This window comes from Phycodurus eques, chromosome 16 (genome assembly GCF_024500275.1).
Source record: "Phycodurus eques isolate BA_2022a chromosome 16, UOR_Pequ_1.1, whole genome shotgun sequence".
Taxonomy (NCBI): Eukaryota; Metazoa; Chordata; class Actinopteri; order Syngnathiformes; family Syngnathidae; genus Phycodurus; species Phycodurus eques.
Genome location: NC_084540.1, coordinates 7,798,370 through 7,870,458, shown reverse-complemented (window position 1 = coordinate 7,870,458; position 72,089 = coordinate 7,798,370). Strand labels below are relative to the sequence as shown.

The following is a 72,089-nucleotide window of genomic DNA, read 5'->3' as shown; positions in this document are numbered from 1 at the left end:
CAAAAAGATGTAGGGTGTAGTCCACATTCTAAACAGTGCTTCTGTCTCTTCATTTAATGTCACTCCTGCAAATGCTGTGCTTTCTGTATCAGTGTATAAATAAGTCACAGTGACTCTAGCTGGTGTTATTTTTGCCAATTTTCTCTTATATTCCACATCTGGACCAGGTGTACCTTTGTACCAGAGTGTAATATGCGAATCATTCGTTGACATTTTGTCTTGTAATTTGGGGATAAACTTTCTCCCTTCAGTATTTAATGCTGTTGCTGTTTCTTTTTATCTTGTATTATTTTATTTATTTATTTATTTTTTAGCATGGAGGGCGTGATATACATACTCCTCCAAGGTTTGTTAACCCAGCTGCGAATTGCGTCTTTTAAACCTGCATGGAGAGCATTCTTCAACTGCTGTTGAAATGGCTCATTTTCATCTCCATCCTCCTGCAGGCTGCTGTGAGTCTTGAATACGGTTGTCATTCTTACTCTATATTCCTCAAAAGGCTCATCATCCTTTTGTTTTACTCTTCCTATTTCAGTGTAATTTGCTCTCTGTCTGAAACGCTGGGTTGCTCTGATAATTAATCCTTGCACCCGGTGCCCCAATTTGCGACGTTCATGGGCCAAAATCCCATTTGCATTTCTTGGATTCCGTGATCCTCTAATATTATGCCAATCTGGACCCATGGCTGCCATCCACACTTATTGGACTTCTGCACCATTTAAGTTATATGATCACCTTAAAATTTCCAGTTCCTCAACAAACTGGTTTATGTCTGCTTTATGTGGTGTCAGTCCTTCTAATGTGGAGGCGGTGGTAATGTAGGATAAAAGGGGGGCAGTTGCACCTCCCCCGTTTTCACTTACTTCAACAACTCTCGCTTCTCCTCGACACTGACCCTGTTTGATCATCCTCCTTTCTATGGAACATTAATTGTTCTTTTTCCTTCTCTACACATTCTTTCTTTTCACATTCTTTTCCCTTTCTTATTTTGTCTCCATTCTCTTTCTGTTCTCTGTCTCCCTCTCAAATTCTCATCCAGTGTTCTGTTTCCTCAAAACCATTTTCCTTCATGTTTTTTTAAAGGTTTCTCTTTTTTCATTTTTTTTTCATGATTGATTCCTGCAACGCGGCTAGTTTTTGTGTATTTAACTAACCATTAAAGCTGTGTTCAGTTATCCATGTGTCTAAATATTTTATTTTTATCAGGATCCTGTTTTTTTTTTTTTTTAATGAACTTCCAATCGTTACACTGCAGTGTATCCCTGGGTTTTATTTTACTACTTCCTTTCCCCATTTTAGAGAATTTGGTCCAGTTTGTCAACACCTAGGATGTTCTAAAAACTGGTTTCTTATCAGTAGGACAGCAACTCAAATTTTCTGTTGTGGTAATTCTCACTTCAACCTTTTCATGTGGAGAATTCTTGCCTTTGCATCCACAACAGTCTGCTGTTTACAATCCCACTGTTTTATATGAGATAAATACCTAGTGGTATTTTATCTCATTCATTCACTTCTCAGTCACACAAGCGCTTTATTACTGCGATTTTCACGGAATTTAAGTGTACACAGGACTCCGCCGTCCTTTTTCTACGGAATTTATCGGACTCCGCCGTCCCTCATTTACCTGCCATTTAAAAGTATTCACAGGGTTTTCTAACGCGCAATGATCTCCAGTCATTAACGCACAATGACATCCAGTCATTCACTTCCCCCTTTAAGGAAGTTTAACTCACCACTTGTCTTCCCTCCGTCGAAATGCCGTCAACCGTCAGATGCCAGCTGGTGGATTGAGGTCCAGTCCTGGAAAAGGATCTCAGGCTCACTCTAGGGAGCCTACCGTGGCCACGATCTTCCTGGAGTCCACCACAACCGCTGGAATCCTTAGGTATTTTGGCATCCGGCTCGAAGGACCAAGTTAATGTCAGGTTCAAACCACCTAGAACATTTAATAAACAATAAGCAAGGAAGGAAGACAAAAGATGGTTTATATACTCGCGAGGAGAACGGAAAGAGTTGTTCGCAGTTACAATCTCCTACCGCTCTGAACACACTCTGCCGATCCCTCTCTCTCTATTTTCTTAGGGGGGTTCCCAGTTACACGGCTGTTGCTGCTATAAAGTTGGGGGAGCACATAGCAGCAACGTGTAAACAGACTCACAGACAACTTCAATTTACATGATACAATCAACATTATACTGCTAAATGCATGCTTTGAAATAGGATTAGAGTAAACATGAGATAACATATACTTTTATTCTGACATTGTCCTTTTTTCCTGATCATGCAGAGATCGGGATCTCAGGTGTAGGGTTCATATAAATATGATTTGCATATTTAAATGTGGGCATGGACAGGGAGGAGTCTGCTACTCCAACATGTGCGCTCATTTCTACGTTGATTGGAATGAACAAAGGAAATGTGCTTGGATTCATGTGTACGCACAGATTCATACATCTGTATATTTTTGTACATACGACATTTTCTGGATTTGAGCGTACGCCATGTTTTAGTAGGAAATCCACGCAAGTCTTTATACATGTGGCCCCTGCTGTGTCTTGCCCGCCAGGAAGCTGTAAATCCACTGGCAGATGGCAGGAGAGACGCTGAGCCGAAGAAGCTTGGAGGAGAGGAGGAAAAGTGTCCTTTTCAAATCTGGAATAGAAGGTGTTTAAGTCGTCGGCTCATTCTTTAATGTTTTCAGCTTGGGGGGATGGTTGCTTGTGCATGCCAGACAGATTTTGAGTCATTAGCGGTAAACTGTTTTTCTAACTTTACTGCATAATTTCTAGTCAGCTGGTTCCTAGCGCAATTATACAGGGCCCTATCACCACTTGGTTATGCGTCCTCTTTAGCCTGGCGAAGTTGCTTAAGTTTGGCAGTGAACCACGGCTTGTTGTTTTGAGAGCATTTCCACTTTTCAATGATATTTCTTGCACTTTACACTGTTTTAATTGTACTTAAATTTTTTCACTCTTTTTTTAAATGTTTATAAGCAATTGTTTTCTTTGTTTTTAAATGATTTTAATCATGTAAAGCACATTGAACAATACACATGTTTAGCCAACAGATAGAGCTCTTTTTAAGGGTGTCAAATGCTTTGACGCATTGAATTATTTGAGGTCATTTGTCTCAAAGTGATTCATTGCTTCCGAAAGCCTCGGTTTCTGCGTCCCTACTTTCAATTACCATGTATTGGCTTTGATGGGAACGTCGACCTCCCCAACATGGCTGCCACGTAGGCACGTCGCCTAGCCGAGCTGCTACAGCACGTTGTCTTATCTACTTTTCTTATCTATGATATAACGTCAGTTGTTAAAACATCTAAGTGATGTGATTGGGCCAGCCGATACAGTTTTGACAAATGCACTGCTGTAATTGGCGGGTGGTTTCCTCGTGGTCCAAGACCATGTTTATCTCAGTTTAATTTCGTGTTACCTTGTTTTGGGACAGTAAAAAAAACTGCAGGGGACATGCCCCCCCCCCCCACCCCAAACGCACATAAATTATGCCGATGGACACATCATCAATTTACGGAGCCCCCTGGGTGCCAAGGTATGAGAAAGATTTAATCCATTGATAATCTGTTCCCTCAGTTTAGTAATCCGTTCCCTCAGTTTAGTAAACTGTACCCTCAGTTTAGTAATCCGCACCCTCAGTTTAGTAATCCGTACCCTCAATTTAGTAATCCGTACCCTCAGTTTAGTAAACTGTACCCTCAGTTTAGTAATCCGTACCCTCAGTTTAACAAATATCTGGGGCTCCGTATATCTGTCAAGTGAAGTAAGTTCTATTTGTATGTTATATTCTTACTGGTGTGAATTCTGTCTATAAATTGTCATGTCGTGATATATCCTACATCCCATTTTTACAACTGAAAGGCAATATTGCTGTAGTTCGAGGGGGTTGATCATTATATAGCAGTACTAGCAGGACCGGCTACAATTAGCCTGCGTGTTTCCTTTCACTTTCCGTACTTTTAAGCATTCGCTCGCTGCAATCACGCTATCATGACAACCTTCTTATCCCCGATGTGTTGACGTTAGTGTGTTTTTTTTTCTGTCACATAGCGGCCACCAAAGGGGTCCTAGTTGAGTTGAGTTCTCGCCGCAGAAGTGAAATGCGTCTGTGATGGATCAAGCAATGTAAGTATCTTGTCTGCAGTTATTCACCTTTTTGTTTCATGATAACAATTTGTTGGGGCTATTTACTGCCGTACTGAGCTTCTGGGTTCTCCTGAGGTGCTCCAGTATATGCTAAAACATATGGCTAATACACACCCAGAGAATCACATTCAGATTCAAACATTCATTTGATTGATTGAGGAATGTTGTCTGCGTTACATGCCCCTTTTACAAATTAGCAGAATCATATTTCCAAGTTCAAGTACTTTTCATCTTGTTGTGTCTTCAAAGTTTGCCATGGTTATTCAATGAAGCTTAGTGTCCTCTGGTTGTCAAGTGTAAGCCATTTCATTCTAATCAATTGCAGGTAGGCTGTGGTCTGATGATAATGACCCCAATGATTATGCCAATACCCATAAAATATGTGTGGTCATTTACTGAATTTATGGAAAAGACACAAAGTTACATGAATTGTGAAACCAATGCTATGTGTGATAGACTAAACTGCAAACTATACTACAAATATGGAATGCAGAGATTGAACTCCAGACGTGCTAATATACACACAGGGCAGATTCAGTCATTTTGCACATTGTTGAGCTTGACAGGAACCTTATTTTTGTTTCACAGGATGGATTCAAATTTTCGAAAATTCCTTCAAGAGCAAAGAAGGTTAGATGATAATGTCATTGCCACCTTTATTGAAGAGAAGGTATGTATCCCCTTGTAAACATTTGTCATTTCATCGAGATGTATATTCAAGGCAATGTTTTTGCTTCATATATGTGTAGTGTGATATGGTTGATATTTGAGTTTGTAAATGTGCAATATCAGTCTCAGTAATCAGGGTTTATGTGGCGAAGTGAGTTTGCACACAAATTATTTTTGGCAGGGGGTGAGTCTAGTACACAGTGTAAATCAAGAAGTACATAACTTATTTTACATTAAATAAATAGCCTAACTGTAGTAATTGAGTGCATGCACCAATGACCTCGTTTGTGAATATCTCTGTAATCAATGTAAGTCTGTAGCAAGGCAGTCATGTGAACTACAATGTACATTAGGTATGGGTTATATACAGTGTGCTATATGGCAATGCAATCTTGCAATGTGAACAGTGGGAAATTTTGATCAGCTGTTTCATACAGTAGCTGCTGGCAGCTAGATCAGAAAAAAGAGCTCTGTTATTGTCAATCATTTATCTACCTGGCTGTAACAAACATGTTTTACTCTGTAGGCTTTTAACTCATTAGGTTTCAGAATTATTGATGATCATGCTATTTAGGTATTGCTACAGCTTCTTGTTGAATTACAAATGTTCTTCTTTTTTCCTCAGATTGATTGCTACGCTGTCCATGCAATGACTCTATTCATACCAGCCAGAGTGACTACTTGTTTACACTGAGTTGACATTGTTTACATTATATTTGCACATTGTTTTTGACAAAAGAAGCACTTTTGGTGTGGTTACACACAACTTTAACTGGTATTGTCATGCAAGTTTTAAGTAGTTTTTTTTCCTCCCTTTATAAAACCGCTCTTACTGCAAGTTTTTATGCAATGTACAATGCATATTTTCATAAAGCAGGTTTCAGGGTAATACTGTATGTTGCACTACCATGGTGCCTTGTTGTACACTGATTGTATAAAAATAAAGTCTGCAAATGTTCCAATCTGAAAAAATTTTCTGTGTGGAGAAAGCCAAATTCACTCAGTTCACACAGACTATGTAGATATTGTCTACAGCTTTAAGGTCGTCACCTTGTTACCGCCTGATTTGCCACCGTGCATTAACGTAAATTTGACCACCTCGTTTCACTTGGTCATTGCGCCATCCTCCCAGAAATGTGCAGTATACTGAGGATAACCTAAGGGTCAAAATACAGTTCGTACTCCAGCTGGTTTAGCTACCTGAACCAGTGGAAGACAGTTGGTTTTATTCTTTAAACTTATTTTAATTACCACACACATTTATAGCAACAAACTTAAATGTTGCTTTCATTAACAATTAGTGATTGTGACATCCATCCATCCATTTTCTGAGCCGCTTCTCCTCACTAGCCTGAGCCTATCCCAGCTGTCATCGGGCAGGAGGCAGGGTACACCCTGAACTGGTTGCCAGCCAATCGCAGGGCACATACAAACAAACAACCATTCACTCTCACAGTCACACCTATGGGCAATTTTATAGTCTCCAAATAATGCATTGTTTTTGGGATGTGGGAGGAAACCGGAGTGCCCGGAGAAAACCCACGCAGGCACGGGGAGAACATGCAAACTCCACACAGGCGGGGCCGGGGATTGAACCCGGGTCCTCAGAACTGTGAGGCTGACGCTCTAACCAGTCGTCCACTGTGCCGCTGTCTGAATTACTCACTACATGCCTGATGGAGGTTTATAGCTACATATTTATCACAAAAATGTGTATACATCAGCAATTTGAGTGGCAATATCAAGGCAAATACACATAATAATGATGTAATAGAATATATACAATGAAAAGTATGCTATGAAATTAACTGCAACAACAAAACATGTCATAAACCAAAAGAGCTGAAAGAAATTTTCATGGCTTAAGACAGCTGTCTGTCCAGGTACCTTTTTTCTGAACAATTCAAAAAAGGGTCTGAATTCCATCAGTGGATGCCGGTCAAATGAGGCGTGAAAAGAACACTTGTTTGGCGGAAGATTGAGGAGCTTGTCCATCGAAGGTCAAATGAAGAGGAGGCTCATAAATGGTGAAATGAGGTGGAGGCTCAATAGTGGAGTAATGAGGAAGAGGCTTGGTGGGGCAGAGAACTATGCAATCCAGGTCCGGGAAATAAAAACCCTCCCATAATTTGGATCCATCTGAGCATCTCAAGAATTTCACAGAAAGCCAGTTGAGAACTCATCTACCCTGTTGAGATATTGTGGTGATTAAATTCAGTTGGTATAATAAATGGTTAGACCGGTTATATTTTTACTTTCTGGATCTGGGATGTCCACCTGCTTTTTTAAATGATCAAGTGGATTCAAAATATGCCAGGGATTTTACATTCTGGTTGCTGGATTACAGAGGCAAATCAGGTGTTGTACCATCTAGAAGAGAGGATGCATGCATGTCATTAGGAGTTAAGAGGTACATACATTGGTTGGGTGAAATGACATGTTAGAAATTGTATAGGAATTTAAAACCCTTTACACCTTTATCTACTAAGGCCTAAAAGTGAAATGAGCTCCTCTCTCAAGTAGAGGTAGTTGTCCATGGCCATATATCCATCGACTGGGACTTGAAGGTTGTTCTGTGCCATTAAATGTGTACAGAGAGTGAACACATCAGCATCATCATTGCGGTGGATGCAGTCATCTTCACACCTCATAAAGTCCTCCTCACCAACTTGGCACAAAAAGTCCTGGGTGCCATACAGCTCAGGTACCATGAACATTGCATGAGGCCGACCATGAGGCACCCGCTCGTTCTTGGATGGACGAATCAGATGGCTGTTCCACACTTACTTGGTGGAATCCAACTGATCCTACAGGGGTTACAAAAAGAATTCTCATAACAAATTGGTTAACGGAACAATAGATCATAAAAACGTAAAATTGACACCTTTTTATTAAAGTAGCATCTCATTTAAGTGCACAATCGCACCTCTACTAATGTGGATGGATGCCTTCTGTAATCTTGTGGCAAAGTGAGAGTGAAGGAAAAAAACTGACAGCAGTTTCATCATCTTTCATAAAAACTTCACTGAGGTCAAACCAGCTTCCGTGTCCATATTGAGGTAAACTTGTACATTTTTATAAGTATACCGTAATCATCGTTGAAACAATGACTGTTCGAACAATTGACTGTTAGAGCACGACCATATTTTTGGCGAGACATAATCCTCTTTGTAATAGCAACCTATTTTGAAAAGTAGCATGTATTTACTTTCCAATCAGCAGAAACATGCATAGCCATCAGATCCAGACCAGTAGAGTAATGTCTGACATCTTAACAGTTCACTTTTCAACTTTTCACCAAGGAACAGGCGCGTGCACACATACCCACTAGGTGGTGCTCAAGCACCTGCCCTTTTGCCCTTTTTTTGCTGGAGCCCCCGCCCAATCAAATAAATAAATAACCCTCTCTGTCCACAATTTTATCAAGTGTTTTGAAATCCGATGGGCATTTATTTGAGTCCTTGGGAGAATTGCACATATGCTCCCACTTTGCCCCAGCCCCTCTCTTCAAAAATCTGCCATTTGAACAGGGGTGTGTTGACTTTTTATATCCTTTGTAACCTCTCCTTACCTCTTTTTTAATAGTTGTACTATTGACTGTCTTTACTGTATAAACAGAAATAAAAATGTCCTGTAAATTAAATACATACATACCCATCCATCCATTTTCTGTACCGGTTATACTCACAGGGGTCGTAGGCGTGCTGGAGCCTATCCCAGCTATCTTCGGCCGAGAGGCGAGGTACACCCTGAACTGGTCACCAGCCAATCACAGGGCACATAGAAACAAACAACCATTCACACCTATGGGCAATTTAGAGTCTTCAATCACCCTAGCATGCATGTTTTTGGGATGTGGGAGGAAACCGGAGTACCCGGAGGAAACCCACACAGGCACAGGGAGAACATGCAAACTCCACACAGGCGGGGCCGGGACATGAACCCCCGTCCTCAGAACTGGCAGATGTGCTAACCAGTCGTCCACCGTGCTGCCTACATACAATGAGTACGGAAAGTTTTCAGACCCCCTTAAATTTTTCACTCTTTGTTAATTTACAAACCAAGATGGCGCCTACCAGTGTGGTCACCTTGGTAACGCGCTCTCTTGTATTGTTTTTGTTTTTGTGTTTTTCGTCCGTCTTTGGAGACCTTACGCGACTCACTTACACAAGGGGAGACCTGCTAACCATCAAGGAGGCTACTCCGGACTTTCTGTCACCAACTTTCGCAAATCCGCTCAGTTTTTTCCCCGAGTTACTCACCGGAGCGGCGTCCGCGGTTTTCGGCGCATGGAGACGGAAGCGGCGCTACAGAGGGAAATGGGCCGGCATTCAGGTGAAACTCCGCAAGAGAGGACACAGATTGGCGTTCCCGTCGATCCACCTCGCGAATGTACGCTCCCTACCCAACAAAATGGACGAGCTTCATCTTCTGTTAAAGACCAGTAAAGACTTCGGACGTTCCGCGGCCATGTGCTTCACGGAGACCTGGCTTTGTGAGGCTGTACCCAATGGCGGCGTCATGCTTCCCGGCTTCCTCATTCATCGAGCGGACCGCGACATGGAATCATCGGGGAAAACAAAGGCCGGCGAGATATGCCTCTATATCAATCAAAAATGGTGTACGGACGTCACGGAGCTCAGCACACACCGCAGCCCGCATTTGGAGTCGCTATTTTTAAACTGTAAACCATTCTACTCGCCACGTGAGTTCGCATCGTTCATACTGGCTGGAGTCTACATACCGCCTCAAGCTAACACGAACGCCGCACTGCTAACGCTCGCCGAACAAGTCAACGAAATTGAAAAAAAAACACCCGGACTCACCCCTCATTATTCTCGGGGACTTTAACAAAGCTAAACTCAACCACGAACTCCCTAAATACAAGCAGCACATTGACTGTCCTACCAGGGAAAATAATACTTTAGACCACTGCTACACTACGGTAAAAAACGCATACCGTGCTATACCTCGTGCAGCCCTGGGCTCGTCTGATCACTGCTTAATTCACTTAATACCGACGTACAGGCAAGAACTTAAATGCGCGAAGCCTACAGTGAAAACAGTGAAAAAGTGGACCAATGAAGCAAAGATGGAACTTCAAAGCTGTTTAGACTGCACAGACTGGAGTGTCTTTGAAAATTCAACTGGCAGCCTGGATGAATATACGGACACTGTCACATCCTATATCAGTTTCTGTGAAGAGGTTTTTGTACCAACAAAATAATTTTGCACATTCAACAACAACAAGCCGTGGTTCACTGCTAAACTTAAGCAGCTTCGCCAAGCTAAGGAGGACGCATATCAGAGCGGGGACAGGGCCCTGTATAATCGAGCTAGAAACCAGCTGACTAAAGAAATTAACATTGCAAAGAGGATCTATGCAGCAAAGTTGGAAAATCAGTTTAGCGCAAACGACTCTAAATCAGTCTGGCATGCATTCCAATCGCTGACTAATTACAAGCGACGATCCCCCCAAGCTGAGAACAATAGCACACTAGCCAACGACTTGAATACCTTCTACTGCAGATTTGAAAAGGACAGTTTCACACCACACACCCACCCGGCCGCACCCGCGACCACAATCACACCTCTGACTTCTGCGTTAACCATCCATGAACAGGATGTGAGACGCATCTTCAAACAACAAAAGATTAACAAAGCGGCAGGCCCGGACCATGTGTCCCCATCCTGCCTCAAAGTCTGCGCGGACCAGCTCGCTCCAGTCTTCACTCAGATCTTCAATAGATCGAAGTTCCATCCTGTTTCAAACGCTCCACCATCATTCCAGTCCCCAAGAAACCTGCAATCTCGGGTCTGAATGACTACAAGCCTGTCGCTTTGACATCTGTGGTCATGAAGTCCTTTTAACGTCTCGTGCTGGACCACCTCAAGAGTGTCATAGGTCCCCTGGTGGACCCCCTGCAGTGTGCCTACCAAGCGAACAGGTCTGCGGATGATGCAGTCAACATGGGACTGCACTTCATCCTAGAACACCTCGACAGTGCAGCGACCTACGCGAGGATCCTGTTCGTGGACTTCAGCTCAGCGTTCAACACCATCATCCCTGAACTCCTTTCATCCAAGCTTCTCCAGCTCAGCGTCTCACCTGCCATCTGCCAGTGGATTTACAGCTTTCTGACGGGCAGGACACAGCAGGTGAGGCTGGGGGAGTCCACCTCATCCACACGCAACATCAGCACTGGGGCGCCCCAAGGTTGTGTCCTCTCTCCACTGCTCTTCTCTCTCTACACGAACGACTGCACCTCAGCGAACCCGACTGTCAAACTCCTGAAGTTTGCAGATGACACCACTGTCATCTGCCTCATCAAGGACGGTGACGAGTCTGCATATCGACAGGAAGCGGAGCGGCTGGAGCTGTGGTGCGGCCGACACAACCTGGAGCTGGACACGCTCAAGACTGGAGAGATGATCGTGGACTTCAGGAGGCATCCTTCGCCACAGGTGCCCTTCACGTTGTCCAGCTGCCTTGTGTCAACCGTCGAGATCTTCAAGTTCCTGGGAATTAAAATCTCTCAGGACCTGAAGTGGGCGACTAACATCAACTCCGTTCTCAAAAAGGCCCAGCAGAGGATGTACTTCCTGCGGCTTCTGAGAAAGCATGGCCTGCCACCGGAGATGCTGAGACAGTTCTACACAGCGGTCATCGAATCAGTCCTGTGTTCTTCCATCACAGTCTGGTTTGGTGCTGCTACAAAAAAGGACAAACTCCGACTGCAACGGACAATCAAAACTGCTGAAAGGATTGTCGGTACCCCCCTACCCACCATTGAGGACTTGCACGCTGCCAGAACTAAGACAAGGGCGTGCAAAATCCTCTCGGACAATCTGCACCCCGGTCACCAGCTCTTCCAGCTCCTTCCCTCAGGTAGGCGCTACCGATCAACGCAAACTAGAACTAGTAGACATTCCAACAGCTTCTTCCCTCTTACGATCAACTTCTTAAACACCTAACCTATAATTCCATTACAACAAGCTGTAATTTTTTTGACTTGAGTTCGTTGTCACATTTCTGTGGGGCCAATTATGTATTACTCGTGCACTCACTGTAGTTGTCTCGCCATGCTGCACTATTGGCATATACTGGCCACTCATGCCAGAGTAGCATCTGCTCCATTTGCACACTGATTGAGGAGTATCTGTAACATTTGCACAACCAACATTGTCCCAGATGATCGCACTACTCGTCACTTTAAACCGCATACACTCCTTGAAGTCTCAGTGCCCTTTGCAAAATGGTCATTGCACCGGACTATTGCAATATTAGTCATTCGAACTGCTCTTAAGTGCTAGAGGACTCTGCATCTTTTTGCACAATTGTTTTTTGTCAATGTCTTTATGTCTCCAAAGTGTTCTGTAAATTGACTGTCTGTTGTACTAGAGCGGCTCCAACTACCGGAGACAAATTCCTTGTGTGTTTTGGACATACTTGGCAAATAAAGATGATTCTGATTCTGATTCTGATTCTGATTAAACAAAAAGGTGAATAACTGCAGACATTGCTTGATCCATCACAGACACATTTGTCTGTCTGCAAACTTTCACTTCTGCGGCGAGAACTCAACTCAACTAGGACCCCTTTGGTGGCCGCTATGTGCCAGGAAAAAAAAAACACACTCACGTCAACACATCGGGGATAAGAAGGTTGTCATGATAGCGTGATTGCAGCGAGCAAATGCTTAAAAGCACGGAAAGTGAAAGGAAACACACAGGCTAATTGTAGCCGGTCCTGCTAGTACTGCTATATAAGGATCAACCCCCTTGAACTACAGCAATATTGCCTTTCAGTTGTAAAAATGGGATGTAGGATATATCACGACATGACAATTTATACACAGAATTCACACCAGTAAGAATATAACATACACATAGAATTTACTTCACTTGACAGATATACATAGGTATACGGAGCCCCAGACATTTGTTAAACTGAGGGTACGGATTACTAAACTGAGGGAACGGATTACTAAACTGACAGTACAGTTTACTAAACTGAGGGTGCGGATTACTAAATTGAGGGTACAGATTACTAAATTGAGGGTACAGTTTACTAAACTGAGGGTACAGTTTACTAAACTGAGGGAACAGATTATCAATGAATTTTATTTTTCTCATACCTTGGCACCAGGGGGGCTCCGTACTTCATCCCTCTAAAAATTTACGCTTGTGATTGTCTTTTTCTGGTCATGTGCTATTCTGCTGTAATCGCAAATGACATATTTTTCCAAATGTGACATCGAAGTGCCACCTTGTGGTGTAATCGATTAGTTTGTCTGAGATTTTGACAAATTTAGACTCATTTTAAAACTTTTGAACACATAGAACATTGATTTATAATTTTGGACTTTTCTATGGAACATTTACTGATCTGATCATATGAAATGATATTGTCTAAATTGTGCACATTTGTCACTTGGTCAACACTGTATCGCGTTTTCCACATGCTGTACAGTATGTGTATCATGCAACAAATTTGTATTATTTCGTATTTACATTTCATCATATTTTGTTTTCAATTTATTTGTGTAAAGAACAATTATGTGGTGAATGCCAAATTAATTATATATGGTTTTAATACACTCTTTTTAGAGGGAAAAAAACATCCAAGGTTGATGGATTCATTCAAAATGTAATTAATTGTTACTTTGAGAAAGTAATTGAAATAGTTACACTCCTGTTACATTTTCAACAAGGTAACTTCTACATTTCCACAGTCATCTTCCCAACACAGCAACGCTGCTTTTTGGTAATTATTTGGAGGAGTACTTTTTCCTTTTACTTGAGTCGTATTATTCTAAACTTTAGAATACTTTAGAATCTAAAGCCTTCTTTGGGAACGTCGACCTCCTTAACATGGCCGCTCTTTATACACGTCGGTTATCCGGGCAGCGTCATTACACTGGCGTATCTAGCCATCATACCTATGTGACAGCTCTTGAAAGCAGTCAAACGACCCGGATGTAGAATTCTTTATTTCCCATAATCCCCTCTGTTTTCGCCCTCTTTTCCTTTTGCAGCCATGTCGAAGAGAGGTAAGAAAGATACTTTTTTAAATCCGCAGTCATCAGCTATTTTTCGTTTCCCATCGGATGATACTTTGTAGTCGTTATGGTCTTTATCAAATTGATGAGCTATTATTAAATTTATTTCCATTGGTCTTTTAATTTTTCGTACTTTGGATAGCAGTTAGGATTGCATATTAGGCCTCGCGGTGAACGCCATGTTCACGCTTAAATCGGAAGACAAGCGTTCTCAATGCTGCGCTATGTGCTGTGTAAAGAGTATTTGAAGATGAAATAGTGACATGATTCTAAAATTGCTATTTTATTTGTGCTAACCGGTAAATGCCTCTGTCAGAAAAACGCTTCTGTCGATGTAACGTCGGCATACGTGTGTAGCCGACGTAACGTGTATGACCTGGTAAGGGTTTGACAAAGAAGACACACGAGAGGATTAATGATGGTGGCCTGGGACTAGTTAAAAAATTCTCAAACAAAAAAAAGACCGCGAAATAACTTGGCAGATACGTTTAATAAGTACTCTGGGGCTTCCCACGGCTCCATGAGCTGGTCCACCTTTGTGTTTTGGCTGTGAAACGTGTTATTCTACGATATGCTTTTGTTTTGAAGGTTGATTTTACAGTCTAAGGGATATGTTTGCGCCAATGTTTCCTCAGCGCTGCGAAGTTACCGGAGGCGCAAGCGTTGTAGAATGGTAATGTCATCAACATAAGGGAGTTTAGATGGAGCCTTTTATTCCGATTGTTGTCGGTTTAGAAGCCCAAACCGAATGAAAATGTTCCGGAGAAACATCTCAATCGGAATAAACAAATCTAAACCGGCTTCACGGGGGTGGACAATTGCTTCTGCCAAACCGAACAGAAGTAAATTTTCGTCATGTGAACTCTCAATCGGAATGGAGCTGGGACGCACGCTATCTGCGCATGATCTGTCCTGACGTCAACACTCATATCACTGCCTTGCTCTTTTTTTTTTTCAATAAACATAAAAATAATTAATAAATAAACGGAGTATTTCAAACTCCTGTGTTGCACAACAAAAGCGTTTCTGCACAAAAGGCATACCGATCCACCACTCTGCATGGCCATGCAGCTGAACAGGATATATATATATATATTTATGGAGCAGATTATTGCACCGACCCACGGAAAAAAAAAAAATATATATATATATAAATATATATATGTATGTATATATATAAATATATATATATATATATATATATTTAAATATATATATATATAAATATATATATGTATGTATATATATAAATATATATATATATATATATATTTTTTTTTTTTTTCGTGGGTCGGTGCAATTATCTGCTTTAAATTTGTCTGTTCCAGCTAAAAGTGCCATTCCTAAATCTGTCCACAAACTGTTAGTTGCTTATGAGTCAAAACCTGGTATACAATGATAGAACATGAACATATCACCCCTTCAAAAAAGCACTTTCTCTGTCTGTTCTGTGACAGGGTGAGTTGTCGATGAAGGGCATAGTGATTTCGTCACTGTGGGTGAGATGACAGTGACACTTTGTGACTGACTAATCTTAATCAGTGATGAAACAATATAGCTGATAAATATGATTATGATGTATATATATTTATATAATATATATATATATATATATATATTATATATGTTTTGGCTGAGACATTAATGTCCCTGACAAAATATCTGAGAGGTCGGCATCTCTGAACATGCGTTTCTTTTTTGAAAAGGTTGATCTGAACCGAGTGATATCCTGATTGTAGTCTGTGCTGAACACAATATTTCTTTTTACAGGACGTGGGGGTTCGTCCGGTGCGAAGTTCCGAATCTCGTTGGGTCTTCCAGTTGGAGCAGTTATTAATTGTGCCGACAACACTGGTATGCTTGAAGTAATGGTTATCATAATTTCAGGACAGTGCCACCTCCTGAGGTTGAACCCAAGTCTGTTCTGGGATGCTGAACCTCCTCAGCTATGTTGTATTTTAGTATCGATAACCTTTTCCAGGGTCCACACTGTTGCTACCCCCCAGTGTCACATTCATCCTGATTTCTGAGGATGCCTCTAGTACCGAGCGATTCATTGCATTTGCAATATCGTGATATGACAAAGCGTGATTTTTTTATGACCCCAAAGGCGATCTGACTGGTCAGTGGGAGCAGAGCAGGTGACTATCTAACATGTTTGATATGTTTTGCCTGGTGAGGTTAAAAAAAAAAACTCAGTGCGTGCGTGCTACTTGAGCGAGGGCAAATCAAAACACATCCACGTCACGTTTTGAAGATGGCAGCCACCAGCCAAGTTGTCAACGGCTACAAATTTGCAATTAGATTTTCCATAATTTTTCATCCCAAGTTGCCACTTATTTTAAAACATGTCCATGCTCCATCAGTACTACTCTCACCTGGACAGGAACACATCATGTGATCCCGGAAGATGCCACTTTTATGCAGACTGTCTGTTGAACGTCATGTAATTCAGACATCCTGTAGCAAGAGAGAGAAGTAAAGAGCATAAGTCATTGTAATGGACATGCTTATAAAAAGATCAAATGCTGTCGGCATGCTGGTAAATACCAAAAAAACAATTTGCAGTCTGATATGAGTAATTTTTGTGCAAAAGACATCAAACTCGCAAATTGTAATTGATCAACAGAAAGCAGCTAGCTGAGATACATTTTAAAGAGGAAAAAGATAGAAAATTACATTAATGCTTTATATAGAATGAAAACATTGTAATGCACATTCTCACATTTTTTTGACGAGTTTTGCACAAAGACCAGCAATTTAAAGGGTGTTTATCCTGTTTTGCAGACTTTGCACCGATCTGATCCGTATCGGCTGATGATTATTTTTTTATGCTGATCGGCTTTGTCATAATTTGACGATCATTAATCGGCTCCGCAAAAGACATTTACTCCAGGTCGCTGTCGTTTGCAATGTGTTCAAATCCAAAAGCTAGTTTATTTTTAGTCTTGTCACGTCTTTTGACGTAGTACTGTAGATATCTGACCACCAATAAAGTTATAAAAAACATGTCGGTGTGGGAGAACACGTAATGCCCAGCCGAATCAGACAAGACAAATTTGGTCTTTCACGATTGCACTATGTCGACCGGATACACTCGTTACCATGGTGATGACAACGATAATGGATTGTGCCGTGTGTTTATAAGAACAAAATGGGGGGAAACGCGTGTTGGTGGTCACCGGTGCTCAGGAGAGGATGTTCGTTTAAGGCTGGCTTGAGGTATCTTCATGTACTTTTAATGCGATACCGCTCGCAAGCAGGCAGCAAAACGTTATGTAGCCTAGCAAGCTAGTGCTAGCACTAACGGTTGTAATCGACATGCTCTCAATTTTGGTGTGTGTGAAGTAATTTAATTGCAGCAAGTTAGCACCCATTATTTCTGTCATTTTGTAATCTTGGTTTGACCTGACTGATTACAATACATTATCTGACGAGTAGTGGTTTCCAACCTTTATGGAGCCATGGCACATATTTTACAATTGAAAAATCTCATGGCACACCAACAAACAAAAATTTCACAAAAAGTGGATACTGTTTGTACTTCCTGCCATCTAATAGAAGACCATTCATTTGTTCTGTCTGTCACTATGCCTCACTGGCATAAATGGATGAACAAACTATTTTTTGTAAATATAATTTTTTGAGCAATTAAGTACACAATTATATACAGGAAATGAGCAAGTCATTTAAATAGACACGTTGCTCCAGCTTGTGATCTGATCGGTTATCGTTTTTTGTTTTTTTTTAACTCTGTGATCAGCCCCAAAAATCCTGATCGTGTAAAGCATATTTTTCGTGGGTTGGTCCAATTATCTGCTTTAAATTTGTCTGTTCCAGCTAAAAGTGCCTTTCCTAAATCTGTCCACAAACTATTAGTTGCTAATGAGTCAAAACCTGGTATACAATGATAGAACATGAACATATCACCCCTTCAAAAAAGCACTTTCTCTGTCTGTTCTGTGATAGGGTGAGTTGTCGATGAAGGGCATAGTGATTTCGTCACTGTGGGTGAGATGACAGTGACACTTTGTGACTGACTAATCTTAATCAGTGATGAAACAATATAGCTGATAAATATGATCATGATGTGATTTGAATTTGAGAGAGAAGTGATGTCATCATGAGCATAGATACTACAAAGTTTTAACCCAAGTGCAGTATTGTTTTTCCTGCCCCATAAAATTCCAGATTTAATTCTGATCTTTGTTAGGTGCCAAGAACCTTTACATCATCTCTGTGAAGGGCATCAAAGGGCGTCTTAACCGTCTGCCTGCTGCTGGAGTGGGTGACATGGTGATGGCGACAGTCAAGAAGGGCAAGCCTGAGCTCAGGAAGAAGGGTGAGTGAAAGCGGACTGATGGTAACAAAAGTTTTTTTTAATTATTATTAAAGAATATTTTTTTTTAACTTGGATTCTACAGGATTGTATACTGATTTATAATAAATGCCAATCATTGCAAAATTCATCCTAAATGACCTGTGAATTGTTCAAATTTAAAATACTTTACCTACAGGTATTTAATGGCATTGTTTTAAACATTAACTGTCACACAATTAAAGGTTGAGTATTTTTAATAAAATGTACCTGGTTTACTTACTTAGTACCCAACGGTGTATTTGTTTTGCAGAAAAATACATTGGAACCTCGGATTACGGACTTCATTCGTTCCGTGACCCCATTTTTATCCCAAAACGTTATTAAACCAAGGTGATTTTTCCCATTGAAATGAATTGAAAAGCAATTAATCTGTTCCAGCCCCAAAATTAAATTATACAGTATGTGGTGAAAAATATAGGGCAATATAGAAATATATTAAACATAAACACTATTATAAAGAAATAAAACTAATAAAATTAAACTTTCTTTTCTAATTCATTGGTTGGCACAACAAACCGATCCAGGGAAACTTTACTTTTTATGTTAAAAAAAAAAGCAGAAAGTTTGTAGCATTGTCCTTTAAAAGATTAATTTCTCTGTTGACAAATTTTCTGCATATTTCTCTTAATTCTTTTTTTTTGCCTCAATCATGCTATCACCATTGAGTGCTTTCTCATTTCTGTCAGTCTAATAAAGAGCAAAAAAAACAAAGATAGTTTCCTACCTTAAATGAATTGCACGATTCACTGTCAATGACAGTTGCACAAACGCACATATTTCTGCTCATCTGTGAAAAGTGCATCCTGACACTATCTTTAGCAGTTTCCATTTTTATCTTCGGTGCCATTTTGACTGTTTAGCCCTTTACTTTTTCAGAAAAAGTTTTGCGTGACGATAGCGCACCTCTTTCAGTCTTCATAAGTGGCGGCCGCTGGTCGCATTTGATTGGCCGAATGTGCGTATAGGCGGAACTTCCACCAAGTGAATGCGTGCGTGGAGACCTATTTTGACGTGATTACGCCAACATTAACTGTTCATCGTTTTAATTAGAGACACTACAATTCAATAAATAACATGACTACTGTATACAGTATTTTTTGACGAAAATACAATGATTACCAGACTTTTTCTTTTTACCACGTCAATCACAAATGCTCTTAGATTTTTGATTGGATGATCAAGGATGTGGAGGTGGAACTTCAGCCAAGAACAGATTTCTGCCTTACTCCGCGGAGCAGACTAGTGTTCACTTTACATTCAAGCGTTATGCACAGAGTCAATGTTCGTCACACAGTGCAAGTAACAACATAGATCCTTTCGTTCGTCCATACCAAGACCATTCGCAAACTGAAAATACGTAACCAGAGGTAATTTTTAATTTTTGTACGTATATGTAACTAGAGGTAATTTTTGTACGTAACCCGACTTGTTCGTAAGCAGGTGATTGTAAACGGAGGTTCAACTGTAAATACATTTACTTTTAGATCACCAATGAAAACAAGACTAGCAGGAGTGAGTACCAAAAGGTATATTAAAAAAAAATAATAATAATTCACCACGCTCATCCTTGATGACTGCCGATTAGTGCTGGGCAATATGGCCTAAATTTTATATCACAATATAAGTTTTTTTTTTGCCTAATGTTGATATTCAATACCAAGCATTAATAAAATATTGATCAAATTGAGCTTCACGATATATTGCCCAGCACTACTTACTACCAATGTGACATGAAAGCATACCGAGTGAGATTATTGCTATTGCCTGAAGTCTGTGGCCAGATGAGCCCCTTTCACACTGCCTTTGTGGCAAATTGGCACATCAGAAGCCTAACAGCTGCCATTTTTTGGCGTAACTGCTGCTCCGCAAGATCGTTTATACAACAGAACAATTTTTCAGACTTATCTTGCATTCACTTTAAAGTCCAAGTTTTTGAACATTTATGTGTTTACTGACTTTTACTTTTTTATTTTTACTGACTTTACTGTGCTCGTGACAAAGCTGAAAGTTTATTTTAGGCTTCTGCTACTGTGTTGTTTTCTGCAGTAGGGTTTTATGACTTCTCCTATACTTCAACAGAACAGGATAATACCAGGAATTAATTTTTTAAAGACTAGCTGGGAGTTGCCAATTTTGGCCGGAAAATCTGGAACGTAATAGATACCTTATTTTAGGTTGTCTTTGCAAATTTAAATTGGGTAAATGCAGTATTGGATGAAAACTTGACCTATTACAGATTATTTACAAACTGTCAAACTGCAGGAAGTTTGTGAATTAGTTTAATTTTTTTACTCTTAAACCTTGTACTAACAATGTCCCCTCTCCATAGTGCACCCTGCAGTCGTAATCAGGCAGCGGAAGTCCTATCGGCGAAAAGATGGAGTCTTTCTCTACTTTGAGGACAATGCAGGTGTCATCGTGAATAATAAAGGAGAAATGAAAGGTGGGTTATAGTAGTTTTGATTAGTGCCGGCCGATATGGCCTAACTTTGATATCACCATTTTGTTTCCCCCTAATGTCAATATTCGATATGAGTCGATAGTTATTACAATGTTATAAATGTATAAAACCGGACCAGACCAAATTTATTTACATTATAAATTAGGTTTATTTGATCAGGTTGGGTATGATTAGAAATGAGCTTATCAGAGAGACAGACAAGGTTAGATGTTTTGGAGACAAAGTCAATGAGAGCAGACTTCGATGGTTTGTACACGTCCAGAGGGGAGAGAGTGAGTATACAGTGTTCCCTCGTTTTTCACGGTTAATGGGGACCAGAAACCCCTGCGAAAGGTGAAAAACCGCGAAGTAGGATTTGCGCGGGTGTGTATGTGGGTATGAGATTGTTTAAAATATGTAAACAGTATTTATACTTTGAGACAAGGATTACAACAGTATATATATTTACTTAGATTTAATTATAAAACCTTATACAGTAATTAACATTAATCAGCACCTTCTTCAGCCTCTTCATTGTCGTCATCGGGCAAGATTTGGTCGCAGTGAGCTATATATATATATATATATATATATATATATATATATATATATATATATATATATATATATATACACACACACACACACACACACACATACACACACGAAAACCCCGCAAAGCGGCGAGGCAACGCTGTATTGGTAGAAGGATGATGAGGATGGAGCTGCCAGGCCAAGAGAGCTAGAGGAAGAACAAGGAGAAGGTTGTTGGGTACAGTTAGGGAAGACATGAGGGCAGTTGGTGTTAGAGAGGAGGAGCATGCAGGAAGATAGCCTTACATGAAAAAGGATGATACACTATGGTAAGCTGAAAGGAAAAGATAAATTAGGTTTATTTAACAGTTACAAGCATCACAAAGAAAAAGAAAAAAACAAACAGATCCATAGCTAGCCGCTAAATGCTAACATAAACAACCGGTGAAGCACTTCATATCGCCTCTCATGGACAAACTACTATCATGTTATCGTCCTGCCCCCTTCACAAAGTGAACACAAAAACACAAGCTCTTCAAATCCCACCGCGACATTGTTGTGTAGAGGTTACAGGAGCGGGAGAGGGAGCCGCGGCTCTCTTTAGTGTGATACCGTGCTTCCTCTTCAGGTGATTTTTCACGGATAGAGCTGTCTTCGTCGCAACATCTTTCTACACGGTTTGCAGACTACAGTTGTTTCCATATGATAGACCTTACGTGCCCTTTTTTGTGGCTATTTCTGGCTCGCTAGTCGCTAGTGTCTATTCCACATTGTCCCTGCGCAACGAGCTGCCGCAGAAGTCCCGCGGAGCAACGAAATTTCATAGTAGTGAAAAGTATAGGAAATAAACTTGATGCTCCCCTTTTTTCCATATCGAGCATTAATAAAATAACTTCAATCCTTGTTTATGTATTTAGAGCTTCACGATATCGCTAGCACTAGTTTTGATTCAGTTTAGATGTTAATGCAGTGTTTTTAGGCATCGAGTTCACATGAAAGTGCTGCCTTTTAGGTCATCTGTATTCAGATTGATGTACATACAAATATATGTATATGTACAGTGTGTAACTGTTACAGAGGAACTTAACTAATTCACTGCCAGCCGTTGCGGAGCAACCCCTAGACTGCCAGGCATTTTCGATTAATTTCACTGATTTTTCAAGCCCCACATAATATGTACTATGACGATGTAAACACCAAAACCACCCAAGGAAAGATCAGAGACTCTCCTTTCATCCCCAAAAGTGTCTCTTTAGCTTATACTGTTCTTTAGTAATGCATCCACCCATTTTCCGAGCCGCTTATCCTCACAAGGGTCGCGGGAGTTCTGGAGCCCATCCCAGCTATCTTCGGGCAGGGGGCGGGGTACACCCTGAACTGGTTACCAGCCTATTGCAGGCCATTCTTTAGTAATAAGCAGTCAAATATAGGCTACTTTCAGCCAAGTCTGTTTCTGGAAGAAAAAAAAGAAAAAACAGCCTTTTTGTGAAAGCAGACACATCAAGGAGTACAATGGCTTTGACACCAATAAAAAAAAATTCTTTCGTGAAAATCTCAAACATCTGAACATGAAACACTGAGAAAGTACTTTTGACAGGAAAAATAATTTATTTACAAGTATAACTATGTACAGAATTTACATTAGACAAAAATGCATGAACAAATGGGCCTCCCACACTTGCACTTTCCCCTCCAAATTCTCCTCCTCTGCCGTTTGCTCAATTGTCCAGGTTTTTATTACCTTGCGCATAAAATCTAGCAAGGTTTTATCCAGATCTTATTTTATTCTTCTGTTGGAAGTGAATGGGATCTTGTGTGGTTGTCATTCTCCTTGAAACCAGTCACTACTTCTGCTCGAAGCACAACCTGTGCAGTTTAGAAATATAACTATTACTGTAGAAATACATTGTTGAAATTGCTGTGGTGGGACGTGGAGGAAAAAAATGCTTTCAATTACCTTTTTGGTCTGCACTGTGTAGTAGATAGAGAGTCGAACATCTGCTGGATGCATAACCTGTAAATTTTTAAAATTACATCCGATTATTAGAGAATACTTTTTATCGATGATGTTCACTTATCTGACAATTCCGGATCCCATTTATTCAAATCCTGGTCGACAGACGATCAGCCAGCAAGCGGCCGAGAGCATTTCGCCATATGTATGCTTTAGCGTCATCCTTTATTCCCCGCATGATCCAAGGCGTCATCCCTCGCAGGAATATTTTTCTTCCCTTTGCGAAATAAATTTCTAATACTGCAAGCGCTTTTAAAAAAAAAAAAAAAATAATGTTTTTTAAAGATTTTGTTTCCATTTTGTCTTCTCTCTTTTCCACCATTGTTTGTCTCTTCTCATTGTCTGTTATACCCTGCCGGCCCGCCCCCTCCTTTTTCTTCCTCTTCTTCAATCTGAGGAAGGGACGTTCACCTCAAGGCATAGTTGCCATCTACAGGGTGCTAATCCACATTGCAGTTATCCAGAGGCTTGACGATCACACACAAACTGCACAAGACCCCACCCATCCCCATTAAGAAACGCCATTGATGTCTTTGGACGACATTGGCAGGGAATAAATGGATTCTTAATGACGTCTTTGGACTGCATTGGCAGGGAATTAATTTATCTAAACTTCCTAACACACCTCCAACAAAAACTTAGAATTGCTCAGCCATCGCCTTAGTGGCCACTGAGCTTAGTGTCACTGAGTGTCATTAGGTTTCAACAGATACAGTGACTGGAAGAATCACATAAAGGCATAGAAGTGGATGTACTTGGGACATTTTCATAGATCAAACACCTGTCAATCCTCCTCATTTTACCAGCACATCTGCTTGTAGGTGTTTTATGGCATCTTTGGCTTTAAGATGGACTAAAGCCAATACTTAAATCTAGGATCCAGCAATGTTGTGGTTACATTGCACTTGTTGATTCCAAATTGTTGACAGAATCATGTTTTTGGAGCTTTTCAGTAAGCTGTATTACAGCATGTGTGTTGTGATGTGGCATAATATGAATATATACATATATTTTGTATATATTTTGTAATTTGTACTGAAAAGGTGCAATTTTATAGCCACTGTTAGGTTTCTAGTCTCATGGAGGCTGCATAATAATTTGCAATGTTTATTAAAGGTGCATATCATTACATAAGGAACGATGCGTATAGATGTATTTGAACTTGTCCTTAAGACTGCTCAACAGATGTGATAAGTGAATTATTTTGTCCTTTATTTCCTCAGGTTCTGCCATCACTGGTCCAGTAGCCAAGGAGTGTGCTGATCTTTGGCCCAGGATTGCCTCCAATGCTGGCAGCATTGCCTGAAACTACTTCAACCCTTCAGTTTCAATAAAAAAAAAAAAAGAAAGAAAGAGAAAAAAAATGACTGTAGCAATGTGAAAGGTTCCCCCCAATCACTTACTCCTCAAGAGTGATTGGCTCTCTCAAACGCTAGCATATACACGAGTAGTGTGACGGTTACCTCCAAACCTCTCGGCTCATTCGCACCTCACTGGTGACGTACATAGAAACCTGTGACTCCAAATTTATTCAGCTAGCATTAGTACAACCATCCATTTTCTGTACCGCTTATCAGAATCCTCTTGATTTGATAATCTCGACGTTTTCAGATGCACTTGGCATTATAACGTACCCGTAACTTAGGGATGTTAGGCTCGAGCCTGTCTGCTCGAATCTGATTTGACCAAACAAAGCAGAGTGGCGGCGAAGCAGTGTTTCAACACTTTGTTCAAACATGATCACTGAGACTTAACTTGCCAAATAGTTTTTTTGAGAGCTTTAAAGCGTTGTTGATACAGTACATGTTCAAACATGATTACTGACATCTCACTCGCCAAATGGCTTTTTTGAGAGATTTATGAGTGGTTTGCATCTTGTGGTACGGTGTTTTAATTTCTTCTCTCAGTCTTCAAACAGTGGATTGTGATACCTTCAACCCTGCTCTGCGGAGGTTGGCAATGATGTCACAGGCTGTTGGTTTTGGGTGTTTCTTCACAGCTCTCACAATGTTTCTGTCAACTGATCTTAATACCCTTTGCTGATCTGTTCGATGTCTGTTGCTCAGTACACTCCAAATTGTTGTACTGGCTATGCCCGATGTTTGATTTTCCCCGCTTCACTCAGCTTCAAAATGGTTTCCTTTTCTCCCATAGATAGCTCTCTGGTCTTTGTTGCTTAACAGAACATGCAGTTTTCAAAGGTGAAATTCTGAACGTTTGTTTCATATTTATCTTTTGAACTGAAACACAAATGTTTTCAGTATATACAACAAAAACAAAGGAATAGACCTTTCTGTTCCAATACTTCTGGAAGAGACTTATATGGTGGGACTGGCACCGTTACTTGAAGTTTTGAAACATAAGGTTGCTTGTTGGCTCTATAGCTTACATTAAGCAAAAACATATATTTGATGTTGCAACAATTGCGTGCCAGATCTTATAATAAAACAGTTCATCACACATCTGTCTCAGATACAGTTGCCATCGACAATAACAATTCAAACTTCCCTGTTACCTTTCAGAAGGCTATGAATTAAACTCAGTATTAAGAGTGGATAAAGGCCATGGACGAATGTATGAAAAGTGCTATATAAATTGATCTTGGTATAACTTGTAAATAATAGTATTAATGCAAATTTACCATCCTAATCTATCAGCACCTATTATGAGACATCATATTATAGTGAAATTGTCACTTTGGAACATTTATCTACCAAAGAACGCAATCAAAATGATGACTAGGTCTTTACTGAACACTTTTAACAGTAAAAAAGACGAAGGCTTTGTCAACGCGTCCCATGAAAAGCAATTCGAAGGTTTAGCCAACAGATGGGAGCACCTTTTAAGTCATGCGTCGAACCAGATAATCATCCATCCATTTTCTGAACCTCTTCTAATCACTCGGGTCACGGGCATGCTGGAGCCTATCCCAGGGAGGGCGAAAGGCGGGGTATACCCTGAACTGGTCGCCAGCCTATCGCAGGGCACATTAAAAAAAAAAAAAAACATTCGCACTCACGTTAATGTTTCTGGGATGTGAGAGGAACCTGGAGTAACCAGGGAAAACCCACACAGGGACGGCGAGAACATGCAAACTCCACAGGGGTGAGGCCGTTTTTGAACCCAGGTCCTCAGAACTGTGAGCTAGACGTGCTCACCGCAAACACCGTGCCGCCGCATGTCTCCGGGATTCACTGCATGAGCAGGGAAGTGGCTCAACCCGTGACTTTGTGCAAAGTTGACCATAAAGCGTCACTATGTGGTGTAGTCTTTATTTTATCTTGAGATTTTGAAAGTTGTTTTAAAACTCAATGGGCCTCACTCAGTAATGCATGGATTTGCGTACGCACGTTTGACGCACAAACCTGTTTTCTCAATATGTTAGCAGCCGGGGTAGCACTGGACACATCTGAAATCTGATTGGAACCCCCCCCTCCCTCCCCCCGATGATTGACATATCACGGCACCGCACGTCATGTCGAAAGTAGCCGCTTGCATTTTGAAAGCAGTGAAGCCGCTTGACTGCTATGACCGTCCTGTACAGTAGTTGGCGCTCTGTACCCCAAAAAGTTGTAATCCACATTTATTAGAAGAATCGCCACAGAAGAAGAGGGTTTGCCACAGAGCCAATCTACGACGTCATTCTAAAGTTAAATTTTACGGTGGTGTCCTAATGAGTCACTTTAAAAACACGTGTGTTCGGATAGGAGATCGTTTCGCTGGTAGCCGTGGGTATCAAGCTAAAGTTAACATTTACATCTCATGGCGGTAAAAAGGAAAACATCACCCACTGCATGCAGTGTTTCAATAAACCGCTCTCTGGCACACACAAACACGGCCAAATGAACAAGTTACATCTCCTAGCTTCTACACATGACCAGTGTCAGCTTTCAACAGCCACTCCACATTAACGTGTACATTTAATTCGGCTTGCTGCTTATATTTACGTGTTTCTCCAGTGATTTTAGAGGAATGAAACTAGCAGACAATCGGCCAGCTAGCTGTTTCGTGCTCTGTTGGCTTAAATGAAACATAACGTGAAGGACGTTGGGGGATTATCCTTCACGTTTTGCCCTTTGTTATATCTATAAATGTTTGTTTAAAAGCTTTAAAATTGACACCGCTACAGTGTCAAAAAGTGTTGCTGTTGCATTTTTTCCCTTCTATGTAGCATCTTATTTCATGCATAATGCACTGCAGAACAGGCTAGCTAAAAACACTTCTAAGACAAACGAGTGGAGTGCTTTCAAAGAAAACTTCAGGAGTTGAGGGCATCACAAAAGAGCTGTTAATGAGCTTCACAAGTGTAACTTGTTTAAAAAGCATAAATACTGTAATTCAAGTTAATTATACCTTTATTACACTTTTAATTGTAATAAAATACATGTTACATATGAGAATGGATTAGAATTTCTTGGACTAACTGTTTCTTTGTCACAGCAAATGTCTTTTATTCTTATAGTTATTTATAGGCCTCCCTCATCAAATGCCGCTTTTTATGAAAAGCTGGAAATTTTACTGAAACAACTCAATCTTGCAAAAGAGGTGATAATAATGGGTGACCTAAATGTTAATTGGGAAGTTAACAAAGTTAGGAAACAATTGAAAAGGGTCATGGATGATATGGATATGACTCAGGTAATTAATGGCCCTACGAGAATTACAAACTCCACCCGAACTCAGATTGATCTAGCTTTTACTAATAGGCCAGAAAGGATCTTGAAGCCATACAATATGCTCACAGGATTGTCTGATCACAATTTTATAATGGTCACAAGAAAATTAAATAAAAGCGCTTCAAACCCTTGGCCACCACTGAATCCAATAGGATACCAAAACATGAACAACAAAATTTCCAAGATTCTATCCAAGAAGTAAACTGGGATGTATTACTTGCTGGTAAAAATTTAGATGAGGATTGTTCTAAATTTGCCAACAAAATACAAAAAATTATTATACAATTTACACGGATAATTAAACTAAAAGCTAGAAAGAATGGCCTTCCTTGGTTAAACACATTTATTCTGAAACTGATGAAAGAACGCGATCATTCCTTGAAATTGTCGGTCAAATCAGGATACAATAGACACCACTTTATTTCACTGAGAAATAGGGTAGTGAAAGAAATAAGAAAATCTAAAGCTGACTTTTTCATTACTGCTTTGAATAGTGCGAAGGGAAATTCAAAAATAACCTGGAATTATATTAAAAAACTATTGGGTAATACACAAAATAACAAAATAAAACTAATGCAAATTAAATTAAATGGAAACATCCTCACGGAACCTCAAGTGATGGCTGATGCTTTTAACAACTACTTCATTGAATCTGTGTCAGAAATCTCTTCTAAGTTTGCAGTAAAACAAAGGAAGGAATACCCTGCATTGTCTGCAACGCAGTTCTTTACTATTACAAATATTACTGAGACCAAAGTTATCGATTTAATTCATTCACTCAAACCATCTAAGGCAAAGGATGTTTTTGGAATGGACACGAACATGCTCAAAGATCTAGGTTCAACTCTTGCTACTCCTATTGCCTCAATCATTAATCTTTCAATTTCATCTGGTCACTTTCCAAAGGCCTGGAAATCTGCTATTGTTACCCCTGTCTTTAAATCCGGTGACTCAAATTGTCTGAATAACTACCGACCTATAAGCATTATTCCGGCCATTTCCAAAGTTGCAGAAAAATGGGTGTCAGAGCAGATTGTCCATTACTTAAACAGCAGCTCCCCCTCTCTCCACGCCATGCAGTTTGGTTTCAGATCCAAGCATTCCACTGAAATGGCTACATGCCTCTTCATTGAGAAAATAAAATCTTCTCTCGACAAGGGTGGAGTTGTAGGGGCGGTGTTCTTGGACCTCAGGAAAGCTTTCGATACAGTAAATCACTCTGTTCTTCTTACCAAGCTCTCAAAATTTAACTTCTCTCACAAAGCTGTGAGCTGGATTGAATCATATCTGCATGACCGAACACAATCTGTACCAGTTAACAACTACAGATCAGAGTCTCTTAGGCTAACCTCTGGAGTCCCTCAGGGATCAATATTAGGCCCCCTTTTATTTAGTCTTTATATCAACGATTTACCCACTGTTTGTTCTGAAGCAGAGTGCTTAATGTATGCAGACGACACGTTTTTCTTTGTTCATGGTCGCTCCAAAGATACTGTTGCTGCTAAACTCACTAATACAATGTCCTGTGTCACAACTTGGTTGCAGGAGTGCTGTCTACAGCTAAACGTTTCTAAAACTGTAGGCATGTATTTCACTAAAACAAATAGAGTATCACCTGACCCCGATATACTTGTTAATGGAGAAAAAATGCAAATTGTCAGCCAATACAAATATCTTGGGTTAATAATAGATTCACAGCTTTCCTTTAAAGCCCATATTGACAAATTGTGTAAAAATATCAAATTAAACCTCGCAAATTTTCGTGCAATTCGAAATGAAATGTCAACTGAAGCCGCAAAAATGTACTTATATTCAATGATTCTTAGTCACTTTAACTATTGCATAACCAGTTGGTCCCAGGCTGGTCAGAATGCAAAAAAACCATTGGAAGTTTTGTACAAACAAGCAATTAAAGTGATGGATAAAAAACCAAGGCACTATCATCACTGTGCAATTTTAAAAAAATACAGTCTTTTAAACTGGGACAGTCTTCACATATTTGCAGATTTAAATTTGATTTATAAAGTACTGCATGATTTGGCTCCAGCTCCTCTGGCTGAGTTCATCAGCCAAAGAAACAGCTCTGAGCGTGTCACTCGAGGCTCTGTCAGAGGTGACTGTCTCATTCCTCTGCGCAGGAGCACTTTCAGTAAGTCAGCCTGGTCAGTGAGGAGCGCTGGTGAGTGGAACTCAGTACCTGAGGAGGTTAAACTGCTTACAACATACAAAGCCTTCACAAAAAAAATGAAAATGTGGTTAGTTAACACCTATAGCTGCCAACACTAAAAGACGAGTATGTTATGATGTTTTTATTTTTTTTATGTTTTTAAATTTTTTTTTTGTTTTTTTTTTTGTTATGATCAAATGATTTGTGGTTTTATTCTCTCTTAATAGTAAGTCTTTATGTATCCTGTTTTATATTATATTGTCTTGTAGATGTATTTTACTGCATTTTTTTTTACTGATTACATCATGGCCAGGGGACTACAGATGAAAACTAGCCTTCTGGCTAATTCTGGCTTTTTTAACCATGTGTATTTCATGTGTTTTATAAAATTGCATTGTCCCCTTTCAAATAAACTGATTAATAATAATAATTATTATTATTTCAATTTGATTTCTGAAATTTCTCCAGTATCACCAATTTAGCTTGTTTAAAATAGGTATAGCCTACCTGTAATTCAAGTAAATTCTGCCTTTTTATTTAAGTATTTTGTCTGTTTTATTTGATTAAAGAAGTCTGCCTTTTTCAACTACAAAAAAAAGAAGACATTTTATTCATAAAAAGTGTGCCTTTTTATTTCATATTTGTCATGTTTTTTCATGTTTCATATATATCAACTGTTTTCATGTTTTCAACTGTGCATAAAGGCTTTTGTATTACTGGGCTGTTTTTTGTGAAATAAATTTGAGTTGCTAAAGAATGTAAAAAATGTCAGTTGCGACTTAATGACCAAGTTAAAATTTGACTCCTGAGGCAAAACCAGTTGGGAACCACTGAGTAGCTGAATGTTTGAATATGAAACTTACATCTACAGTGGTCTTATTTCCCCTGACATTTTTTTAGGCTTGAAGTGGGGATTTGACAACATTGTGCAATTGTAAGTGATGAAGACTTACAAAACTGGCCTTTTTTTCATTGGGTCCATTGAGAAATGAAGAGACGGGGACAAGATATATAACTTTTTAAAGAGAAGCAAGTCAGGCAAGGGTGAGGTGGACAGAGTGTGAGTGAATTGCTCGTTTGTGTGCGTGAGTATCTGTATCGGTAATTGTCTGTGATTGAAAAATTGTTGAAGTTGGGTTTGTGTGTACATTGTGTTGTAAACATTGTTAATAAACTTTATGCGCACTTCTGTGTGCTTAGTATGTACATTGCAACAGTTAGAAAACTGATCGCAATTCATTGGTCAAGAAACAAATTCATTGTCATTGTCTGTGGACCCCCTGAAATAGCCTTGGCCACACCAAGGATAAAAGTCTAGCTCCGCCACTGTATTTTAGTACTTGATTTTGTTCGTACTCTGTGAACAAATTCAGAACAGCCGCAGACCCATGCGTAAGCACAAATAATGTGTTTTTATTTATTTTTAAAAAAACCTCAAATACATCCTTTACCCAAAATGCACAACGTATTGATACAGTCATTCATAGAAAACAATCATTTTAATGATAAAACTAATTAGAAATTTGCTAATGAGTTGACATATTTTAACTATGAAAAGGACACCTCTTCACTTTTACCCTCGTTCCGTTTGTTTGTTTGTGCGTGTGTATCCACCGCTGTCTGTTGCTCGAGTTCATGCTTTGATTGCGCACCCAATTGCTTGTTACATAACTCCGTGTGGCATGGCGTATGTTTTACGCGACTCCCAACGTTAATTTCATAAAATGCATCAACTACAAATGCCTCTTTGTTGTGCTAGAAGTAGTCCTTATTATGTAACGTATGCCATGTATGCTCATTCTAGGCTCAAATAGTTTTTTTTATAGGATGTATGTGCCACATTCTGTAATTTAACTAAGAAATTAATTATGAATGATTAACATGACTTTATGTTGTCAGTTTCTGTGTTTAGCAAGCGTTCCGATTAGACCAATCGTTTAAATATCGGATAAAGATTAAGAAAGTTATTAAAGTTTTGGATCAGCCACCTCTTGTGACTTCAACCTCCGCGGGAGACGAGTCCACGGGGAAATAGGGGCGTGGTTTATGCAGATTGCAGCGCCTCCAGCACGGGCCCCTCATTTAGAATAAATTCTGATTCATTAACATAGGCACGGAGGTGCGAAAAAAATTGTCCTGTACTCACGTGTCATGAATCCAACAGTAACTGCGTATATGCTCAACCTGTTTGCAGAATAAAACATTTCTACGCATTAATTAGCAGAGGTGGGGAGAGTAGCCAAATATTGTACCCAAGGAGGAGTACTGCTACTTGAGAGTAATGTGTCTCGTTCTGCTGGGGGACTTTAATGCTCACGTGAGTAATGAGTGAGACCTGGAAGGATGTGGTTGGGTAAAATTAAAAACAATTAAAATAAAGCTTGCATTCGAAGTGACTTCCTGACCACTGTGAACGGCAACGCGGTGAAATGCCCGAAATAAAGGAGGAGAGAACTGACGAGCTGGATCAGTATGCTGCTGCCGCAGCTTGGGGGTCGGCGGAGCAAAGAGAGCGGGTGAGAGGATGACTGCTAAAATGGCTACTGAGACTGGCTTGGCCAGACTGGCTGCCCCGAGGAGGGACAGGACACGCATGTGAATACAGTGACGCCCCCCCATGAAGAACCCCATGTATGATGGCTGGACGGATTCAGAGGCTTTTCATGCCCAGTTTGAACTGTTAGCTCGGGCAGGCAAGTGGTCTACTGAAGAGAAAGCCTTCAAACTAGCGATTTGTCTGACTGGTGATGACTGTCAAGCCTGCTGCTTCTGAGTCCGGCGGATAGGAGTGATTATCATGAAAAAAATAATACTATCCAGCGTCTGTCAAAATGGCATGAAGTGACGTCACATCGCTTGCCGGAAGTATGCCGGAAGTGACATCATCATCAGCTGTCGGAAATGTACCGGAAGTGATGTGATTCTTTGTTGCCGGAAATGACGTCATCGTCTGTTGCCGGAAGTCTTGTCTGAAACCAGAAGCGTGCCGGAAGGTGCGACCGGATGTTGTGTTGTTGCCAGAAATCTAGTTTGAAACCGGAAGTGTACCGGAAGTTGTGTTGTTGCCAGAAGGTGTGAGCGGATGTTGTGTTGTTGCCGGAAATCAGTGTGAAATGTCCTGAACATGTTCGGACATGTTCAAAACAAGTTCTAGACTTGTCTCATTCCCCCCACCACCCACCATAAACCCCCCACCCTTCTTTTTACCACCTGATCCAGGGTGAAGGGATGTTGTGACCTTAAGGCTTCCCCCCACCACACACCATAAACTCCCCACCCTTCTTTTTTACCATGCGACCCAGGGTGAAGGGTTGTTGTGACCTTAAGGCTTCCTCCTGTTTACGTCCTGAACCAGTCGGCCATTCCCTGGGAATAAAAACAGATAAGCAAAGTCGGCACCAGATGCGTCCAATAAATGTTATTTCTGACCAGCATATACGTAGTGTTAGAGAAACATCACCTACAGATCGAGCAATGGCATTATCTACCGTTGTTTTTCAAAATCGACAACGCACATGGGGTCGGCTTACCCGGTCAGAAATATATCACCCAAATACTGAGTTGTACAACTTTAAAAGACTGAGCTCTTGAGGACTCAGCACCACACCTACAGCAGACAATTTACCAAGCAGATCGCAAGACAGACGGATAAGATGGCTGGTGAGTAATTAATTATATTCTTTCAATCTTCAGTCGTTATGTATATGTAGTAGATTTTGATCAGAATCAGAATCAGAATCATCTTTATTTGCCAAGTATGTCCAAAACACACAAGGAATTTGTCTCCGGTAGTTGGAGCCGCTCTAGTACAACAGACAGTCAATTTACAGAACACTTTGGGGACATAAAGACATTGACAAAAAACAATTGCGCAAAAAGATGCAGAGTCCTCTAGCACTTAGAGCAGTTCGAATGACTAATATTGCAATAGTCCGGTGCAATGACCATTGTGCAAAGGGCGCTGAGACTTCAAGGAGTGTATGCGGTTTAAAGTGACGAGTAGTGCGATCATCTGGGACAATGTTGGTTGTGCAAATGTTACAGATACTCCTCAATCAGTGTGCAAATGGAGCAGATGCTACTCTGGCATGAGTGGCCAGTATATGCCAATAGTGCAGCATGGCGAGACAACTACAGTGAGTGCACGAGTAATACATAATTGGCCCCCCAGAAATGTGACAACGAACTCAAGTCAAAAAAATTACAGCTTGTTGTAATGGAATTATAGGTTAGGTGTTTAAGAAGTTGATCGCAAGAGGGAAGAAGCTGTTGGAATGTCTACTAGTTCTAGTTTGCGTTGATCGGTAGCGCCTACCTGAGGGAAGGAGCTGGAAGAGCTGGTGACCGGGGTGCAGACGGTCCGAGAGGATTTTGCACGCCCTTGTCTTATTCCTCAATGGTGGGTAGGGGGGTACCGACAATCCTTTCAGCAGTTTTGATTGTCCGTTGCAGTCGGAGTTTGTCCTTTTTTGTAGCAGCACCAAACCAGACTGTGATGGAAGAACACAGGACTGATTCGAGGACCGCTGTGTAGAACTGTCTCAGCAGCTCCGGTGGCAGGCCGTGCGTTCTCAGAAGCCGCAGGAAGTACATCCTCTGCTGGGCCTTTTTGAGGACGGAGTTGATGTTGGTCGCCCACTTCAGGTCCTGAGAGATTGTAATTCCCAGGAACTTGAAGGTCTCGACGGTTGACACAAGGCAGCTGGACAACGTGAGGGGCAGCTGTGGCGAAGGATGCCTCCTGAAGTCCACGATCATCTCTACCGTCTTGATATCATATTCTTTAAGATTCAGGACGATCAACGGCATCCGAAAACGTAACATATTTTGATGATCACCATTGCAGGTCAAGTATAATTATTTTCTCATATTCATTGCAATTGCAAACTAACACATCAACCCTTACTTTTTTTTTTTTTTTAAAGCAGTAGCATCTTCCAATTATAACAGAGAAATGAGAGGTACATATGCATTAATTTGACAAGTGCCGGAGGGCTATTAGGTGTGTAGCTAACCTCTGTCCTTTTTTTTTTTTTTTTTTTTAATTTCTTGCAGAATTGGTAAATAGTATTCAATCATCAGCGAAGCCGCAGGAAACTTGCTCACCTTTCACACCAGTTTATCGCGACGGGCTGTTTACGCCGCCCGGCAGTGTTAAATTGGAACATTCGAGGATCGGGATTGACAACATTCTATCATTCTCGGTGCGCGGAAACTTCTGGCTTGATTCTTCACATAGTAACGGGGGGCTGCGTGCTCCTCCGCCATGCCCCAGAAACCGGATCACACCGCCATTAAATGAACGACCACCTAGTTGTTACATCACACAACCGAATCAGCATTTGCCACAGGGTAAGAGTCATTCTTTTTTTTTTTTTTTTTTTTTTTTTTTTACAAATGAAGTCATTTCCAACGTCATTAAAAAATGACGGTACAAAACATTTTGACTACATTACCCATAATGCCATCATTTCCTAGTCTGAGTGTGTCTGTCTGGGCCTACGTGTGTGAGAGTGAGAGACTGCATGAGCACCTCTTAGCTGATACAAGGGCGTCCTCTCCTGGTTAATCAGAACTACTGAATCCTTGTATTCTACCAAAAAAATACTAAAAATATTTTTCTAGCTATATTTTTTAATGATAATGTTTAATAAAATAGTTTTAATATTTTCTTTGATCAGAACCCAGGCCCGGGGGTACCAGCAATATAGCTGCACAAACACTGTGCGCCCCAACGGTCCCGAATCATCAGGCCTCATCCTCTGCAGAACCCTGAAGCTGGTTATAACCATAGAAGGTCACCTCAAAGCACTGTGAATATGGAGGATTTACAACACAGATGAATTGACGCCTTCACTCGAGCTGTGGACTTGCTAGAATCTATGTGGACATCATAGATTCTTTTTTCAACGGTAATGTTATTTTCTTTAAATACAACTATATAATGTAATGTATCAAGCTGATTCTAATCATATATTCCACAGGAGAAACTAATGCCGGCATGAAGATTTGATCGTGAAGACGAACCTAACCCTAAACTAACCCTCTGAGCTGTGGAGACCTACACCCGGCGGACATCTATTACGTCTCCAAGGAGCTTAATACTTTATATCTATGTCTTTTTAATATTATTATCCTCATTTTAACCTATGTACGTTATAGGTTTTTCTCTTTTATACTCATATTAGCCATTTTTTACATTCAACATTATACTAGTCAACGTTTTGTTTTGTATTCAAAATGGAAAACGCAGGGTATTCTGAATTAGATAATAATCCCCATCTTGATAATGAACTGACACAAACTACAGATGATAATGACAATCACATAACAGCCCAAAATGAAACTTTACCATTACCTAATGGTCAAGATATTGTAGCGATACAATCTAATGCAGATGATAATGACGAGCTCATAACAATACAAAATGAAACCTCTCAGTTATCTAATGTTCACCAAAACAGTCCAAATCTTGGAAGATTGTGTCAATCGCTTCAACCCGTTAGAAACACAGAGATCTGAGGAGATGACGGCTGATTCCCATATTCAAAGTGGCTGGGAAACAGTACGGCGTGAACATTTCAATAATATACAGATCACACAACCGTTGAGAATTTCGACATCTGAAAACAAGTGGGTTCCTGATTTGGGATCTTTTTATACCGAGGTGCTGAGTAATGTATACAACGTAATCGATGAGGTCATTTCAATTGTGGTATCTGGTGATATCGTACAATTGGAGTTGGTTGGTGAAAATGTGAGACAGCATGAGATCGTTCACGTGTCAGATGACTCGGACATTCATGAAACATTCCAAGATTTACTTGATTGCGTAGTACAATCAAATTCAGAAATCATGGCCAATGATAACCTTGACTTTGGAGTACAAATTGTAACTGGTCAATGGGGAGGCGGCGTGAGACGCAAACTGTCAGAGACATTGGATTGTCAAATACTCAAAAAGAAAAAAAACGACATCTCTACATACCCCTGAACAAAGACAGTAATGTTTCGCAGCATCACTAGCCTACTTATTAGATAATACACTGACAAATGCAGAGGCTATTCAACGAGCACACGAAATTTAAAGATCTGTAGGTCTGGATGATCAGACAGCTGTGGGGTTAGCTGATATCCATAAATTCAACACCCATTTGAACCTTAAAAGTCTTGCTTTACAGAAAAAAGGAGGGGCAACCGTTAAGCCATTTTGAGACAAACTACTACTACTACCGACATCTTGCTATTGTTTCTGACACAAAACCACTACTGTGCGGTAATTTCAGCTAATGGTTTTCTCGGACATCACTACTTTTGTTGGTTTTGCTATAAAGGGCATCAGAACCCACATACACATTATTGTCATTGGCACTGTTATGTTTGTTATCGATCCAACTTGCATGGAGTCAGCGTTAACACCTATCCATTGCGTGGATTGTGTCAGATTCCGCTTATCCGCAGGACTAATCGGGAGAAATGTCTTGACCGACTCTCCGTTTAAAGGGTTAATAGCCCCTGTTATATAGCAGGAGCTTTCCAAGCCGGTATCGAGATGAATTCGCCTAGGTGTGCTAACTGCCTTTAGTTTTACGGAGCCAATCCGGTCTGCTCTCACTTATCAACCCTTGATGAGTAACCACACCGAGTAAAAGGACAATAATGTGAGCGCTCCGTTTTTACAGCAGCTCCATCTCTTATGAATCGTTTGCACTTGTTATTGACTTAGTAGATTTAACAATCCTTGTTAGGACCGTACGGATTTGTTTTTGTTTTAAGCCGAAGTGATATCGATGAGTTACTTTTTGGGGATAATATTACGACACGGTGATATTAGTGTCTCCGACGTTCATTCACTTATAAGAGGTTGAGTGGTAAGTATGAGAATACTCATATATATAAGAATGACAAAGATAGAAAATAATTAAATCGAGATTTTTAATATAGTGATTAACAAAAGATATAATGATAATAAAATGACAGCAAGGGTATGTAATAGAGTAATTAATGATAATAATAACAAAAATGAAAAGAAATTGAAAAGATAAAAATATAAAATCATAATACTAGTATAACCTTTTGAGTGAGCTTTAAAGGGTGATCAAGTCCTGCAGAGCTCTAAGCCAAATTAATAATTAGGTATTTTGGAAAATATGAATCTCTGAACAGCTGACTAGCCCTTCTCCCTATCCACGCAATGTCGATGGCGGTTCTTATAATTACCTTATTATAAGATTATTTAAGTCTTACCCAATTAAGGAGGAAAATCCCAAAAAATAGACAAGCAATCCAAGTAGCCTGATTAATTCCTCCTGTCAGCATGTCCCCGTCATTGCGAGAGAAAAGAGCGTGCATCTCCCTATCCTCTGATAGATAAGAGAGCCCCATGCATTTTGGGTGTGAGGCTTTTATAAACTTGGTCGGGCTTAGACCTTCCTCCTTCTCTAATGTTCCGTTGCTGGTATTATGTCTTGACATGCCCCCAGCACCCCTCGCTGTTGTCATGTCCCGACATGTACCGAGTGGAAAGTACCTTTCACTTTTACTTTTCAACGTGTCCTGACTTTGATCCTCACTTGCTCACTCAATTAGGTTTTCAACGAATACATTTAGTTACAAGCACTTCATATATGTCTTGAATTCAAACAATACATTTCATAACACCATGTTAATCTCTAAGCAATATGCATAAATGTGTATATGTCAATTGTCAAAATAAATGTATATACTTTCATGTGAATACAATTCCTTCATGCATTCAACAGGTTCGTTCTTTGTCTTTGTTTTACATCTTATGTTATCTTGTCTGAGAGAGACAATCCTACACAGGTTACAGTTTTTTCCCAAAAGCAGTTTCAAAGCATTGTCTAACAGTAATACAAAAGTAAGAATAATGTAAAACAGCCTCACTAAGCTTGATGTATTCAGTAGCCAACAATCCTATATGTGAGAACATCAAAGATATATCAACGATATAACATTTAATAGATTTAACAGTTGTTGACACCAGTATGTGCATGTTTATTGTGATATGGATTCTGATAGTATAAGGACATTAAGATGACTTATGCTTGAACCAGTGACTCTTAATTCTGGCTAAAAATAGGTTTGGCGACCTCTGGTGGTTAAGAAGATGTATGCTTGAACTGGTGACTCATAATCATGATCGAAATTTGGTTTGGCGGCCTCTGGTGGTTAAACCAGGAATTTAAACTGGGGCTGAGCTCACTCACATGAACCCAGCCACATAAGCCAATTGCTACCTTTCGTACCATCGCTTCTGGTGGCTTGGCAACCCACTAGACACCCCCTCCTTGAGCTGAGCTCCAGCCCCTCTATGAATTGGGCCCAGGGCGCAGGGACGCTCTGAACGCGTTGACAAAAGCCGCCCATTCGTGAATGCCTCCCGCCACTCCAACAAGCGACGTCGGACCAAGAAAGTCGGGGTTCTCCTCTGCATCCATCAGCAGGTTCAACATATCTGGCGTCTCGGGTGCAGCCGGATGCAGTGGGACGGATGGAAGGTCAGAGATAGGGGACCATTGGTTGCCCAGGGTCTCCTCCTCATCTACCTCTATCACCTCCCCCGGAGACGGTGGACGCCCAGCCGATGAGACGATGCTTACCTCCGGCGTCCATCGGGCGGCTCTGGGCTCGGGGGCCTCAGGCCTAGATACCCGGTCCGGACGATGGTCAGCAGTGGCGGCAGTGTCACGGGGCTGACGGCTATACAGGAGGCGCCTCTCGTATGGAAGGTAAAACGGTGGCTTCCGTCAGCTAGGCGCCAAGCCATGCGAAGCAATGGATAGACTCGACCTAGGATTTGGCCGTCTTCTGTTAGAATCCCGAGGGGTACTGAGGGTACACCTTGAACTGAATGTGTCATAATACTCGTAGTCGCCAGGTCAGCAAAGGTCAGCCACAGCCAGTCGTCAGTGAAGAAGCCCTCCTTACTCGCCCCAGCATCTAGGTAGAGTCCGTCAGGCACAAGCCAGAGCTCCTTCCTTGAACTAACCGGTGAAGGGAAGCAGCAGTGTGCCAGGAAGGAACCACCCACGATCCATGCAGATCGAAGGGAAGTATTCCCACAAAGGACACACTGCGGTGTAATTACATTCTGTAAACATACACATTGTCAACACAAAATCATCAACTGAAGGGGATCCTAGGCATCAGCCTGGTCCCTTACAAAAGTCACCTGACCCGGAGGTCGGTAGATAGCCGTGCTTTTCCTATCAAGAGAGCTTGTTCTCATACTGCGCGGGAGTGAACGGGGTTTTCACTCGCCAAGCAGCAGAGTTCCGAGGTGGGAGGGTAAAGAAAGCTGAATACGTGAAGAACCAGGCTATTAAGACTAATTGGTCAATTACGCGCATCCAAAGAAGAAGGGAAATAATACCCCAAATGGTTCCCCATACGATTAATTTAGCCAAGCGCCAAATCCATACCCTGTTACTTTTATTCTTTTGAAGACGGATTACCATGTTCATCATGTATAAGGCCATGGCGATTGCAAGCACGCCCTCCAACACCACCGCTCCGTAAATTATTTCAAAGGCTTTCATCGAAGTTATGTCTAAGACTATCCAGCCTATCAACAAAACTGTTTCCGCAATACCTTTGGGTGTTTTATAATTAATTATTATTCGGCCATGCATAAACACAACGAACATGCCGAGTCCCAAGGTATAAGTGCAAAAGACAAATCTCAAAACCAAGACTTTAACTATAGATATGGTAAAAATAATGAGCCGAGTTATTTAATGAAAATGCCATTGGCCGGTACAGGAATAAATCACCCATATTGTTAAAATCATCCAATACTGAAGTTCATTACTCACATTTTGCAAGGCACCTGGTCTATCATAAGTAGCATTGTTAGATGAACAACACGCCATGGCTCAAAGTTTTTACCCTTCTGTCACGTAGTATGAACTGTGAGGAGCCGTGCTGCGCGCCAGCCTTTATACTAGCGCAGGCACCGCCCCCTCCTTGGTCTCTTCCTCCTTGGTTGTCAGAACTTTTTTCTTTGGCGCCGCCCATTTCTTGAACAGCTTCATGTAGACCTTATCAACGACGTTTCTTTTTGTAGGCGTCTCCATCTTCTCGTATTGTCCAGGCATGGGTTGTTCTTGTTGTCCTTTTTTGATGAGCACTACAGCTATTGCAGCCGCAATTATTAGTGCAAATCCTAATAAGAGCCACCATCCTATTTCCTTGGCAAGGTTAAGTAGCCAAGAACCTATATCTAGGCTTTCTTCCACAATCTCTATTGCAGTTTTAACGATAGCTTTGCCGACTTCTTTTATATTATTTCCTAGAACTTTCCCGATTCTTTCATACCATACACAGTCATGTAGGCTGCTGCCATTGGCCGCATGACATCCAATGTTCCGAGGGTGTATGGCATTTCCCTTGGCCATAAATTTTATTAAAGCCTACCCAGTCGAAACCTGTTACTTCTCTCCCCTCACATAAGCTCTTCCGGAACGCATGTCCCTCAAGAACCTGTATTGTAGGGTCAGGTCTGTATGGGATATATTTCTTGGCGTAACCCTGGCTAATTATCTTTTGTAGACCGTAATCCTTTTGCCATCACGTGCAATATTGTCTGTTCATTGCTTCCTGTCATATCCACTGTTTTTGCTTATTCTTAGTCCATACTGCTCCCTCTATACTTGCGTAATTTGTATCTGGATATTTGTTTTTACAGTAATCTTTAAACCTTGGTACACTATTACACGGTTGTCTCGCTAGTTGTATTGTACAATTAGTTTTTTGTCTATTACAAATCATTGTCCAGGGTCTGGGGTTGGGTTATAATAGTTCCTATAATCTGTTCTAAAGGGCATCGAGGTGAGGTGCCCGTCGTCCAGTCTTTATTATGAAGTTGGTCAGCTATTTTCGAAACCACACATTGATCCAGTTTGTGGAAATCACCGTCAGGTACGGAGAGCAAATCCTTTGGGGTAGGAAGTCGTTGATAATACCAGCGCGTTCCTCGTGTTACTAACTTATACGATGATTTTTCCTTCTCAGAAATCCATCTGGCCGTGCGTACTGTTCTTACCCATGGCAAAGATTCATTTAGCCAGGGTTCGTAGTTTACCTCGGTACTTAGGTATTGTAGGCTACCCCCAGTTTGTAAAAGCAGGATCGCAAGCCCAGGTGAAAAATAGTCATTCTGGACATATATTCCCATATAGGTCAATACATGGGAATTGGGGAAGCCTTGACATCTACGACCAGTATTCCATAAACAGGGGTTTAAAGGATGAGTTCCTTGTGTCAACTCCTTCTGACACTCTCTAAATGAATCTTCCGTGGACCGTCGCTTCCTTGAAAGCATCTTTGGTGCTCCAATCTCCGATCTGTCTTTATAAGGTGGTGTTGTCATTGGTGGTGGCCCAAAGGTTGAGGATTTTTGACGGTCTTTGTCCATGGATGGTTGGCTTGCACAGGTGAAATTCAAGCAGCTCCAGCATGGTTCCCAACTCGGCCGCTCAACGGTACAGGTATGATTCAGGGGCGCCGCTTTGGAAATGATGTCCTTGTTGGCTGCTGAGGTCATCCAATATCCTCCTGAGTCATCAGGCAGGCTTGTACAGTGTTCATTGGCATACCAGTGAGGTTTGTGGTTACCTATTTGGAGCCAGTTTTTCCTGACCTTTCTCAACTCTCTCCGTTCCAAGCACAGCACTGTCAACTTGATAGTAGGGCCTTCCTGAGTCCATTGAGCCCGTTGAACAACATGTGGGGAACATTCCTTCTTGGTCTCCGCTGGGTATTCGGTGCAGTTCTTTAGCCATGGGTTTATGGCCTTCCCTCCCTTACACATTCCAAAAGATCTTGACTTATTCTTGGGAGATTTATTAAAACTATCAGGTATGTCTTGTCCTGTGTCTAAGTCAGGTCCATTACTCTGTTTCCACTTCTCCTCCGTCTGTACTTGATGAACTTTCCAGCATGATTGATTAGTTGTCTTTGTTGTTCCATGTTGGATGGTAGTCAAGTCCAATAGGTCGTCTCTCAAGACTTCAAAACGAGTGTTGAGGTTCGTCAGCAACATCAAAAGGGCATATACGATGATAACGCCACCTGCTATGATCATGGTCCGCCTTATCTTCCCCCTATGTTTAAGCCAGAACGCCGGTAGAGTGCCATCAAGGGGTATGTCATCAAAATCGAATGATTCCCATCCTTCATCTTGGTCTGGTTGTTCATAAATTGCTTCCTCCGATTCCCTTCCAGTTGGTATCTCGTACACATTCTCCCTTTGTTCTACTGCTCGTTCTAGGTTACGATGTACATGATCTTGTGTTCCTATCTTTTGAGGTTGTGACAAGGGGGTCTTCAAAGTCTTTGGCTGTGGAGTATCATAATGCGGTTTAGGAGTGTCGTAATGTGGGGTGTCAGTGGTCTGAAGGTCCTTCCAATCCATCTCTCCGCCTGGTTCCTTCTCCGTTTGGTTAGTAGGTTCTTTGCCTTCAAAGTCCTCTTCAGCTCTGGGTTCGGTCATGCTTGTTCTTGGTTGTAACTGCTGCTCCTTTCTGCCAGTCCTTTCTTTTAAATCGTTCCAATCTTATCTCCTTACTATACACGCTCCGCCCTCGAATCCGAGGTGGGTCCTGGTAACTTGAATATCTGTCAGGTCCATGAAGTCCAGTTGGGCTAAATATTCTCTTTAGAGATAAATTAGCACTACAATGTAGCCAATCAGTGCAATTCCAATACATGTGCCGACTGCTGGACCGATTACATTGTATTTGTTTCCCTTCTGTAGCTGTGTGTCATCCGGAATGAGAAAAGTTGCAGAGGAGCCACAACTGTCAAAGCTACACGTGTAGTTGTTTTTCTGTGATGATGCCACTCGTATCTGAGTGGTGATTCTAAAAAGGCGGTCCTCTGTCAACACAACGGTGGCGCTGGCATTGAGATTTTGCCGGTGAGCGTCCTTCCAGGTCACCATGGACCACCATGGTAGCCCTCGGACTGGCAGGTTAGCTCGAGCTCGCCTCCTTTTGCTGATTTGAAAATGTTTTTGGTGACCGTTTTAAAAGGTGCAGTCACTGATAACTCAATATCCTTATAATCAGTCCCGTTTGTTGTCCCTATTACACACTGGTAGGTTCTCGTGTCATTAATGCGCAGCCTGGATACCTGCAACTTGGCCCAGCCATCTTTAATCTGCTCGGTGAGAAGCCTGGCGCGACCTCGGAAATCCGAATGCTGGGAGGAGGCTTGCTCCTGTCCGTGATTCATACGGTACACTTCCCGAGACTGAGCCAGCGCGGTCCAGTGCCAGGACACCGTCAAGTTCTTGTAGGGATACTGAGACAAAGGGAAGAACCGGCAGCCCATTACCACGTCTCCTCCCAACTCGGTCCTATATGAGGTCCGCTCCGCATTGGTGGTTAACAAGACTTGGAGACATAGCTGGAACATGACTTGTAAAATAAAGACATTGGACCACTTCATTTAGATCTTTTGTCTTTTCTTCAGTAAAATAGTTATTTTTCCTTCCTCTGCTTTCTTGGTTGGGGTATTTTACTCTTTTCCTTATAACTTGAGTATTTGTTAGGTTCGTGAAGTCCAGTCAGGCGAATATTCCTTTTAGCGATCCAGTTGTCCTTCTACTTCGTCCAACCTATGGGACAAGGCAGTTGTCCCGGCTGATAGAGTGATCAGCTTTTCAGTTGTTTTCTCTATGAATTCTTCCAATTTGGTGAGAAAGGGTTTCTGGTCTATAAATGCGGCTCGATGCTGCAACACGAGAGCTGTTATCTCCTCTTGTTCTTTCTGTACTACCTGTAGTGCTGTTAGCGTGAGCCTTAACGCATCTGCTACGTTCGACGCTTGTTCCTCCAATTCAGTCGTACGGGCTCTCAGGGTATTCATCTGATCCATTCCTCTTTTTCCTTGTTATGTGGGGTGAGACGGTGCAGTTCTCAATCCACTCCCATCAATCTCACTATATATTCACTCGCACATTTGCTCGACCTCCTTAAGGGGGTGTTCCTTATAATTCAAGTATCTCCAAAAACAAAAACTCAATGTTGTAGGGTCCAGTGGAAAGGTTTCTTTTAATATATTTAACTTAGAAGCCGTTTGTGCTTCCAAGGTTACTTATACAAGCTCTTAAGCCGCAAATTTGATCTTCCATTTTAGGTCTTAATTCTGTGTCGAAGGGGATGATGACTCGTCGCTTGGTCTATTCCACAGACGAGAGACTTAACTACTTCGTCACCACTATCAATCGTTTTTATGTGGTGGGTTTCCTCTGGTTTTTGTGCCTTCTTCTCAGGGGTGGAGTCCCCCTTTACAGGCCGTCGTCGCCAATTCCATCCGGTTTTCTTGGGCTCCCATTCTTCATCTTCTGAAACGTTCTTCCTTGCTTTCATTACTCGTCCTATTTTCCTCCATTTCTGGCTCCCATAACATTTTGGCCATTCCTTGTTATATATAGGGCATCCTCTCAGAGACCAATGGTACATCCTATTTGACTGCACGTGCCCGTCACCAGTACATTTAGGGTAGGGGCACCTGTCCTTTCCCTTCCTAATCTCAATGCGTTTCCTTAAACTATCAACTTCTTCATTGCTACTGCCTGAGCAATTTGAGGCAACTTCAATCTCCTCTTGCCAATTTTCTAACTCTTCTGCCGCTGCTTCTGCTAGGGTTAATAACTTTGTTTTTCCACTTAAGCCGCTTGAGGCCCTTATAGGACTATAATCTTGGCTTGTCCTTTCCCCTCCAACAGCTGTGCTCATTGATAACTCCATTCCTATGGAGTATATTCCTTCATAGGGTACTAAGGCCATTTTAACTCTGACCTCAACCCGATATTCCACTGTTGTTTTTTCTGATAACACTAGATGAGGTTTCCAAGGACTCATCTGTAGTGTAGCAACCTTCTCTTTATACTGCATTCCGTCGTTCCATCCAACAACGTGCAATGAGTATACAAGCCGTTTTCTTCCACTCTCCGCTCCTGCGGAGCATTGGGTAGGGTGTTTACTGGGATGTTTTCATTGGACAAGATGTAATCAATTATCATTTCCCAGGGTGTGATCGTTCCCAAGGTGTAAAGGGGATCTAATTGCATCATGGAGGCTACCGGTACTGATTGTTCCATTAATCTTGCAGGCCGTTTACCGTTTGCCCACCCCGGCCAGTTTGTGTTGCGTACGCTCGGAAGTCCCAAATCCAGTCTTTCTTCGCTTATCTCCCTCCTTGTAGGGTGAGTCAAAATGGGAGGCAATCGGCCTATTGGTGTCTCTGTCTTTGTCACTTGCCATCCCTCAGCTCGACCAGCTAACACCAATGTTCCGTCCAAGACCCTACTCCAGCAGTGGTCACAATATAGTAACGTTTGTCCATTCCACCTACATTCACAGTTTCTCTGTCCTTCATTTCCTTGTAGGTCCAAATCCCATTGGGCATAGAATTTTAATCTGAGCAAATGTCTCACTCTGCAATTTTTGCATATGTAGGCGTCAAGTACCTTGGCTGGACCTAAGTTCTCCAAGGTCGGGGAACCGGCGGCTCCATCCTGGCTAGTTCCAGGTCCTCTGTCAGCCTGTGATTCGGTATTTCCGCAAGAGACACAGCCTTGGTTCACTTGGCTCCAACTCAAACACTCCACCACTTTGGATAGATATCCTCTTTTAGCATTCTCCATAAATTTAAATGCTCTTCCGGCCGTTATTCCACTCGTAGTCCTCCGTGTGACCACAACACCTTTCATCATGGCCAGCTCGATAAAAGGCGGATCATCTTGATCCCTTTCAGTACTCATATCTTGTTTCTTCTTCTGCTTTGAGCCGAATCAACTGGTATTGGTTGAAGATGCTCTACCCCTTGGATCCCTTTCTCCTTGAGGCGCACTGTGTTTCTGTCCAACACTTCTTCTACGATGTCAGGATTTTCATATTTGGTTTTTACTGCTTGCTTGTCAGATGCGCCATGTGACTTGACCCATACTCGCTGTCCCACTTGTAACGGGCACTTCCCTTCCTGGAGGCTTGCATCCTCCTTTACTCGGCCAATGTCAGGGGGCGACAAAGGGGCGTTGATTAAATTCCTCTGAGGGGGACGGCCTTCCAGTCCTGCTCCTCCCATTCAAGTCCTTGACCAACTCCACCAACTTTTCACTCGATTCTTTTCCGTTAGCATTTTTTCCTAGCCAATTTTTAGCAAGACCAATGGTCCTTTCAGCCACACCATTGACCTGGGGGGTGTAAGGCGCTGAATAAACTCTAGTTATTCCCCATTTTTGACACCACCTGTCTACCGCAGCGTTTTTGAAATGGGTTCCATTGTCAGTTCTTAACTCTTTTGGTACTCCTAGCCACATGCATCCTTCTTCTAGTGTCTTGATCACACGTCTAGCATTAGCTTTTCGCACTGCTTTTAATCCAAAATGTCCTGACATCGAGTCCACTAGCGCGATTAGGTATTTTTCACCTTTCGTGCCATTCACTCCCATGGGGCCTGCTACGTCCATGCAGACTGATGCCCATGACACAGTGCTCTTGATAGTCAATCCTTCAGCTCGCTGTCCTCGGCGTCCTGCGTTGTATCTATTACACTGCTCGCATTCCCGCAACACAGCTCGGATTTTCTTATCTGGGATCCAAAGTTCCAGTCTTTCCAGCTCCCTCTTTGTGGGTAAGGCACCTCCATGGCCTAGCGCTTCATGTACGGCCATAGTAACCTCACGCACAAACTCGTCTGGGACCACTTTTCCTCCAGGGGTTTTGTCCCATCCGTCTGCTCCTACAACAACTAATTTTCTTTCTTGGACGTATTTATCAATTATATATTATATATTATCATTTCCTCTCCAATGAGCCCGTCCTTGACGTGGGATCTCTCATTTTCCTCCCAAATGGATAGGTCTTCCTTAAGAGCTTGTGCACAATAGTGACTGTCCGTTACAATTTTTACATGTCCCACGTGTAGCCTTATAGCTTCCAACAGTCCTTCCAATACGGCTGTAACATCCCCGGCTTGGGCACTGCCAGGGGTCACACCTTTACGACGGCTCTTTTCTTTTCCCTCATGTCTAAGGATGAAGCCCCAGTGGGCAGACTGGTCTTCACCGTTTTTTTGATCCATCAGTATAGAGAATCCATTCGTATGGTTTCTCTGCTTTTATCTCTGGCTTTACTCGTTTCTTTGACGAGGGGGTTATTGGTCCTATCTCCAAATCAGGGTCAAGTAGGATATCTTCCCATCTCCCCCATCTCACGTTGGTTGCTTTAGTGCTTTCGATGGTATCTTTACGCAAATAGCGATGAACTTGGCTCTGTGTGATGACCCTTATTCCTTGCCCCTGGGCTAAATCCTTTAACGCCCCCCAGTATCTGGCTAGGACTGCCAGTTCTCTTTCCTCCTGGGGAAACTTCTTCTCCACGTTGCTCAGGGTGTAGGTCCATAAGGTCACCAAACCAGCTCCCTCGTTACTGACGCTCACCATAGCCGAGATATCGTCGCACTCCACTTTAGCGATCAATCTTGTATCCAAACCCCTTGGCTCTAGTTGTACAGCGTTTCTCACTGCTTTCTTCAATTCTTCTATGTTTTCTTGGTCTTTTGCTGACCAATCCCAGCTTTTAGACTTTCCTTCTTCAGGATTTTTCCGCAGACGGGCATAAAGGGGCTTTGCATATTTTTGATAATAGGGGACATGATCCCGAACATAGTTGCATAGTGGTAAATGAGTTAAGAATGGAAATTTAATGTAACCTACACAAACGATGGGTATCCGCACCCACCACGGGAAGCCTAAATAACCCAAAATATAGTTTAGGCTCATAATCTAGTTCTTCATTATGTAGCTCCCGAAAGACCATCACCGACGCTAATAAGTGTCCTGGCTATCGTCTCCTTTTTCTTCTGTTAGTTGGTTGAATACAGTTTTAACCATAAGCCCTGCTATTCCTTAGCAAGCGGCTTATTCCATCCCTCAACTCAGCCCCTCCCTCCCTTGAGCGCCTCGCAGTATGCTCTAACAAACTCGCTATCAGTAGCTTCACGGCCGACCAGAGCAGCAGGTCGCCGATCATGTCCATTCACTTTGAATGGCTTTTTTCACACTCACCCTACAGTGTGAGATTTTTTGAGGGGGGGGGACTGGTCGTCGTTTCTAAGACACGAAACAGTGCTATCTCCTTCACCACGAGTACACTCTAGACCCGTACCTAAGAGTTATTTTTCAAGAATCAATATTCTTCAAAGATACTTATTTCGTGCCCGCTCAAGGTCGTCTGACATGAAAATTTGTCATCGAGTACCGCTTCCCAAGCTCGGTGCCCTTAACTTAGGGAGCGACTATCCGGGTTCTTTCTGGGCTATTATCGATCCCAATTTTTCGTAAAAATCAACCCTAGCCCCACGTTGGGCGCCACATGTCAGATTCCGCTTATCCGCAGGACTAATCGGGAGAAATGTCCTGACCGACTCTCCGTTTAAAGGGTTAATAGCCCCTGTTATATAGCAGGAGCTTTCCAAGCCGGTATCGAGATGAATTCGCCTAGGTGTGCTAACTGCCTTTAGTTTTACGGAGCCAATCCGGTCTGCTCTCACTTATCACCCGTTGATGAGTAACCACACCGAGTAAAAGGACAATAATGTGAGCGCTCCGTTTTTACAGCAGCTCCATCTCTTATGAATCGTTTGCACTTGTTATTGACTTAGTAGATTTAACAATCCTTGTTAGGACCGTACGGATTTGTTTTGTTTTGAGCCGAAGTGATATCGATGAGTTACTTTTTGGGGAGAATATTACGACACGGTGATATTAGTGTCTTCGACGTTCATTCACTTATAAGAGGTTGAGTGGTAAGTATGAGAATACTCATATTTATAAGAATGACAAAGATAGAAAATAATTAAATCGAGATTTTTAATATAGTGATCAACAAAAGATATAATGATAATAAAATGACAGCAAGGCTATGTAATAGAGTAATTAATGATAATAATAACAAAAAGGAAAAGAAATTGAAAAGATAAAAATATAAAATCATAATACTAGTATAACCTTTTGAGTGAGCTTTAAAGGGTGATCAAGTCCTGCAGAGCTCTAAGCCAAATTAATAATAAGGTATTTTGGAAAATAAGAATCTCTGAACAGCTGACTAGCCCTTCTCCCTATCCACGCAATGTCGATGGCGGTTCTTATTATTACCTTATTATAAGATTCTTTAAGTCTTACCCAATTAAGGAGGAAAATCCCAAAAAATAGACAAGCAATCCAAGTAGCCTGATTAATTCCTCCTGTCAGCATGTCCCCGTCATCGCAAGAGAAAAGAGCGTGCGTCTCCCAATCCTCTGATAGATAAGAGAGCCCCGTGCATTTTGGGTGTGAGGCTTTTATAAATTGGTCGGGCTTAGACCTTCCTCCTTCTCTAATGTTCCGTTGCTGGTATTATGTCTTGACATGCCCCCAGCACCCCTTGCTGTTGTCATGTCCCGACATGTACCGAGTGGAAAGTACCTTTCACTTTTACTTTTCAACGTGTCCTGACCTTGATCCTCACTTGCTCACTCAATTAGGTTTTCAACGAATACATTTAGTTACAAGCACTTCATATATGTCTTGAATTCAAACAATACATTTCATAACACCATGTTAATCTCTAAGCAATATGCATAAATGTGTATATGTCAATTGTCAAAATAAATGTATATACTTTCATGTGAATACAATTCCCTCATGCATTCAACAGGTTTGTTCTTTGTCTTTGTTTTACATATTATGTTATCTTGTCTGAGAGAGACAATCCTACACAGGTTACAGGTTACAATTTTTCCCCAAAAGCAGTTTCAAAGCATTGTCTAACAGTAATACAAAAGTAAGAATAATGTAAAACAGCCTCAGTAGGCTTGATGTATTCAGTATCCAACAATCCTATATGTGAGAACATCAAAGATATATCAAGGATATAACATTTAATAGATTTAACAGTTGTTGACACCAGTATGTGTATGTTTATTGTGATATGGATTCTGATAGTATAAGGACATGAAGATGACTTATGCTTGAACCAGTGACTCTTAATTCTGGCTAAAAATAGGTTTGGCGACCTCTGGTGGTTAAGAAGACGTATGCTTGAACTGGCGACTCATAATCATGATCGAAATTTGGTTTGGCGGCCTTTGGTGGTTAAACCAGGAATTTAAACTGGGGCTGAGCTCACTCACATGAACCCAGCCACATAAGCCAATTACTACCTTTCGTACCATCGCTTCTGGTGGCTTGGCAACCCACTTGACAATTGTAATAAAACATGTTGAAATGAACACTGCTACGCCCGTCATAAAGAATGGAGACAAATAGCAGGTACCCAAAACTCGATCAGCAAATGCGATACATACACAAAAATGTAATGATTGTGGCCGGGTATTCCATATAAATGTAAACACAAAAATGCAAAAACATGTATGTCATATCATTAAATGTCAGCTATGCGGCATTACCTAAAGCATTAGGTTTTGAAAATCATGTGAAAGGTCACTTCCCCCACATTTTTAGCTCACAAGAGCATCTAGAATACATGGGGCCCTACCCCCCACCGAGCGACTACGGTATTGAACGCATGTCACAGACTGAACGTGCAGAGTTCCTCGATTGGTACCATGAGAAATGTCAAGGTACGTTTGACTTCAAGAAGGAAGCTTTGTTGTATTGTACAAATTATGTTGACATTCTCGCTCTAGCGTGTTGAGAGGAGTTCGTCAACGAGACAGGTGTCGACCCCTTTAATTCGTGCACAATCGCATCCGCGTGCATGTCTCTTTTCCGCACTCGATTCCTGCAACCTATCACACTCGCAATGACATCGCCTGATAATTACAGACGACAACATAAAGCGTACTCGCACGCGTCTATCCAGTATTTGGAGTGGGTCCAGTCAAAACATTTTCATCAAACACGCGTTGAACGAGGAAAAGATCGGTGGCTACTTTGTTGACGGGTATGCCGAGATAGAAGGTGTGAGATATGTGTGGGAGTTCCAAGGCTGTTTCTTTCACGGCTGTCCCGAATGGTTAATCTATCTGCGACGTGCCCCTTATCAGGCCGTCCCTTCCAAGAGCTGTTTGACAATACACAAAAAAAAGTGCAGGCGATAAAAGCCGAACCAGTCGTGCATCTCATAAAGATGCGTGAGCATGATTGGAATGAGATGACGAAGTCACATCCGGGTGTGAGAGAGTTTTTGTGTAAATTTCCATCCATCCATCCATTTTCTACCGCTTATCCGGGTCGGGTCGCAGCGGCAATAGCTTCAGCAGGGACGCCCAGACTTCCCTCTCCCCAGCCACTTCATCCAGCTCTTCCGGGGGGATCCCGAGGCGTTCCCAGGCCAGCCAAAAGACGTAGTCTCTCCAGCGTGTCCTGGGTCATCTCCGGGGTCTCCTCCCGGTGGGACATGCCCGGAACACCTCACCAGGGAGGCGTCCAGGAGGTATCTGAATCAGATGCCGCAGCCACCTCATCTGGCTCATCTCGATGTGGAGGAGCAGCGGCTCTACTCTGAGATCCTCCCGGATGACCGAACTTCTCACCCTATCTCTAAGGGAGAGCCCAGACACCCTGCGGAGGAAACTCATTTCGGCCGCTTGTATCCGAGATCTTGTTATTTCGGTCACAACCCGCAGCTCGTGACCATAGGTGAGGGTAGGAACGTAGATCGACCTGTAAATTGAGAGCTTCGCCTTTCGGCTTTGCTCCTTCTTGACCACAATGGACCGATACAAAGTCCGCATCACTGCAGATGCTGCACCGATCCGCCTGTCGATCTGCCGTTCCATTCTTCCCTCACTCGTGAACAAGACCCCAAGATACTTGAACTTCTCCACTTGGGGCAGGATCTCATCCGCCGACCTGGAGAGGGCATGCCACCCTTTTCCGACTGACGACCATGGTCTCAGATTTGGAGATTCTGAGATACTGATTCTCATCCCAGCCGCTTCACACTCGACTGCGAACTGCTCCAGTGAGAGTTGGAGGTCATGGCTTGATGAAGCCAACAGAACCACATCATCAGCAAAAAGCAGAGATGCAATACTGAGGCCACCAAACCGGAACCCCTCTACGCCTCGGCTGCGCCTAGAAATTCTGTCCATAAAAGTTATGAACAGAATCGGCGACAAAGGGCAGCCTTGGCGGAGTCCAATCCTCACCGGCAACGAGTTCGACTTACTGCCGGATATGCGGACCAAACTCTGACTCCGGTCGTACAGGGACCGAACAGCCCCTATCAGGGGGTTCGGTACCCCATACTCCCGAAGTACCCCCACACGACTCCCCAAGGGACACGGTCGAACGCCTTCTCCAAGTCCACAAAACACATGTAGACTGGTTGGGCGAACTCCCATGCACCCTCGAGGACCTTGCCGAGTGTGTAGAGCTGGTCCACTGTTCCACGGCCAGGACGAAAACCACACTGGTCTTCCTGAATCTGAGATTCGACTTCCCGACGAACCCTCCTCTCCAGCACCCCTGAATAGACCTTACCAGGGAGGCTGAGGAGTGTGATCCACCTGTAGTTGGAACACACCCTCCGGTCCCCCTTCTTAAAAAGGGGGACCACCACCCCAGTCTGCCTATCCAGAGGCACTGTCCCCGATGTCCACGCGATGTTGCAAAGGCGTGTCAACCAGGACAGCCCTACAACATCCAGAGCCTTTAGGAACTCCGGGCGAATCTCATCCACACCCGGGGCCCTGCCACAGAGGAGCTTTTTAACTACCTCGGTGACCTCAAACCCAGAGATAGGAGAGCCCGCCTCAGAGAACCCATTGGAAGGCGTGTCGGTGGAATTGAGGAGGTCTTTGAAGTATTCTCCCCACCGACTCACAACGTCCCGAGTCGAGGTCAGCAGCGCCCCATCCCCACTATACACAGAGTTGGTGGTGCACTGCTTTCCTCTCCTGAGACGCCGGATGGTGGACCAGAATTTCCTCGAAGCCGTCCGGAAGTCTTTCTCCATGGCCTCACCGAACTCCTCCCATACCGGAGTTTTTGCTTCAGCGACCACCAGAGCTGCATTCCGCTTGGCCAGCCGGTACCCATCAGCTGCCTCAGGAGTCCCACAGGTCAAAAAGGCCCGATAGGACTCCTTCTTCAGCTTGACGGCATCCCTCACCGTTGGTGTCCACCAACGGGTTCGGGGATTGCCGCCACGACAGGCACCGACCACCTTACGGCCACAGCTCCGGTCGGCCGCCTCAGCAATGGAGGCGCGGAACACGGTCCACTCGGACTCGATGTCCCCCGTCTCCCCCGGAACATGAGCAAAGTTCTGTTGGAGGTGTAAATTTGACTTCCCACAACCTCTCTCCCCGGCAGGCTCTTTTCGGAGGGCGAACAAGCGCGTTCACGTTACGCTACACAGCTGCACCTGATGAAAGGGTATTATATGTAGATGTTGCTTCATAGTACATGTCCATATCTGATCGGGCATCACACCCTCATACATGCCAATTTTGATGATCCTCAAAAGTACTTTGGGCTCATCCGAGCCAAAGTTTACCCACCTCGCAGGCTCTTTTTTCCGGTGCTTCCTCATAAAACAGCCAAAGGCAAATTACTATTCAACTTCTGTCGCACATGCGGTGAACTTAACAATCAAGAAGGGCCGTCTAAGCATAATGATGAGGAAAGAGCACTGACCCGAGTGTGGGTGACTTGAATTTACCAAGGCTCTTGAGCTGGGCTATCGGTTGGCACAGATTACAGAGGTGTGGCATTTCGATAAAATGTGCACGGACGTTTTTAAACAATATGTGACCACATTTCTTAAAGTGAAACAGGAAGCATCAGGCTACCCGCCTAATGTCGCGGACCAATAGGGTAGGGAACAATACATTAATGACTATCTGATTCATCAAGGTATTCAATTAGATCTGTCTAGAATTAAAGGAATTCCAGGAAGGAGAAAAACTGCAAAAATATGTCTGAACACGATTTGTGGGAAGACAGCACAAAGAGACAATTTTAAGCAGACTGAACATGTAACCAAAACAGAATTTTTTTTCAAATGAATGTTTTCTGGAGTATACGAAATCAAGTACTGTGCCACGGCGAGAACATCGCCGTGGTACAGTTCAACCATCGTGACAATAACCATTGTGCCACCATCAGCCGCCTCTTATATCTTTGGAGCATACATGACTACAGCGAAGGCGCGTATGATCATGTTGTCAGGTTCAAGACACCTAAAACACTTGTAAAAAAACAAGACAGACACCGAGGTAGTTCAGTTTTCAGACTTGCAAGGAGAAACGGACGAGAGTGTGTTTAGTTACAGTCTCTATACCGCTCTGAATTCACTCTGTCCGTCCCCTCTCTTTTTATTTCCTTTGGGCAGTTCCTAGTTACACAGCTGTTGTTGCTATTAAGTTGGGGGACCACATAGCATCATCGTAAACAATCACATATATGACTCTCTGTGGAGATGTGTTCTTCCTCAAGGTTATTGCTCCAACCTTTGATCTCTGACCGCAAAATACTCCAGCCGCCATCTTTGGAATGAGGGCACACATGTTTGTTGTAACTCATGTGTTCAGCACATGACACTCTTTGTTGTGGTCCAGATAGCAGAAGAGTTATAGCCTATTTATCAAGAAAGAGTACACTCCTCTTCACAGACATCAACTTTTATGATACAATCAACATACTGCTAAATGCATGCTTTGAAAATACTATAAGAGTAAATATGGGATAACAATGTACTTTTATTCTAACACATGTATGCTTATCTAGAACAGCTACAGGAGCGAGTCCTTTACACCAATACAGACAGCTTGATTTATGTGGTGAAAGAAGGTGAATAAAAGTTAGTCTAAAGTCTAAAGTTAGGGGACTATTTAGGGCAGACATGCCCAAAGTCCGGCCCCCGGGCCAAATCCGGCCCGTGTTCATATTTCCACTGGCCTGAAGCCTCTGTCATAAAACCAATAATATGTGGCCCGGCAGTACAAAATACACGCGCAATTTTATATTTCACCACAGGATGGCAGTAAACTTGTGGCTGAACTCTCGCTGGGCCGTTTTTTTTGCATGATCTGTGTTTTGCCCATTTCTAAAATGGCAACTGGAAGTAAGAAAAGGATAGTTGATAGCGAGGGCCGACGTTTCCAGGACAAATGGAAGTCTGAATATTTTTTCACCGAGTTTAGAAACAACTGCGTCTGCCTAATTTGCCAAGAGACTGTGGCTGTGTTCAAGGAGTTTAATATAAAGAGGCACGATCAGACGAAACATGCTAATTACGACAAGTTAACTGGGAACGAACGCAGTGAAAAATTTAAGCAACTGGAAGCTGGTTTAACGGCACAGCAACACTTTTTCACAAGAGCCAGTGAGTCGAATGAAAATACAACAAAGGCAAGCTATGAGGTGGCAACGCTGATTGCCAAGCACTGCAAACCTTTTACTGAGGGTGAATTTATTCAAGACTGTGTGATGAAAATGGTGGAGAACATTTGTCCTGAGAAAAAGCAACAGTTCGCCAATGTTTTCCTGGCTCGTAGCACTGTGTCACGAAGGATCGAAGAAGTTTCTTCTGATATTAAGAGACAGTTGGACGCAAAAGGAGTGGAGATTGAATTTTTTTTGTGAGCCTGTGACGAAAGCACGGATGCATCCGACAGCGCTCAGTTACTGATTTTTTTTAGAGGAGTGGACAGTGAAATGAACGTGCGTGAAGGGCTACTTGACCTCCAGAGCCTTAAGGACCAAACAAGAGGGAAATATTTATTTGCTTCTGTTTGTTCCGCCGTACATGACATAAAATTAAAGTGGAATAAAATCACGGGGATTATTACGGATGGCGCACCTCCCATGGTTGGCGAGCACAGTGGATTATCAACCCTAGTGTGTCACAAAGTAAGCGAAGAAGGAGGTAAAGCTACAAAACTCCATTGTATTATTCACCAAAAAATTCTATGTGCCAAACCGTTTCCGTGGATCTCAGTGACGTTCCAGCCCACCTGCAGCTGGAGCTCATTGAGCTGCAGTGTGACACAGAGTGTCGCAACCGGTACCAACAACTCCCTCTTGTCAACTTTTACCAGCAGCTGGATAAAGACAGGTTCCAAGAAATTCGTACATTTGCTAAGAAAATGTTGAGCTTGTTTGGCTCGACATACTTGTGTGAGAAGACATTCTCAGTCATGAACATGAATAAGAACCGTGCGAGGACAAGACGAAGTGACTCCCACCTGCGTGACATCTTGCGCATTAAAACCACCGCTTTTGAGCCAGACCTGCCCCATTTACTGCATTCAAGATTTCAGTATCACCTTTCACATTAATGCAAACATGTTGTTTGTTGATTCTGATGAATAAAGTTTGAGTCAAATTTCATAAAAATACTTTATTTTGCATTTCATTAATTTTTATTTTAACCTTCATTTATCCAGGTCAGGCAGTTATAAGATCTACCTAGCAGCAGACAGCATAGTAAAACAGTAAAATAAAAATACAAAAAAGCATTCCCCTCGTCGGTAGCATGTAAAATTAATGCTCGCCCGCATTACAATTTTTTTATGGCAATGTGGCCCCTGAGCCAAAATGTTTGGGCACCCCTGATTTAGGGGATTTAACCGATGAATTGTCTGGTGACAGCATTCAATAGTTTGGTTAAGCGGATGCAAAAAGCTATGCTTATCAGACCAGAATTAATTGAAAAAATGCGATGAAGGTCAAAGGTGTCACACAGACTCATGAATGTTCTCATTATGTCAATTTCGATAGCATCAAAGACCAATTCCAATGAATTTGGGACGTTGTGTTAAACATAAATAAAAACAGAATACAATGATTGGCAAATCATGTTCAACTTATATTTAATTGAATACACTACAAAGACAAGAAATTTAATGTTCAAACTGATAAACTTGATTGTTTTTAGCAAATAATCATTAACTTAGAATTTTATGGCTGCAACACGTTCCAAAAATCTGGGACACGTAGTCAAAAAAGACTGAGAAAGTTGAGGAATGCTCATCAAACACCCATTTGGAACATCCCACAGGTGAACAGGCTAATTGGGAACAGGTGGGTGACATGATTGTGTATAAAAGGAGCTTCCCTGAATTGCTCTGTCATTCACAACCAAAGATGGGGCGAGGTTCACCGCTTTGTGAACAAGTGCGTGAGAAAATAGTCGAACAGTTTAAGGACAAGGTTCAGAGAAAGGTTTTTCGCCTGAGAGCCGCGAATCCTTGGCGCTCCCACGAGGCTGCACGTACAAATTCATAAATTTAGGATTTCGCGAGCGTCGTGTCGTTATTGTTCGCGGGAAGGAGATTGGGTTCCTTTTTGGGTGTTTGGTACTCACGTGTGGCCTCAGGAGGCGACAAGGGGACGCAGGGAGTGATTCGGCCTTATTAGAATAATTGTTTTTCCTAGTCAATGGTTAACCTTAAGTAGATGCCTTGGAGCATGATAGACTTTCTTGACCAAGTAGAATCTTCCAAATTGTAGATAATAGGTTATCTTTTTGGGCTAACGCTGGTTTGTTGTTTCTTGCCAGGTGTCAGTTGCTAACTCTAGGTCTTGTCATGAGTTTGGGGATCTCATTAAAGGGGGGTTATGTAGTATATTTTAATAGTAACACAATCAGAGTTCCTTTGCAAGGGTCAAATGGTTGGAGACCTGTATTCACACCAACTATCTTTTCTTTGTAATTCTACATCAAAGGACGTCCTTTAACCAGTTATATGTTTATTGGGGTTTCCTGCTCCTCTCTGACCGAAACTTGTCTGGGGTTTACAACAGGCGTCCCGGTCTTCAAAGAGGACTGTTTTGCATTATAGACTAAGAGATGCCAGCAGGCGGGTAGGGTTATTTCACGCACCCAAAGTGCAACATAGAGGCCAGTTTAACACTCCAAATATGGTCATGAGGAGCACCTTCCTTCCGGGTGCACCCAGGGAGGCGCTAATGCCACGCCCAGGAAAGGAAACCTTGATAAACTTAGATCCAGGTGTTTTCGGGGGCTTTTTCCTTGTTCTGGCAATGTAAGCAGCTGTTATGACACTAAGGCTTGTTCAATAAATCGAATTAGCCCAAACGCCAAGTGTCTCGAAGTCTTCATTCATCCCATGCCCGACGGATGTCGGAGTTCTCCCGGGTGACCTCCGAGTCGGAACCACAGGCGAAGAAATCCACCTCAATAGCCTTTGTTATAACTATTGACTAGATCTTGTACAATATCGATATAACGTTGTGTGTTTTAGCTGTGAAATATCACCACATTCTAGTTTTCAGAGTCCTGTTGAACCTTTCTACCACAGAGGCTTTCAGATCACTTGCTGTAGGAAAATAAATAATACCATGAAATTCTGAAAACTTGTGTTAAAGAATTCTTTCTCCTCATCAGTTTGTAGCTTTTTGGGTGTACTGCTAGTTAATAAAACAGACTCAAATGCTTTTACGACTTCCGGAGCTGTCTTATCTTTCAAGACTCGAACAAAGGCCTTTTTAGAAAACACATCTATGACTGTCAGTAGATATTTAAATCCATCATTGTACTCTGCTAGAGCTTGCATGTCACAGAGGTCGGCTTGGAACAGATTTAGAGGTCTGGAAACAAAAAGTCTTATTTCTAGGGAAATTAATTCTGGCTGGTTTATGCAAGGTGTAAGCATCTTGACTTGCGAAAAACTCTTTGACTTTATCCCGATTTACTTTTCGTTCAATTTCCTGCTGCACAGCTGTATGGAGGCGATCTACACCTCCAAAACTTGCTGTGTGGGCTATGTTGTAATATATCTTTTTCATGTACCTCTTCTCACTCATGGTCACATATGATGTAGAATACTGTTGTGTAAAAGTATTTATCACCACACACAGACAGAGCTGTAAGTTGTTTATTGGTTCACACATAAAATCAAGTGAATAAAACAAGTTCTAAAGAGCATGTCTACATAGGTTCTAAAGGTAATAATGAAACATGCAGTCATAGGAAAAATACGTAAGAGCTGAGAAAAAATACGTAAGAGCTGAGAAAAAATACGTAAGAGCTGAGCTCCACGATCTGATAATCGTAAATGTCTCAGATAGCACCATAGGATGGACTTTTAACTCTCAAGCAGCTTGGAAAGTCATCATTTCATAGGTTATGTCCACAGGTTGATTGTTTTCCAAACGGTATTTTAGGGTATTGATGAACAAACTGAAAAGAGCCAGCAAGTGACCTACTCCGATATCCCCCTCCCAACTTTGCAAAATGTTTTTAAATGTGTCAGACAAACATGAATCACGCTCAGATATGACTTGGTCTACAAAAGATTCCCACGGTTGTTGGAACAATGACACTGAGACCAATCTGACTTTTTGCATAATTAACAATTTTTTTTCAACTTCCATGTCTTTATCTGAGGTTGCTGTGTACCTGATGGTTCTATCCAAAATGTCAAACCCCACATATTGTCGGGGAGTCAAACATTTTCTCAACAGATTCCCCATTACTGATGTAATTCTCCAGCAAACTCCGCTTTTCGTCGTCAACCACCAGCTTGTGTCTGTTGCCATCCAACTCCTCAAATCTGGTCAGTATATTCCTCACGGGTTCGAGCTCCAGCAGTAAAGTCTCAGCCACGCGTTTGACAGTCTCTATATCCGTTGTCAGGTGACATAGATTTAACATATAGTGAATACTTGGTGTTTTCTCCGGGCACTCTGGTTTCCTCCCACATCCCAAAAACATGCATGCGAGGTTAATAAGACTCTAAATTGCCCGTAGGTGTGAATGTGAGTGTGAATGGTTGTTTGTTTCTATGTGCCCTGCGATTGGCTGGCAACCAGTTCAGGGTGTACCCCGCCTCCTGCCCGATGATAGCTGGGATAGGCTCCAGCACGCCCGCGACCCTAGTGAGGAGAAGTGGCTCAGAAAATGGATGGATGGATGAATACTTGGTAGAAAGTGTTCTGTGCAGATGTCTGATATGATATGATAGATGTGTTTACTTAAATAGTAATCCTCCCTTACTTCACAACATTTATGCGGTCTTTGATTAGGATGATTTATTCTACAGCCAAAACATTCACCTTTACTGTACTGTACAGGAAGCGTCTGAGAAGATATAGGATGGTTATCTTAATACAAAGCACCACATCTGATGACATCCAATTTTCCAGGGGGTCTGTCCAACTCAAGTCATCGGTTCCTCCATCAACATCAGTGTTTGTACACGGCTGGGTTGGCGGCCAGTTGTGATGGGCGGGTACAGGTTGATGGTTCTCGCGAGCCAGTGTCTTCGGTAGGGATATAATAAGTCTCACCCACCTCGTTGTTAATGTCGAAGACGCTCTCAGCGTCAACCGCAGGTGCTAGACCCTCCCCCGTAGGATTCGGATCACAGTCGTTGTTGTCACACGCGGCCGTGTAGTCAGTATCGGATATGGAGGTCTCTTCAACGCAGTCAGAGGTTCCTGGCTCGTTGGTTTTAATTATAGACTCGTTACAGGGGGGTAGAGCATCTGCGCTAATTTCCGTCCACACCGCCTCGGTGGAACCGTAAGGTACTCCTCTCACCTCATCGAGGTGTTCCCAACTGGTTGCCAGACGTCTCGGAGTGGAGCTCGTTGCCTTCATTCTCCTTTTTACAGAGGGTTTGTCGCACCAGAGAAAAAGTGTTGGTGTGCGTGCTGAGTCATACCTTTTTATATTTGGTTGAGTGCTAGGGGTTGGATTAGCGCCGTAGTTATGGAAATTATAATGATCTTTTGACACTCACAATGTTCTTCCATTGACGGCTGGTTATAGTGGGAGGAGATGTCTTTGGAAATGAGTGCTTTTTTTCAGACCATTCACTCAATGGTAAGACTAAGAAGTTATAAAACACTCTACATTCGCTATTGAAGGATGATAATGCAAACTCTAAATCCGACTGCTTCACACATTCACCTTCCTCCTTCTCCTCGATTAATTTTATTTTAACATCGAAAAACCAATCCCCGCATGCTGAAGATCTAGATTTCCATACTATAGATAGGTTTGTCCACGCCTCTGATGAGTGTATCGTTTTCATGATGACTTCTGGCACGGCCTGGTTCAATACAGCCCAATAATTGGAATTCAATGTCCCCATATTGGCCGGTAATGCATTTTCATGGTCTTGATTCTTCATGTACAGACAAAGTTCTGCTGTTTCGTGATAGAATCTGTACCCCCATGTAGAGACACTCTCGCCAGAACTCAGACACCATTCACAGCGGTTCTGTCGGAGGTTGTTGAACCCTGAAACAACTGATATTTACAGGTTGTATCTGGATTAGATCCTCGGATGATACTGACACACGCCTCGCTGATCATAACTGATCGGAACTGTTCTCATTGTAAGGCTTGAATCATAGTTTTCATCATGTCATGTCATTGTTTAGGCATGTTCGGGCATGTTTCAGAGTGGGGGAAAAAAAGAAGGGTGGGGTGTTTATGGTGGGTGGTGGGGGGAACGAGACAAGTCTAGAACTTGTTCTGAACATATCCAAACACGTTCAGGACTTTCGCACCTTCCATCCTGATTTCCGGCAACAACACACAACACAACTTCCAGTACACTTCCGGTGCATTTCCGGCAACCGATGATGAGGCCACTTCTGGCATACTTCTGGCAACAAATGATGACTCCACTTCCAGAATATGATGATGTCACTTCCGGCCATCCATCATTTTGACAGAAGCTGGATAGTATTATTTTTTTTATCATGCTCTAGTGGGAGCGCTAAAGACGCGTTTTGGACTTTGCACTGCAGCCAGCCTGTTCCGCTCTGAACTGTGCAGCCAAAAAAGACAACATGGGGAGATCTTGCTCATGGGATTAAAGGGCTGGTTCACCGCACCAATGCCCACTTGTCTCCTGCCATCCAAAGTGAATTAACCTAGCACCACTTCTTCCAGGCGCTTGCGTCCAACCGACCTGGGTGTACAGATATTACTGGCTCATCCCTGCCCAGCTTGCGTCAGAGAGGGAGATGCTGTGTGTTGATCCCCAGTGGCCGCAGTGGATGATTCACCGAGGGTGAGGGCTGCAGGTGGGGCTGTAATGGACACAACTGCACCTGCCTGTGCAGAGGAGCTGACTCAGCTGGTTCGTGCAGCCTCACTACAAGGAGGATGACAATTAAGACCACAGCTAGGGCTGTGGACAACCGGGCTACTTGGTCCGGGAGTGCCCCCAGGCCCCTGGATGGTCACACCGTCCAGATGTCTAAGCGACCGGCAGAGCCGGGCTACTCATCGGCCCACACCATTACAGTTGTCCCCACAGAGACAGCGACCAACACCAATGTTGGCCCCACCCTGCCTGACGGAACCCCTAAACCAACCTCTATTCCACAGGCTGTGGACGTACCTCCCCCCTGTTCAATAGATCACTTACGACAACAACGAAAATAATGTCGACAGACCTCTCACTTGATAGGATGACATCTACAGGAAAACTTTTCAGAATCTTATGGGGTGATTTTACATTGTGATCTACGTTACTGCAAAAAGTGTTTCCAAAATCACACGTTTATAGCATTTGGACACAAAGAAAATTATGTGGATGTGGTTCACTATTATTATTTTTATTTTCTGTGAAGTTTGATGTAAATCTGACGATGCGCTTGCTCTCAGTGTGACCTGGAAAATTAGATGGGCCACCATTGTTTTTTTTTTTTAAGGGTAGCTATCTTAGATGCGAATGGCCCCTCCTCCACCCATGAAGAATCTTATCTGCGTATCTGACTGATATCTGCGGGGTCTTTTCAATAATAAGTCAGACCCTTATGGAGATCAGGCATTTTTCATCCCTGTAATTACAAGGGACAGAAAGTTGGTGACAGAAATATGTCACAAAATAAGTAGAACTACAAACTTAGTGAGGATAAAATGTGAATCTATCTATCTATCATTGTCTCCAGTTATCTCTGCGAGACTAGCTCTTTTCAATATCAGGTCACTGGGTAATAAATTAATGTTGATTAATGACATCATTACAACCTATGGTCTGGACTTTTTGTTGTTAAATTAAATGTGGAACAGAAAGTAGCTGTTATACCATTTTAAATGAGGGAACACCAGCCAATTTAAATTTTATGAACAAATGTCGAATAGGGAAAAAAAGGACGTGTCATGACATCATTACAACCTACAGTATGATCTAGACTTTAAACTACTAAAGGAAATGTGGTTAACATAAAGTAGCTGTAATTTCAAATGAAGCAACACATTTTAATTTCATAAATAGGAAAAAAAGGCTGTGGTAATGGTGCTATTTTTAAGTCATTATTTCAGTGTAAAGAAATTATACTGGGTGAGTTGAGTACTTTTGAATATCTCTGTTTTTTAGTTAAAGGTGACCCAAAGGTTATTGTTTAAATAATTTCTAGACCTCCAAGATACAATAGAAAATGTATGGAGGATTTTTCAGAACTGCTGTCAGTTATTTGTACTGACTACAACTATTGTCATAACGGAAGACTTTAACATTCATGTTGACAATAACATCCATCCATCCATCCATTTTCTGAGCCGCTTCTCCTCACTAGGGTCAAGGGCGTGCTGGAGCCTATCCCAACTGTCATCGGGCAGGAGGCGGGGTACACCCTGAACTGGTTGCCAGCCAATCGCAGGGCACATACAAACAAACAACCATTTGCACTCACAGTCATGCCTACAGGCAATTTAGAGTCTCCAATTAATGCATGTTTTTGGGATGTGGGAGGAAACCGGAGTGCCCGGAGAAAACCTACGCAGGCACGGGGAGAACATGCAAACTCCACACAGGCGGGGCCGGGGATTGAACCCGGGTCCTCAGAACTGTGAGGCTGACGCTCTCACCAGTCCCCACCGTGCCGCCTGACAATAACATGGTGGGAAAAAAAATCGAAAGAACTCGCTGCTATACTAGACACAGACCTGGTCATCTATAAGGATGTTGAAATTCTATCAATTGACATTAAGGATATGGCTATTTCTGACCATTTTTGTGTATTCTTTGAATTACAGATTATTCCAAAAATTCAGACAACCTCTATGTCTATTAAGAAAAGGTACATTAATGAGAGTACCGCCACTAAGTTTATGAAGACCATTGCTGTGCCACAAACTGTGAATGCTGAGTTGATGAACTTTTGGATAATTTCACCTGGAAAATGTCTAATGTCATGAATGCTGTCACTCCTATTAAAACTAAGACAATCTTGAGGTGACCGAGAACACCGTGGAGGAGCACTATGATGGTAAAGACCTCTAAATCAAAGTGTGGGAAAACTAAGCTCCAAATTGACTATGACCTCTCCAGACAAAGTCTTTGTAATTTTAACCAAGATTTAGTCAGGGCTAGACAGCAAAACGTTTCTGAAATCATCAGTAAGAACTTCAGCAATACTCGTTTGCTGTAGTTGACAAGCTCACAGCCCCCCCAAATCAGATAGCTCCAAAACACCTAACAGCTGATAAATGCAATTAATTTGCTTGTTATTTTAGTGAAAAAATTACAATCCATCAGGTTAAATATCAGCACAAATCAACAAAATGATACTACACCTGTAGCCACCCAGGAAACTTTGATACAGTTGACCAAAAGACTGTAGAGAAAACGGTTTAGCAGCTGAAACAATCAACGAGCTGTCTGGACTCAATACCACCTGACTTTTTGCGAAGTCTGTGCAAGCTGATTTGCAGCAAATAATCAATTGCTCACTTCAGTCAGGTGAGTTTCCTAAAGTTCTTAAAGTAGCTGCCATTAAGCCTCTTCTAAAAAATAGAACAGAAATAGAAAATAGAAGTAAGGCGCCACCCCCTGGCGTTGAGAGGAACTGCAAGCTCAAACCCGTGCACTCGCCTTTGATCTTTGTTAACGGAAGGTAACATGTCCGTTTTGATATCTTATGAACTCTGTAGAAATATTACAAAGGTATGCCTTGGAGTCTGTGTCACTATTGTCAGTTTTACAGGTCCTCTTCAAGATTTTGAAAGCTGTTCCTCATGATTTGAAATCATCCATCCATCCATTTTCTGAGCCGCTTCTCCTCAGTAGGGTCGCGTGCGTGCTGGAGCCTATCCCAGCTGTCATCCCAGCTGTCATCGGCAGGAGGCGGGGTACACCCTGAACTGGTTGCCAGCCAATCGCAGGACACATAGGAACAAACAACCATTCGCACTCACCACTCTTGGTTGTATTTTGAGTGTGTTTTCTGACTTTAGCGGCACGGTGGACGACTGGTTAGAGCGTCAGCCTCACAGTTCTGAGGACCCGAGTTCAATCCCTGGCCCCGCCTGTGTGGAGTTTGCATGTTCTCCCCGTGCCTGCGTGGGTTTTCTCCGGGCACTCCGGTTTCCTCCCACATCCCAAAAACATGCATTAATTGGAGACTCTAAATTGCCCATAGGTGTGAGTGCGAATGGTCGTTTGTTTTTATGTGCCCTGCGATTGGCCTGCCGACCAGTTCAGGGTGTACCCCGCCACCTGCCTGATGACAGCTGGGATAGGCTCTAGCACGCCCGCGACCCTCGTGAGGAGAAGCGGCTCAGAATATGGATGGATGGATGGATGTTCTGACTTTAAGTAAACCTCTGTCATCTAGAACTCAAAATTTCATGGTGTAGCAACCTTCAGATTATGAGATTGATAAAAGGTTCCTCGTCATTTTTCCGAAATTCGATACTTATAAAAAGTGACGTGGTGCCCTTCCCGAGACATTAGTTTGATTTTAACAATTAAACTTAAAATTAATAGAGGGGATGGGGCGCTGCTGACCTCGACTCGGGACGTTGTGAGTCGGTGGGGAGAATACTTCAAATTCCACCAACTCGCCTTCCCATGAGGAAGCAGAGTCTGGGTTCTCTGAGGCGGGCTCTCCTACCTCTGGGGTTGAGGTCACCGAGGTGGTTAAAAAGCTCGCCGGTGGCAAGGCCCCAGCGGTGGATGAGATTCGCCCGTAGTTCCTAAAGCCTCTGGATGTTGTGGGGCTGTCCTGGTTAACACGCCTCTGCAAGATCGCATGGACATCGGGGACAATGCTTCTGGATTGTTAGACTGGGGTGGTGGGCCCCCTTTTTAAGAAGGGGGACCGGAGGGTGTGTTCTAACTACAGGGGGATCACACTCCTCAGCCTCCCTGGTAAAGTCTATTCATGGGTGCTAGAGAGGAGGGTCCGTCGGGAAGTCGAATCTCAGATCTAGGAGGAGCAGTGTGGTTTTCGTCCTGGCCGTGGAACAGTGGACCAGCTCTACACCCTTGGCAGGTTCCTTGAGGGTGCATGGGAGTTTGCCCAACTAGCCTACATGTGTTTTGTGGACTTGGAGAAGGCTTTCTACCTTCTCCCTCGGGGAGTCCTCTAGGGGGTGCTTCGGGAGTATGGGACATCGAACCCCCTGATACGGGCTGTTTGATATCTGTACGACGGGAGTCAGAGTTTGGTCCGCACATCTGGCAGAAAGTCAGACTCGTTCCCAGTGAGGGTTGAATGCCGCCAAGGCTGCCCTCACCGATTCTGTTAATAACTTTTATGGATAGAATTAATGGCCTCAGTATTGCATCTCTGCTTTTTGCAGATGATGTGGTTCTGTTGGCTTCATCAAGCCGTGATCTCCAACTCTCACTGGAGCAGTTTTCAGTCGAGTGTGAAGCGGCTGGGATGAGAATCAGCACCGCCAAATCTGAGACCATGGTCGTCAGTCGGAAAAGGGTGGTGTGCCCTCTCCAGGTCGGGGATGAGATCCTGCCCCAAGTGAAGGAGTTAAAGTATCTTGGGGTCTTGTTCACGAGTGAGGGAAGAATGGAAGGGGAGATCGACAGGCGGATCGGTGCAGCGTCTGCAGTGATGCAGACTTTGTAGCGGTCTGTTGTGGTAAATAAAGAGCTAAGCCGAAAGGCGAAGCTCTCAATTTACTGGTCAATCTATGTTCCTACACTCACTTATGGTCACAGGCTGTGAGTCGTGACCGAAAGAAAAAGATCCCGGATACAAGCGGCCGAAATGAGTTTCCTCTGCAGGGTGTCTGGGCTCTCCCTTAGAGATATGGTGAGAAGCTCGGTCATCCAGGAGGATCTCAGAGTAGAGCCGCTGCTCCTCCACATCGAGAGTAGCCAGATGAGGTGGCTGGGGGATCTGATTCGGATGCCTCCCAGACGCCTCCCTGGTGAGGTGTTCCGGGCACGTCCCACCGGGAGGAGACCCCAGGGATGACCCAGGACACGCTGGAGAGACTACGTCTTTCGGCTGGCCTGGGAACGCCTTGGGATCCCCTGGAAGAGCTGGATGAAGTGGCTGGGGAGAGGGAAGTCTGGGCGTCCCTGCTAAAGCTACTGCCCCCGCAACCCGACCTTGGATAAGCGGTAGTAAATGGATGGATGGAGGTCTATAAATTATTAAAACAATAACATTTGAAACACCTTTTAGTAAAAAACAAAGATATTCAAAAGCGCTACAATCACCCAGTATAATTTCTTTAAATAATGATTTAAAAATAGCACCATTACCACTGCCTTTTTATTCCTATTCATAAAATAAAAATTTGCTGCTTCATTTGCTGCTTCATTTAAAATTACAGCTACTTTATGTTAACGACGTTTCATTTCGTTGTTTAAAGTCTAGATCATACTGTAGGTTGTAATGATGTCATTAATCAATATGGATTTATTACACAGTGAACTGATATTGAATAGAGCTCGTCTCCCAGATTTAACAATAGACAGTGGTTTCATAGGTTCACATTTTATCCTCACTAAGCTTCTAGCTCTACTTTGTCCTGTATTTCTTTGACTAACTTTCTGACTATCTACATAAAGTACAATCCCACAGGTTTAAAAATATCTAGCAGTCTCCTAATTTTTTTGGGAAGAAGAAAAACAAGCTTATCAGCAAGAAAAATCTAAACAGAGGCGAAACAAGCAGAGTGAGCAAAAAAAGTGTCTGCACTATACGAGAGCAGGAGACAAAGAAAATATAAGAATGATCCAACCTCACTGGAATTGGAAGTTGTAAAACATTTAACTTTTCTTTCTGTAAAATCTCAAAATGCTACAAGTAGATAGTAAAAACTTAAAAGTACAGTCAGTTAAAAAGTAAATTAAAAAATGGGTGACTGGTGGGGAGTGCTTGAGGTAAATTCAAGAGTACCGATTAAAAATGGCTTCAGATTTAGAGCTATGGAGTTGAAGGAAGGTATAACTGATCCACACCTTTACCTCCTCCAGGCAGGCGGTGAGTGAGAGTGGTGTTGATGCTGATGATGATGTTGAATCTGTCTTGAGGTACAACTGTGTGTCTTCAATGTAGCAATGGAGTGATATTCTATATTGGCTGATGATATGACTGGGGGCAACATGTACAGGATGAAAAGCACTGGACTAAGTACAGACCCAAGCGGGACACTGCAGGTGAGAGGGAGTGTTGTAGAACAGCAGGTCTAGTGCTGACAAAGTGGGTCCTCCCAGAGAGGTAGGATGCAAAGCAGTTCAGAGCAGAGTTTGAGAGTTGACGATCTTCACAGAGGCGCTTGAGAAGAATGAGGTGGTCAATGGTATCAAAGGCAGCTGTTAAGTCAAAGAGGATAGAAGAAGAAAGAAGAAGAAGAATCATCTTTTATTGTCATGAACATGCATGCATGCATGCACATGAAATTTGTTCTCTGCATTTAACCCATCACAGTGAACACATACACATGTTAGTGGAACACACTGGAGCAGGGGGCAGCTGAAGCGCCCGGGGAGCATTTCGGGATATCAGTGTCTTGCTCAAGGACACCACAGCCGTGAGTCCGGGGGATGTTGGCAGATGGTCCAGTCGGGGTTTTGAACCTAGGTCCCCCACTGTGGCAGGTGATGATCTTAACCATTGGGCCACGGCTGGCCAATGGGAAGGACAGCCGGCATTAGCTGCCATACGAAGCTCATTGGTGACACGGACCTGAGTGGTTTCTGGACAGTAAGCAGAACGGAAACGTGATTGAAATTTTTCATACAGGTTATGAACAACCAAATGGTCATGAAGCTGAGCTGCAACAACTTTTTCCAGCACCTTTGAGATGATATTCTGGGTCGAGGGAGATGTTTTTTTTTTTTCAGTGGATTGATGACAGCTGTTTTAGTGCAGGTGGAACATGGACGAACAGATTTTAAGGAGAGGTTTATTATTGGGTTTATCATTCTCGTGTTTTGGCAGAAAGGTTTGATTTAATCAGTGTTGTGGGAAAGGGGGCTACGAATGTAGGTGGTTGGTTTTATTTTCTTGAGGGTTTCTGTGTCACCATGCAATACCTCAGAGAAGCACTGGAAAGGACAAGGTACTGCGGGCTGTGAGCCAGATTATACTGTCGCTCATCAAGTCAAGTTTATTTGTATAGCCCTTAATCAAAGCTGGATGACTAGTGAGTTGAGAGTGATTGGTGTTGAATAATGAGAGAAATTTGTTCCATTGCTCCTCAGAGTAGTTTTTGTTTGTTTGGGACTGGACTTTAAGGTGAACGGAAAAAAGCTGCTTTGAATTTCCGGTACTGCTATTGATGATATTTGAGTAGAAATGAAACCGCGCATCCTGGATTGATTTTGTATGGTCTTTTTGGTGGTCTTGAAATGCCACCCTGTGAATAAGGAGACCAGATGTTTTAGCACGCCGCTCAAGGGCACGGTCCACAGTCTTGAGCCTGCGCAGCTCACAGGTGTACCAAGGCACTGAGTGTAAAAAAGAGACAGTTCTGGTTTTAGGAAGGGCGTGAAGATCCAGAAGAGTACTGAGGGATATGTTGTTGTGATCCACTGACTCAGTGGTTGAAGAGAAACTGGCAGCGGCTAGAAGCAGGAGATGTGAGGATAGGACATCAGGATTGTTGCTTGTGATGTTACGAAAGTGGATTTGACGGTCTTGGTTTGGAGATAGGGGACAGAAGTAGAACCTCAAAGGAGATTACTTTATAGTCTGAGACACGAAGGACATACACTTAGTTTTTTATTGAGGTATGGCCTGTAATAACCAGGTCGAAGATGTGTCCCTTATTGTGAGTAGGGCAGTTAGTTAACATGTTGATTTAGGTTTAAGCAGTCCAGTAGCAGCTTGACGACAGGAGGGGCTGTTGACGTGGATATTCAGATCACCGAAAATTATAGTATTTGCAGATGTTGAGCAAAAAGTTGAGAGGTTCAGTTTAGGTGGTCGGTAGATAAGTAGAATTGTGAGGCAGGAAGGAAGGCATTTTGAAGGCAAGGCATTCAAATGAGGAAAATGCAGGAAGGGCTCGAGGAGACAGTTTGAGTTCATCCCAGTGGCTAACCAACAGGCCTCCACCATGTCCAGTAACGCGTGCCTTCTGCAGATAACTAGCCACACAAAGATATCGCAATATATCACAATTAAATCCATGTAAAAAAAATAATCCCCAAAATGTGCAAACCAGAAAAGTGGGGAACAGTCAACGCCATTGTCTTCTCCACGTCAGAGGTCCTGTTGCAAGCGAGATGGAGTTCATAAAGTAGTAGTGCTGACGCTCTCTGCTTTTTTTCCTACACTTTGGCCTTGACCATCATAGTGCTCCTCCATTGTATTTTAGGCCGACTCAAGGGTGTCTTAGTTTTATTAGGAGCAACAGCATCCATGACATTTGGCATTTTCCAGTTTGTGACACAGCTATGGTCTGCATAAAGTGAGTGCTGGGCCTCTCTTTTAAGTGCCTTTTCTCAATAGACACAGAGGTTGCCTGAACTTTTGAGAGAATCTGTAATTAAAAGAACACAAAAATGATCAGAAATGGCTAAGTCCTTAATGTCAACAGATAAAATGTCAACATTCTTAGCAATTACTAGGTCTAAGATGTGATTTTGAGAGAGGGTCGTACTCTTTATATGTTGAGAGAGTTCAAATGTGTCCAGTTGAGCAGAGAGGGTTTTTTTTTCTTCTCCATGTTATTGTCAACATGCATGTTATAGTCTCCTGTTTTGACAACATAGTTGTAGTCAGTGCAGATAACTGACAGCA

General features: G+C 42.5%; 1 protein-coding gene, 1 long non-coding RNA gene and 1 pseudogene across 2 annotated transcripts; 2 read left to right on the top strand and 1 right to left on the bottom strand.

Annotated features, from left to right (window-relative positions):
* The first annotated feature begins 13,795 nt into the window (after positions 1–13,795).
* rpl23 (ribosomal protein L23) lies at positions 13,796–25,723 on the top strand. Its single transcript, XM_061699637.1, has 5 exons — positions 13,796–13,885; positions 15,665–15,748; positions 18,108–18,236; positions 20,605–20,718; positions 24,487–25,723. The coding sequence occupies exons 1-5, from the start codon at positions 13,873–13,875 to the stop codon at positions 24,567–24,569; spliced, it is 423 nt and encodes a 140-aa protein (XP_061555621.1). The 5' UTR covers positions 13,796–13,872; the 3' UTR covers positions 24,570–25,723.
* Positions 25,724–35,181: 9,458 nt separating this feature from the next.
* LOC133414352 (uncharacterized) lies at positions 35,182–38,756 on the top strand. Its single transcript, XR_009770000.1, has 3 exons — positions 35,182–35,458; positions 35,788–36,018; positions 36,091–38,756. It is a non-coding gene; the product is annotated as an uncharacterized LOC133414352 (long non-coding RNA).
* Positions 38,757–43,685: 4,929 nt separating this feature from the next.
* On the bottom strand, positions 43,686–44,581 carry LOC133415090 (programmed cell death 1 ligand 1-like; annotated as a pseudogene).
* Positions 44,582–72,089: the final 27,508 nt, after the last annotated feature.

Coding starts and splice junctions, on each gene's coding strand:
- rpl23 (XM_061699637.1), top strand. Junction 15,749..18,107: donor TAATTGTGCCGACAACACTG/GTATGCTTGAAG, acceptor GATCTTTGTTAG/GTGCCAAGAACCTTTACATC. Junction 18,237..20,604: donor GCCTGAGCTCAGGAAGAAGG/GTGAGTGAAAGC, acceptor CCCTCTCCATAG/TGCACCCTGCAGTCGTAATC.